The sequence below is a fragment of the Alligator mississippiensis genome, chromosome 3 (assembly GCF_030867095.1).
Source record: "Alligator mississippiensis isolate rAllMis1 chromosome 3, rAllMis1, whole genome shotgun sequence".
Lineage (NCBI taxonomy): Eukaryota > Metazoa > Chordata > Crocodylia > Alligatoridae > Alligator > Alligator mississippiensis.
The window spans coordinates 73603401-73675489 of record NC_081826.1 but is presented as its reverse complement, the minus strand read 5'-3'; the positions used below and the strand labels follow the sequence as shown (position 1 = coordinate 73675489).

Here is a 72089-nt window from a genome sequence, read left to right as displayed (position 1 = left end):
ACCTGTAAAGATTGGGCACTTTAGTCGGGGGTTTTAGGCACTTTTACCTAATAATTGATTAAATCAACTTTAGCTAAAAGTACCAAAAAGCCCCACTGAGGTACCTGATGTTTACAGGCACCGCAGAGCTGGGTTGAAGTCATGCACTGCTGCTTCTGGCAAAGTGAGGTTTGTTTGTTTTTTAAAAAATTTGTAAGCACCTCTGTGGGTGCTGAGCACCCACTAATTTTTTTCAGTGGGTGATTGAGCCCCAGGGCACCCACAGAATCAGTGCCTATGCCTGTGCTTCCTGCCTGATCTGCTGCTCTACTTTCTAGTCCCTGCCTTATCTATCACTGTGCTACCCGTTCCTGTCCCTGATCTGCTGTGTGTGCCACACAATGCACCCTCTCCTGGATCTGCCCCTGCCTCCCACAACTGGTTAACTCTAGAGCCATATTTTGCCATTCCTCTTCCTATGATGATGGGCCATTGTGGTTTGTCCTTCAAGTACCCATCCAGTCTTACTTTCTTTAGTCCATTTGAGCTCCAGTAACAGGATTAAACAAAAAGCATTGACCACATTCGTATGACCAACTTATTCCCCTTCTACTTTTATTTGAAGAGAGTGTTTTGTACTTCTCACTAAAGTACAGGACAGGTTTTTGTATTTACATCAATGAGCAAGCAAAAAAAAAACCCTCTCTATTCACTGCATGTGCTTTGTGCAGCACTCCAGGATTGCTCTAGCTAAAAGGTGCTATAAAAACATACTCTTTTTAATTTAATTTATTTCTGTTCTCTGCTTAGACTATTCAGAGTAAATTAATCCTTGTACTGTCCACCAGCCTCATTTTTAAAGAACATATTGCTGACAGATACTATTTATAGACAGCCTTTTTTCTACCTTCTCTTGAACTGGAAAGGGACTGAATATCGGCTGAATATATACATAATCCTGTCAAACAATCTAATGTCTCATACTGCATAGTATTACAATTATGACAATACTGGCTGGCGTTACCTATATAGTTAGTAACAAATTCCCTTTTTCAATTGCCATACATAGGTCTCTAAGTGTTAAGCACTTAAGTATATAGTTAGGTATCTATATAAAAGTAACATCGTTTTCATGGGAGCCAAGTTATAATTGATTTGCCCAAACTTACAATTAAAAGTTGCTTATGTTTTTTGAAAGCTAGTTTATTTCACTGAAGATGTGGTTTCAGTCACCTGAGAACTAGTCACAGATTATTTTTCAGCTAGATGATGATGACAGTGATTTACAAAACTATTGAGGCAGAGGTATTGTCGCCTTTTATCCAAACAGGAAGATATTTAGCCACCCAAATGCAAAATTGAGAGGATAAAAACCACTACTCAGTTCATGTGTAGTACTAGAGGCACTTCGATTCCTTAAGCACCTAGGCTTCCTACCTGAAAGGACCACGGGTATCTAAAGTTATGCTTCTACAACCTGAGGAAAGTCAATTTGTACTCAAAAGCTTGTCTAAAATAGAAAACACTTCTCCCATTTATACAGTTGCTCCAATAAAACATACCAAACAGTGCTGCTTGCATTCTCCCTGGACGACTTTGGCTACAGACTAACACAACTACATATGAATATGTCCAGACATGCATCTACAAAATCTCATAGGGCCTTGGTGTGTGGGACATTTAGCATGTCTTATTGTAGTAATTGTTACCACGCAACTACTATTCTAACTTTTTATATAACATGGTAATGCTTTCTACAAAATGAATGCTGGAGCTGCAGTTACTACCATCCCTGCAAAAAAATTATGACCAATCCTGGAACAGAGCTCTGCAAAGGGAAGATAACGTTCTCAGAGAGGCAAGTAATACTTCTTTAGAAGTATGTGGCCAGTTTAAGAGGAAATTGGGAAAAAGGAAAAATCTTGTCATAACACATCTACATTGTACAATGTGCTTATTAGGATTGCCAGCAATACAAGAACTACACCTAGTAGAGAAACTGGGCTCAGTAAATGACAAAATACAAACCATACAAAAAATGTTATCCTCACATCTTCACAGGGTTGGGAAAGCTTTCAGGAGAATATATAATTAAAATTGGTGCAATCACCAACTCCATTTGCTATAACAGCTCCTTTGCACATCCCCCTTCCTTTGCCATAGAAAATCAAGGAAGAATTAAGGAGGATGGCACCAATGAGGGTTATTTCCCAAATAGATTAACAGACTGGTGTGTAAGAATAGTTGTAGTACTAAAGCCCAATGGATAAACTCATTTGTTTCACCTTTACTCAACAAAATATATAGAGACATGCTTCCTGCAATAGAACAAACATTGGTTCAGTTGTTAGAGGTTAAAAGGTTCTCAGAATTAGTTGGTACATCAGGGTTTTGGCGAATCCCTCTTCCTAAAGAATCTAATCTAGATTAACCACATTGAAGACATTGTTTCAACTGGCTTCCTTTTGGCATATCATCAGTACCACAGCGTAGGAGTGTGTGATAGGGAACTCCTTCCTTGCCTGGGTCTACTGGTTTTCACTTCCATTTCCCTTTGTTCTCGTCTGCCACACCTTGCTATTAAAAACTTAAAGGGTGGTTAGTTGTTTAGAGAAGCACAGAGATCCACCCAATTGAACAATGTCCTCTTTGTAGGGCCCCTTCCATGCCTAACACTCTGCTCCTTACCACTCCTGGCTGAGTGGCCCAAATCCATGGCTTTCACTAAGGACTCTTGTGGCCCTTGCATAGTCACTATCAGTTCACCCCTTTTGATTTAGCTGTTGTCCATGTGCTCCAAGATACACACTGTCATACCTTCCCTTACAGGCTTCCAACCTAATTTATCCTTTGGGCCTTTCCTGGTGTGATGTAATCAATTCTCAGTCCAGTCAGGAATGTCAACCACTGGCTAATTTGTTTCCTAATTTAAAAAAAGATCAATAAATTATCAACAAATTTAATAATCCCTCCTGATTCATGGGAGAGGGCCCATTATCAGTGAATTCCACAGCCCCTCTGAACTCAGGAAAGAATAATCAAATTCTCATTGAAATTCAGCCTCTCTTAATTCATGAAAGAAATCAATTGTCACACAACTCCACCATCTCACTTGCTTAATGGAAGAGCAATTCATTATTAATACTTCTAGGAGTCTCTCTTGATTCATAGCATCATAATTAACTATGAATTCCCTTTTGACTCCCCAAAGATCATTTAATCCTTCCCAGACCTCTCAGTCTCTATCCTTTATACAAATTCAATTAATTGCCCACTTCTAATCAAGCTGAAAGGCTTATACAGTTGTACTAGCACTTTATCAGCAATCTGGAACCATGCTTAATTCACTACTTTCACAAGGAAACCCTGCTTCCTTTTCTGCCAGTGGAGTTCCTCTTCACTCACCTGGTATTGCTCCCTGTCAGCTTTCAGGTCTTCCCAGTTTACTGGGTAGCACTGCCATGTCCCCATACTGGTAAGATCTCAGTTGGTGGCTGGTGAGATCCTGACTCCCCATTTCTACACAGTTTTCACAGCATTTTATGCCCACTCTATGTTCCCCTTGCCTGGGGTTTGATTGTGCCAGCTGCTTCTTTCTAGTTGGCTGGAACTCCCATGAACCAGTGAGGGCTTGCCCTTCTGCACGTGACCTCATGCAGCTGAGGTTTGGCTTTTTTGCCCTGGACCGCACCCAGACCTCTCCTCCAGCTGCTACAGTGGATATTCAACCCCACTGGACTCTTTGAGGCAAGCTCATCCCCATTCCCTGTCCCAGCAGTGTTCTTTGGCCAGAACAGGAACCAGAGCCAGTTCCCTATTACACGCCCTTCCCCATAGATAGGCAGGTGGGGTTGACTTACAACTATCTTTGTCCACCATGTGCAGCCCAAATGTCTCTTCTAGCAAATTCATGTCTGGCAATTGTTGATCTTCATTCTCAGGGCTTCATGATAAGAAGTCCACCATCACATTTTGCTTTCCTGGACAATGTTCTATGGACAAATAACAGAGTTGGAGTGCCAAGGCTCACCACATTACCTGAGTGTTACCAGTCTTTGTAGCTTGTAACCATATCAATGGAGCATGATTTGTAATTAAGACAAACATCCTCCCTAATAAGTAATAGCAAAAAAGTTCAATGCTCCATTAAATGGCCAGACACACTCTCCCAATTGTGGAGTATTGCATTTCTGGGTCTGGCAACTTGTGACTAACATAAGCAATTGGTCAATTCTCTCCCTCCATTCACTGCTTCAGCTGCTTCTAATGCCCAGATACCAATTCAGATGGGGGAACAGCCTGTTGATGCCTGGGACACATCCAAGATTAAGATGCACAAGTTGGAGAGAGTCCATCAGAGGGCCATGAAAATGGTTCAGGGGCTGGGGCACATGACTTCTGAGGAGAGGCTGAGGGAACTGGGCTTAGTCTGGAGAAGAGAAGACTGAGGGGATTTGATACCCTTCAACTACCTGAAAGGGTGGGGGGGTTCCAAAGAGGATGGAACTAGACTGTTCTCAGTGGTGACAGATGACACAACAAGGACCAATGGTCTCAAGTTGTGGCAAAGGAAGTTTTTCCTAATATCCAACTTAATCTTTCTCATGAGGAGGGTGGTGAAGCACCAGAACAGATTACCTAGAGAGGTAATAGAATCTCCATCCTTGGAGGTTTTTAAGGACTGGCTCAGCAAAAGCCCTGGCTGGAATGATCTAGTTGGGGTTGGCCCTGCTTTGAGCAGGGGATTGGTCTAGATGATGTCCCTTCCAACCCTAATTTTCTATGATTCTATAAAAAGAAGGGGTGGTATGAACAGGTCCTATTTCTTGGGGTCTCCCTGTATGCATGCCTTCTACAGGGGCGCTCTCTAATGAGACCCATTAATCAATGCAAAGTCTTACACACTATCTTCATTTGCCAGGGGATAAAATTCCACACTACTGCTTACTGGCTAAAATTTTGACCAGAATAAATAGACAGTTTGTCATATTAAGAAATCCTATTGTCAATATGCAAATTGATTAAAGGAGTGGGGGGAAATATACACGCTTATTTTGAGAGGGAAGGAATGTATTTCTCATGGATGTTTCCCTCACTGTCCTCCTTTACATTGTAGTGGTCTATTATTTGAATAATTTTGCAGAAGAATCAATCCATTGTATAGCACTGCAGAATCTGAGCGACATTTTTCAGATTAAAAATAAAATTGGGGAAAGTAGAGATGTGATACGTTCATTGTCCTGATCCACAAAAGCAGTAATAACTAATCAGCTATCTCCATTCTTGCCCCTAGGATGGCTTTCTGACCCTGCTTTTCAAGCTTTCATGGGCAGGAAAGGACATTTGAGTAAGAACACCTTTCTTTTATAGAGGAAGGGAGAAAAAAGAGCTTTTAGCACCGAAAGGAGACAGACAGTCTGTAATAAGTATTATCAGTAATAAGTATACTCCTAGAAAAGGACTATTACAGACTTGGTGGCATATAATGAAAATATCCAACAATAGCACCCTTACCTCTCCCCTCAAACCAAATGTCATTCCCTAATTTTGGACTTTAGGGGAGATTTTCTATTTTAAGTACCTTTAATTCCTGGGGAGGAAGGGCGGGGGGGGGCATTATTTTTGTTAAATCTTGATCAAGGTGCATGGAGGTAGCATGTAATGCCATTCCTGTGTTAATAATTAGAGAGGTACTGGAATCTGAATTTCTATTTGTGGAAATTAAAGTTTCCAAATTTGCTTTTATTCTAAATTGGAATAAAAGCTTGAAGTTTTAGAACTTCCCACAAAAACAATCATCTTTAAAAATTATTTTGGGTCAATTGAAACAAACACTCTCTTTTTAACAGCTTAAAATATTATAATATAGTTAAAAACAAAAAGAACTAGAAAAGAACTAAAAAAATGCCTTTTTGGTTCAAATTTGATGCTGTTGAATTTATTTTCTAAAACAAGTGGAACAATGTCTCCATATTCCTGAAGAAGTTTCAGTTTTGATGAACAATCATTTTCCATTAAACCTATTCTATTATTAAAACCAAAGATGAACAGCATGTAACAAAATTTGATCTTCTAGCCATGTCCTCAGAACTTAAAGCTTTCTGTTGCTCTCTCTCTTGTGCTCTCCCTTCCTCCCTCTCTCTCCAGGAGTCTCTAAATTTTATATCTTTGTCTTTATTTTTCAGATTGCCCTGTTTGCTTGGTTCCAAACATGCCATCTAGCTCCAAAATGCCAATTCTGACTATTTGGACCAACCTCTATTCTAAAAACCACTAAACAAATTCTCTTCACAACGCCTTTCTCTTCCAGGTTCTTGCAAATTACATATCCAGTGGCCTTCTACAGTTCTGAAATAAAGAGGCTATATGCTTTTATGATTTTCACTGTACTTAATCCCCTGGCAGATCTAACTTTGGATGGACAAACAAATAGGTTTCAAAGCTATTATGTAGGAATTTAAATGAAAAAAAAATAAGCATTCATAAAGCTAATATTATAGATGGCTTATTCTAAGTTAGAGATAGCTTTCAAATTTGATGCTATATTATACTTTTGGAAATATGTATCCAGACCTAATCCTCCTTTCTATGCTGGGCCAAAATAGGCCTAGTTTCAAACTACTTTTTGAGCTAAGCAGCAAACAAGTATTGGGGGATAGATTGACAATAACATCAATTATTTCTCCACTTTGTCCTTTTCATTCATTTTTTTTAAGTACACCAGGCCTAATATCCAATGATCCCTATTGTGTCTAGGTAGGTAGGTATTATTCATAGATTTCAGAAGGTATTATTCATAGATGTAAGGTTAGACAACCATTGTTATCTCATTTAAAGAGATCCATAAACAAGTGCTAAGGAGCCAGCCTGATCTCTCATGTGATCAGCAGTCTCTCTCTAGTTGGTGCCTATCAGTGCCCCATCTTGTTCTTTATTCATTAAGTTTCAAGATCACTTGTTTTTGGATTATCAGCAACTGAGAGAGATATTTTTTATTCTGTTGTTTTGGGGGTGGGGTTTGTAGTGCATACTCCCCCTTCCCTTTTGCTCACTCAAATAGGGTATAACTGGTGATTTTAACATTCCAGTGTGATACACCCTGGCCCCAGAGGCAGCTAGGGGCAACTCTAAGACACACTTCCAGGGTATCTTCACATCAACAGGGTGCCTTCTGCCATCTCTCACTTGACCACTGAAAACAGACTGAAATGTGCCAAGGGCCAATTACATGTCCTGCGGAGTTGCACTCTTAACTATCTCACTCAGGACTTGCCAGCCTTTTGCCAGCTAGAAGAATAACACCCTTGTTTGGTCATGCATTCAGAAAAGATAGATCCCCACTTCCTTGGAAGATGCCTGCCTGTATGGTCAAATACTCTGAAATCACACTTACCCTGGCAAATAAGTTGAAAAGATAACAAAAAGATTTTGCATAAAAATAGAGCATGCATAAGAAACCAGTAACCGTATGTTGAATAAGATAAAGAGAGATATAAGAAAAAACAAACAAAAGAAAATATGAAGATGATAATCTGATTTTACCCTGCATTTTAAACCCAACCCTGCAGTTTCTACTCAGCCCACCAGCTGAGGCCCAAAGCACCTTTTGCCCAGGAAACTTAGGGTGTTGCTAGATGTTATCTTTCCCATTTGTTAGATGCTTTTAGGATACAAGCATCCATGAATTAAGACAGAAAAAGATGAGCTAAGTTCCTGCTGACTGTTTCAAAGCTACTCCTCTTCAAGCGTTAGGTAGGTCATATTATAGTTACATCAGTTTGCTCCACAGGGCCAATACCAGCAATTCACCATCCTCCAGTATCCCAGGATACTCTGCTCCCAGCTTCTCCCACCACATGGACAATGTATTATCCAGAACTCTACTGCCCCAGACTGACAGAAACATAGGGTAGCTGTGGGTGGGTGCAAAGATGCAAAGTGAGGGGGTGAGTGGGAGCTGCTAGGGAGCCATAGGTGAGGACACAGAAGCAGGGGACCACTGGAGAGCTGGGCAGCCATGGTGCAGAGTTGGCAGCTCCTAGCCACACCCTCACTCACCAGGCCTCTAGCCATAAGTCAGACTTCTGAACATTGAAAATGGTATTAACATTTAATGTGGAAATGCTCACAGCATGTGCTAACTTTATTAAAGTCTACCCATAGAGTTAACATGTGTGAAATGTAATATATAACAATACCATGAGAGAAAAACTTACTCTCACAGTAAATCTTAAGTTTCATTTCTTATCTGACCATTTACATACTTCATCCATTGAATTCTTGGGGAAGCCCATACTATGTATGTAACTTCCTACTCTCCAAAAAGTGCACATTTATCAGAGTAACAGTTTTTCTAGTCTAATTATGATCAGGGGAACATTTGCATCATTTCAGACACGTATCTCTGGGTTATTAAGAAATATCCAACTCAATCCCATGGCAACAAGTTTACTTAATTAGCTAGTGTAATCTGCAATCTAATGATTAAAATATATAATTTCCTTTATTAATAAATGGTTAATCTTCACCTGGTACTTTGAACCCTCTGTCCTTGGATTCATGGTTTGCAGGGCAGAGGGAGAGAAAAGAGGCCATAATGCATAGATTTCTTTGGACTTTGGAACTTTAGGGCAGGACTGTCTGATTAGGGAGGGATCCAACCCCTGCCCCCCCATGACCAGCCCAGCATGGAATTCATAACACAGTGTTTATCAACCCTAACTCAGTGTTTATCATCCCATTAAGAAAACAACAGAGACACATTACTAGCTACCTATTGATTCTGCCTTTATCCCATCTCACACAGGACAGACCATTGCAAGCATGTGGTTTTCTAGCTAATGCTGAGAGGTGTCTGTCTAAGGCAGAGGGGTTGGGGAGCAGAGAGGAAGAGAGGGGAGGCGGGGAGCAGGGGGAAGCCAGGAAAATGCCTGCAGTCTCTGAGGAGCTGCAGCCAGGGAGCAGAGGGGAGGGGCCAGCTCTGCCATGGAGCAGAGAGCCCCGCCCAACCCAGAGAGCATTCCAGGATGCTGGGGGAGTCTGGTTTAACTTAAACCAGCATGGGGTCTGGTAGACATTGCATAAATCAGTTTGTACCAAATTACTTAAGTCTGATACTACATTCAACCAGGTTTATCTCAAACCGGTTTCAGCCATTTTCAAACTGGTTTATATGCACTGAACATCTGTTCTGTTAGATTTAAACCAGTTTCTGATCACTCAAATCAGTTGATGTGTAATGTCTGTCCCTAGCCTAGGTCAGCTCCTCCCTTAGTTGTGTCCTGATAGAATGAGGGCTTTTATAAAAATAATAAAAATAAAAGCATACAAAAAGACAGAACATCTGCTTTAGTCACCTTAAATCCCTCAGGAACCTACATTTATGCTTTTGTAATGCTTATTAGTCCTTCAGTCTTCACAGGACTGAGAAGCATGGTGCTTAGCTCTTGCCTAAGCTCAATTAGGACCCAGAAATTAGATGTTTCTGTGCATATTCTGATTGTCATGCTCTGAAAAAGTCTATTACTCACCTACCAGATGGGGTTTCTCACAAAAATACTGTGGCAGCCACTGTCGTTTTCTGCTAAGAAACAATTGGAAGAGGAGCTGCTCACTTACCCTATTATGCAGTGGCCTGATGGCTTGAACATTCACCTAACATAAGGGAACTCCAGCTTAAATTCTGACCCCAGCCTGAGAGAGGGGGGAATTAACAATCTCTCACTCCTTTATAAAGCATCCCAATCACCAAGCTATTGGCTATTTCCTCCTTTTGAAGCTCTTTCATAGATGGCATCCTCTTTGCCATTATGCATATCAGTCCAACCTGACAAAATGCCCTGCTAAGCTTACTGGACCAAGACTTAGCCTTCTACTAACACCTGTATTATATGCCATAGCCTGTTATACACTCTTGATCAATTAGTCATTATGATGTGAAGCATGAAGTTTTTTAATTCACTTTATTATTCAATTTGATTAATCCTGCTAAGCCCTTGACCTCAATTACATCAGGTGGCATTGAGTTCCATAGGTTAATTATATAATGTGTGAAGTAATCCTTTCATTTATCAGTTTTAATTTTTTAGTCTTTCAATTACATGGATACCCATGATTAGCTGATATAATGAAAAGCACCATTTTTTCTCTTTCAGTTTCAATGACTATACTTGTCCTTATAATATAAAACATCTATTTTACCTTCTCTTTGCATTAATTTTACATCTCACTAGTTTCTGCTTTCTGGTCTCTTTTCTACACTAAACAGTCCTAATCTTTTATATTCTCTCACACATACACTTTTTGTTCCTCATAAGTGGACTGATTCTATTTCTATAATAGATGTTGAGGCTATTATAGAATATACTATTGAAAAGAAGAGCCTACTAATACTTTATATAATTTGCTTGTTTTCTATCCCATTTTTTGTATATATTCCAATATTGGATTCTTGTTTGACTGTTGGTTCACATGTATCAGAGGTTTACAGTAAGCTGCCCATAATGATGGCCTAGCCTACCAGTTCCCAAACTCTGGATTGCAACCCCAAATGGGGTTGCAACATTAGCATATGGTGTCATGAGGGTGGGGGGGTTGTAGGTTGGGAGTGAGGGGCCATGTGGAGGAAATGGAGTTACACTGAGGAAATGAGGCCTGATGATTGTAAAACCTAAACTAAGCTGGGCCTACTCACAAAAGTTAAAATACAAAATACTGATGACAATTGCATAGCACAAGAGGATACAAGTTTGTGGCTAGGCCATCTGGGAAGAAATAATAAGGTATCACTTCCAGCTTATCTTACTATATTCATGATGATTTTAAGCAGGCTACTGGTTGTCTGGTATATAGCTGTGTGAAATGTCTATCCTCAACTAATGAGTATGGTAAATATTCCTTTTGCAATTAATTTGCATTTATGTGCAGGAAGAGTCATTCTCCATGTGTGATAGATGTCTCCTCCTGATTTGCTGCTGTTTTGCTGCTTCCTTCTAACTTACTTCTGTTTTGCCTTAGCGGTTCCCTTGATCTTCCAAGAACGACTCAAAAATCTTGTTTTTCCTGGTTTTTAATTGGTTTCTTGATATCATCCAAATTTAGTAAAAATGGATAACCTCTCATCACTGAGAAAGATAATTCATTCAGACTGGGACTTTTTGATAACCAATAATGAGCAGTTTTATTAACAGGTTTTTCCTGTCAATTACTGCTTGGGACTCTCTCTTGATTTACACAACTACAAGAATGCTATGAAGATGCTGAGCTAACGGGTATACAAGATGAATGAAACAGATAACAGGGTGTGCTTCAAGAGTGAGAAATCTCTCTGAAACAAGCTACCAATGTGTCCAGCTGTTCTCGAAGGTGAGCAGATCCGCACCTGGAGAAGCTGATCAAAAACAGACAACCCTTCTTTTGCTTGTATTGGTGAGAAATTATCACTTTACAGCTAGATACTGAACTCTGCTATGTTTTGGGCTCATTTAACCTCAAATACTTGTATTAAATAAAACCTTTCTGTCATTTATCAAATGACGTGTCATGTCAATCTTTTAATGCTAGTTCAGAATCCCATTTTATTACCTAACAGGCCATAAATGGGGTTATGCTGAGGAAAAGTTTGGGAAGCACTGGCCTAGCCTTTTTCTCCCAGAACAGATTAAAAACTTGAACTCCTACATCCTGGAAAGTTCTGAGACAACATTTTATTTTGTACCAAGTCAGAAGACAGTCAATAATCTGTCACAATATCTCTGAAGAGCTTTACTATTTACAACAGATTCAGTATTGAGCAAAGAGTTCAATATTTTTTTTTTAAATTCTCTAGCATGCATTACAATCATCCAACACTGGATGAAAAATTCTAGCCCCACCAAGTTTTTCTTTTCACTCTAAAAAGGAAAAAAAGTTTCACTAATTGAGTAAAGTGATGAGGCTAAATGTGTATGCATATCAAAAAAAGAAACTGAACAGCTTCCACATATGTTGCTTATGGTGCATCCTTGACATCAAGTGGCAAGACAGAATCACCAACACAGAGGTCATCACCAAAGCCAGCCATTATTGCACTACTCAAATAGTGGTTCCTACGCTGGCTTGGCCTTTTCCTCAGGACAGAAGATGGGCACGTCCCAAAGGATATCCTGTTGCCCATCCTGTATGGGCAAACTGCAAGTGAGGAGAGAAGAGTAGGGCACCTAAAATTACACCTCAAAGACATCTTCAAGCAGGACACAAAGGCTTTTGAAATGGACCCAAACATTTGGGATCCTTTAGCAGGAGACAAGACAAAGTGGTGCCCCCTTCTCAATCATGGAGTCCAACATCACGATGAGAAATGGTTACTCGAATTACAACAGAAACATGACTGAAGAAAACAGCCTGTCAATACAGTAGCCCCTAATACTATGTACACCTGTGACAGCTCTGGCAGGACCTGCATGTCTAACATCAGTTTCTACGGCCACAAGAGAAAATGCACCACCAGTCAGTAGAATAGCTGCAATACCCACCATCACTCACTGATGAATGGATGCCATTTAGTTTGTTTAGGTCCCTCTGAAGTTCCAACCCAGTAGTGGGAAAGTAGCATGGAATGAATAGAAAGAGTCTTCTAACATCAGGCTCCCACTCAGTTTCAGCAATGATCAGTTCACTTCTACAACAACTTGAAAAGGCAATCAACTTTTAATGTTCTAGTGGAGAGCTGGCAACCAGTCACACAAAAAGCACTGTAGAAAAAAAATTGATAACTTTTTCAAAGTTATCAGAACTTTCGTGAATTTCATTAAAAAAGCATTCATTCTATTTCTGATCATTCCACGTTGGTCTGAATTTAAATGAATGACAGTTTAAATAGATTCTCATCTTACTCAAATCAATTTGAATATGCCTACATTTTTAAATCCAGGCCAATACAAGTTCAATAAGGACAAGTGCAAAGTCCTGCACTTAGAACAGCATAATTCCATGAACTGATACAGGCTGGGGATTGGCCAGCTAATCCACAGCTCTGCCGAAAAGGACCTAGGGGTTACAATGAACAAATAAGTTGAATATGATCCAACAGTGTGCCCTTGTTGTGGAGAAGGCTAATGGCATACTGGGCTGCATTAGTAGAAGCATTGCCAGCAAACCAAGGGGAAGTGATTATTCCCCTTTATTTGGCACTGGTGATGCCACTTCTAAAGTACTGTGTTCAATTTTGGGACCTCACTACAGAAGGGATGTGGACAGATTGGAGAGACTCTAGTGAAGAGCAGTGAAAATAATTAGGTGGCTGGGGTACATGACTTATGAGGAGAAACTGAGGGAACTGGGCTTATTTAGTCTGGAGAAGAGAAGACCAGGCAAGGATTTAATAACAGCCTTCAAATACCTCAAGTGGGGTTAACCAAGAGAATGAAGCTAAACTGTTCTCTGTGGTGGCAGATGACAGAACAAGGACTAATGGTCTCAAGTTACAGCAAGGGAAGTTTAGGTTGGATAGTAGGAAAAATTCTCTCATGAGGAGGATAGTAAAGCACTGGAACAGGTTGTGGCAAGCCAGTAGCGGGTGCTCCTGCATTGAATCATCCACCTTACTGTGTCTGACCACCTTCCAGGCTCCGAGTGCCTCCCTGGGGGAACCTCACATCCAGCCAACCCCCTTCCTGGAGCACACCTGCAAGCCTGGGGGTAACACTGCCACCACCCAGAGTCTGGACTGATCTTGGACCTGTGCCCTCTGGGAAACACAGGCCTAGTAGTCCTTGAGGGTGCTTCCCTCAATCTGAAGCACAAATAGTGGTCTCTCTTAGTCAGCTGAACCAAGGGGACCCCAAGGCATAATCTAGGCCCCTCTCCCAATAAGTTTCCCGTGCCAGGTACAAAGGAGAACTTTATTGGTTACAAGGAGTAGGTTTGGAATAGGGTACAGGGTAGAGCAATATCAAACATACCTTAGAGCAAACAGTGCCATGGTAGCCCTTGATCATGCATCTGAATTACTGCAAACTACACATCTAGTTAGATCTCAGGTAGTTTACTCACAAGTATCATCCAGATGCAGGTGGAGATTCCCTCTGGAGGAAGGCAGTTCATTGATCATGAGTTTCAAGAGAGCGAACAAGTTTCAGATGGTCCAGCTTCTCTGAGAGTTTTCATCATGGCTACTGCCCCTCCTCCTGGGCAGTCCTTCACTTATATAGCCCTTATGACCTCATTTACCTTATCCAATGAAGGCCAGCAACTGTTGACTGCCAACCAACCAATTTGAAATGCATCACTGGTTGCTGGGTAGACTGACAGAGTCTTTAGCCCCCCTCCCAGTCACGTTGGCATTGCTTAGAACAATAGGGAGCGTAAGCCCTTACCCAGGTATGTGATGCCAGTCACGTAGGCAGAGGGAGCAGGTTTCCTCCGCCCCTCAGGAATGTATCAGCTCATGTTACAATGCAGGGTTACCTGAAGCAGATGGGACCAGAGGAGTCTGCTCTCTGCAGTGGCCATGGTAACCAAATTGTCAGATAGCAGAGTCTGGGGACAAACAGAGATGGTCTTCTGCCACAGGTTACTGAGAGAGGTTGTGGGATCTCCATCCTTAGAGGTTCTTAAGAGCCAGGTAGACAAAGTGTTGGCTGGGATGGTACAGTTGGGCCTGGTCCTGCTTTAAGTAGGGGATTGGACTAGGTGATCTCTTGAGGTCCCTTCCAACCCTAATTTTCTATGAGTCTAAGTTCTAAAGCAATCACTACCTGAGAAACATAGGTGTAGCTCTTCATAGCTAACTAACACGTTAGAGTTTTGTTAGGAATAATATATAATCTTCAACACTTTTTTAATTTGATTGGACAGACAAACAGCACCTAAAACTGGTTTCCTTTTAATATGTATGGATGGTGAGTGTGTCAGAAGTGATGTAATTTGGTTTTTTTTGGGAGGGGGGGGAGGAAGGAGGTGGAAATGTGTCAGCTCACTCACAAATGCACACCCACAATTTATGTGACTTTAATAATCAAATCCTGTTTATATTCCTCTCTGTTTATATTTCATCTCTAAGTTAAGAGTGACTGGAAAATCAGCTTATCATTTGCCTCTTTCAGTTTTACTTGCCTTCTTTTGGCAAATAAGAAGGCATGACTGTGACTTAAAACAAGGCTTCTAGAATAATTTAATCACAGATAATAAATTTGGACTCATTTACTAGTTGCAACTGACAGTTATTGAACCAATGATAGCCCCCTTGTTTCTAGTGAAGAAAAGTTAAAGCAGCATAAAATGTAGGTGCTTATGAGTACCACATACAATTTGTGTTAAATATATGACAGGAAGTGAAGGAACATATTAATGACTGTTAAATACTATACAAGACATAAGGATTTCTTAGGGTGATAGCTTTTACTGAACTAACTGCATAGCTGGGATAGCTTTAGAGAAGCTTTCAAATGTAAGACCTTTCTTCATCAGGTCTGAGCAGTAAAAAACAGTGCTGCTGAGACCTGATGAAGAATGTTTTGCATTCAAAAGCTTGTTTAACTCTATCCCAGTTATACAGTTGGTCCAATAAAAGATATCACCCCAAGAAATCCTTGCCTTTCCCATAATCCCTGGATCATCATGGCTACAACATCACTCTAAGACTGTTGTTCCCATATAATTAAATTTAGTTATTATGACATTCAGAACATTCCAAGAAGAACTGGGTTTTATCTTATAAAAAAGGCAATCAAATAAGTGTGTGGAATCAAGACAAGCATGAGCAGTCTCTAAATATTTCTTCTGTCATCTCTCTCCATTATATTTTGTACAAGAACTGTGAGAACTCTGTACCATTATTAGTCTGTTCAAATGGTCAGAAATGCTCTAAGTTTAACTGTTCCAACTACTGCTAGTTACTTAAAGAAATGATTTTGTTAGAATTGTGGCAGGTGGGGGTGGAGAGGTGAATAGCTAGCCATTATATCATAGAGGATATGGAACTAAAAATAAATAACATAATGAGTTTAAGAAACTCAGTAATAACTACTCGGTAATAACTTTTGGTAATTTTTTCCTGGCAGTATTGCCAAATCTTTTTCAATATGCGATATGATTTTATGCCTAGCAGACTTTTTTCTAAGTTTCTTCTAAAATGTTTTGGTCTTGCAAACAATGTGAAGTACATACTACAGTATCATTGTGGATTAGCCTCACCTTAACACCTTCTCACCCACAGTCCCATAACAGTCTCACATACTATCATCATCAGCAATCCCTTGCAGTCAAGCATGATTGTCTTCCATGATTGCTTTATCTGAAGGGACAAAGATGGCAGACAAGGCTGACCAATGGGATCAGTGCAAGGCGGATGGCTCTGGATTCCTGATTTGGTCCACAACATGCTGTTTCTGGTGCTCTTGGTTTTCCATCTCCTGTCGTTGTCATTGTCATTGTAAGGTTTCAGTGTACAGTGATCCTGGCAGCAAACACTTCCTCCACTTGGGGTGGTCTTGGACGATAGCCTTCCATGAGTTGATGTCAATGTTGCATTTTTTTTAAGTTGGCCTTGAGGACGTCCTTGAAGCACTTTCTCTGTCCTGCATTTGAGCTTACACCTTGGCTGAGCTGGGAAAATAAAATTTGCTTCAGGAATTGGAGCTGGATGACATGGCCAGCCCAGCAAAGTTGATGTCAGATGATCATCACTTCAGTGCTCATGTTGTCTGCTTGTGAGAAGATGCTAATGTTGGTATGTTTGTCTACCCACTGGATATGAAGGATTCTTCTGCAGCAGCACTGATGGTACTTCTCCAGTATGTTCAGGTGTCTTCTGTACATTGCCCACATCTCAGATCTGCACAATAAGGTGGGGATCACAACTGCTTGATAAACCATGAGCTTGATTTTGCATCTAATGTTGCGATCTTTGAACATCAATTTTCTCATGCTCCCAAAGGTTGCACTTGCACTTTAAAGTGATGTTGGATTTCTTCATCAATGTCAGCCTTCTGTGAGAAAAGAGTTCCCCAGAGTCTCACCATAAATCTGAATTACCAGAACTGCTCATTAAGAGTTTAATGATAGAAGACCTTAGTCTTTTGAATGTTGTCAGTCCCATTTTCTTGTTTGCCTCGGTAAAGACATTGACAATTGCCTGAAGGTCTGCTTTTGAGTGAGCACACACTACAGCATCATCAGCATATTTGATCTCCAGGATTGAGGTCAGGGTGCTCTTAGTTTTGACCCAAAGTCAGCTAAGATTAATGACACAAACTCCAAGGAAAAGAAATTGAATTGCTAACAAGCCAAGGCAGAAGTCCAAAGGAAGACCTGAGATATGAAGAACAGATGGTTAGAAGACAAGGTGGTTTAACATCTCACTGATATCCACAATCTACATGTTTTTTTCAGTGCCAAAGCCATCTACAGTATGAGCACTCAGGGACTAACCCTCTTGAGACCTAAGGACGGAGGAGACCTGTTCAAGGAAAGGGGAGCCATCAACACACACTGGAAAGAGAAATGTGAAGACTTCTCAATTGAGACTCTTTTGTTGATGAGAGTGTTCTCAATTCCATCATGCAATATCCAGTCAGAGATGATCTCTGAATTCCTCCAACCCTTGACACAGTGAGGTAAGTCATCAAGTAGATGAAGAATGACAATGCATCTGGAGCTGATGCAATCCCAGCCGATATCTGCAAGCAGGGGGGAAGAAAGGAGCTCATATCACAGCTCCATGCCCTTATTTTAAGGATTTGAGATGAGGAAATTCCAGATGACATTATCTTCACTGGTTGCCAGCTGCAGGAAAAATGCTGGGAACATCATAAACCTCTCTACATGGCCTTTTCTGACCTCACAAAAACCTTTGACTCTGTCAACCAAGAAGTGCTGTGGAGATTCCTTCTGAAGTATAGATGCCCTTCAAAATCTGTCACCATTCTTTGCCTATTCCATGAGTGGACATGTCTACATGTGCATTTGATCTGGGATCAGTTGATTTGTGAGTAAACAACTTGCAAGTAAAACCTCTGACCAGGTATCTGTGGAAGCAGATTTGTTGCTAATGGCACCAAACTGCTCCCACTTACTGGGGCCCTGCAGTGGGCCCCTGCTTCCAACCTGCTGCCACCAAGGGGAGCTCTAGGCTCCTCATGGGTGCTAGCCCAGGGGCTGGTAGGGAGCAGCAGGCCAAGAGACAGTTTTCTTCTGGATGGGACTGAAATACTGAATCCTGCCAATGTGGGGTCTGCCTGCTTCTGGGGCAGGGGTAATGTCCGGGCAGTAGGGAGCTCCTGGCCCCAGCTCCTAAGTCAGGGGCAGGGGACTTGGAAAGAGATGCAGAGGAAGGGCAGATCCCAGATCCCTGCCCATCTGCTAGTGGCGTAGCCAGTAGCTAGCACAGTGCTAACTACCCCACCAGCAGATCAGGGCAGGGGGCAGGCACCTACCCCACCCCTGCAGCACTTTCTAAGCCCCTGCAGGATCTGACCCAATACCTATAGTATATTTCTTCTGAATCCTATCTTAATAGAATTCAACTTTGTAACTGTTGAAAGTAGATTACTATCTACTATTCATTGGTTCTAGATTTCTGCTATCACATGAGGAATGTTTGAGTCATAGCCCATCTCAATAGCATCCCTTAAAATGTCCCTGTGAAAAAGGGAAGAGAAAGAATCCCCATATTACAGAGAAGTAACCATGTTCAGAGAAGGCAGAGTACATAAGACCAAGATCTTTCAATGGGAGATAGATAAGCACAGAAACAAGTGCCTTCAGTAAGGCAGTAAAATCATACAAAAATTGCCAGGTGCTGATGTTTCCTCAAATCCAACAGGTAAGGTGATTTAATTAAATAACCAAGTTATCACAAAATTTTGATGATCAGTTATCCTTTTTTTAACAACTGAAGAACTACATAGACTTTTCATAACAATGTAGTACATAGTGCAGAGAACTACACCTGTATTTAAATACAAATACATATATGCAGTACACTAATAGAATCTGAATAAGAATACACCTTTTTTTAAAAAAAAATTAGAATATATCATTAAGGCCAAGTTTTTTCATTCCCCTTTTAGACTATTTCCTTACATGATTATATTAAGAAGTTTTTGTGTGACGATCAGTAAATTAAAAATAAAGGCATTACCTTAACACCCATTTGTTATTTCGTCTTTCAGAGAGGGCATCCAGATTACTTTCCAAATATTTTCACTGTATTCTATTTGTTTCCCTTGTCATGATATATTATTGAAATTTTAATAAATATAGTCAAGCAATTAATAACGACTATTCATGCCTTAAGAGCAAAACCTGTTTTAAGACTTACATTATAATTCTCTTAACCACAAGGTTAAAATGAATTGAATATTCTTTATTAGCACATCATACATAGCATTAATTTTAAAATTCTTCATAGGGGAGAAGTTCAGAATGGGTAGTAGAACACAGATTGACACTCTGGTTGAAAGAAGAGATTTTTGCCATTCGTATATTTGAAATATTTTATTGTGAATTTTACCTGAAATGATCTCTTTCTGTATTATTTGTACATTATAACATTATTTAGAAAGGAGGATACAAGCTTAGGCAAGGATTTTCTAAAGAAGAATTGAGAACCACATTTTCAAAATTAGGAATGTACAATAGTTGTATATATCTCATTTCTGGAAATCATTGATGTGCTCACACCAATATTTCATGTTAGGTTCCTCACTGAAACAAAATCAGGGAATAGAAAATTTAACAAGATACTTTGTCAGTATTGGATAACTAAACGTTAGGCTCCTTAACTTTGAAGTGGCGAAAATAGTGGCTACCCAGCTACACTCACTGAAGTCTGTGTGTGGTCACTGACTTCAGTACCTAACTACAAATATGTGTGCCTAAATTTACACAAAATGGAAACGTTACATATTTTCGCTGAAGTACAATTTCAGATCAACATAGAACAAAAAGTTTAATTTTGTTTTCAAGTTATTTCATCCTTCTCAAATCCTTTTCTAAAGAATTAACATTATGCAAAATCAGTTTTCAATTAAATTAGGAAATGTCATTGAAAATATATTTAAAAAAAAGCCTTTTTCACAATTTCAATGTGTATTTTTTCAGTTGAAGGATTCTCCAAATCCAAATAAAAGTCACAAATGATTTCAGTCTTCTCCCCACCTACATTTTTCTGTAGACAGACTATTTTCTGAAAATGATTTGCCCAGCTCTACTCTTGACTTGCCTGTGAGCAATGAAATCTCTGTAAAGTTGCAGTTCACCTGGTGGCTGGCCTAGCTTCCAATGGTTAGCCCTGTTAGCCTGAAGTCAAGTAGAGTTGCACCTTATAGACCAACAAAAGAGTTCCCATTAATTTCAGTGGGAGCAAAATTAGGAACAATGTGTTGATCCAATAGATGGCAGCATAAAGCAATGGTTCTCACTTTGTTAAACTCAAAGCACCTTTTGGTAGACTCAAGTCACTACTCAGAAAATGTCAACTTGTACTTTTCACTCCATTTTTTTTAAACTACAGACAAAGAGCAATTATTTTGTTGCAAAGAACTCAGAAAGACCACAACAGGTCAGAATATTTTTAACACTATAGATTCCTATGACAAATTTCTAGGTTTATCTTGTGAATAATGTTTGTGCACATAACAGTGATAACATTGTGTAGTGCCCTCCAGCACCCTTCAAAGGATGTCATGGCACCCTGGTTGTATATCACTGGCATAGAGACTGGGTATCTATAGTTTAGTTTCATTTCTGTGGTAAGTTTACCTTAGACAAGTCAGTTATCTCTCCGTTGGCTTCCCTATCTTTGTAGAAAAAAATAGATAATATTTAATCATTTCAGGAGTGTCTGGGGGCTAAAACTGTTTCTGTAAATAAAGATACAAGGAGCGCTTTCATGAGCACAATGTAGGACACTGCATCAAAAAGAATAACTCCCATTCTCGAGATTTTGAGTGGTACACAAGCCAAGTAATGTGGGTGGGAATTTACTACATTGTATGATAAAGAGTCCCCAAACATATGCTTATTTTAATGTGTTTAAATAGTTAATAGTTTAAATATTAAGAAGAGCTAATATATTACATATGCCCATTTTCTGATTCACTGCACATAAACATTTAAACCTGAATCCAATTATTTGGTTGTATTATAAATGTTATACTAGTTTTCAGTAATTTAATGCAAGAATTTGCATTTTCTAGTATTTTCTGTAAAACAAGTTGAAAGGAATAATATAATATCCACATTCAATAGATATACAACATTCTGGAGAATCACACAAATACATTAAGCATCATCTGAGACAATATATGCAAAAATATATTAATACTTTGTCCTTAAATCTGTTTGTTTTTTTTAACACTGAAAAGTCTTCACAATATAGACACGATAAAATCACTTTGGTTTGAAGACAGATCATGCTTAAATTGGATTTCTACATCACAGACAAACATACATTAGTTCACACAAAGTAGCTGATAAAGGTTTTGATTCTGTTATGCTCTGTAGGTTCAGAACTGAGAGTGTTCTTTGTTAAAAAGCAAAATAAATTAGGATGACTACTACTCATTTCTGACAATTTAAAGGAAAAATTGGAGTTTTTGCAATCATTCAAATTAATGTTATGACCAAATGTTTAATATATGGTAATGACAGATACACACCATAAGAAGAAAGCTGTAATAAGGAACATTTTCATTTTGAGCCATTTTTTGAGCTTATTATGGTATTAAGCTTTCCCTGTCTTGCAAGAAGTGAGTGTCTTACTACCTGCTCAGCAATATGGAAAGCATGATCCCTAAACTGCAGAGCCGATCTTTTTTTCCACTGAGCTTATTTTTTGGGAGTACCTCATTCATAAGTATCACCTGGATCTCATTTATTTTACTTCAGATTATGAGAGCTCTTAAATATTACCAAAAATGTCTCTGTGTGGCAAACTGCACTCAAACGGCAGTAGTTATCTGAGTTAGTCCTAAATCATTTGATTCTTCTCTTCCTTGAGGACAATAAGATGACATCTCCACGACTAGTCATACCGGTTTGTTTGTCCCATCTGCATCCCTTGTATAAGCAGGGTCTTGGATTGTGTTTCTGACTCTACTGGTGCTCTGCCTGTCCATCCTCATCTTAAAAGGAAAGCAGAAGTCCTTGAAACATCGCTTGAAATTTTCATCCAGAAAAGCATACAGGATTGGATTTAGGCTGCTATTGGTGTAACCCAAGGCAATACAGAAATAATAGCTGGAAATTGCTGCAGTGCTATGGGATACATCCCCTAGTGCCTCAATCAGCACAAAAATGTGAATGGGAGTCCAACAGATAATGAAAACTGCCACAACCACAAGAACCAATCTGGTAATACGACGTAGGTTTCGGTCTTTTTCTCGAGACCCTGAGAGGAGTCGGACACTTTTCAAGCGCAGGATCATCAGGGTATAGCAAACAATTATAATAAGAACTGGAATAACAAATGCAAAGACGAAGACGCATATTTTCATGAAGATGTCCCACCACACATAATCCGTGTCTGGAAACTGCAAAGAACATTCAGTACTACCCGTATCTAAAAGTAAAATAGGCAAAAAGAAAAAGAAATTTGTTTTATTATTACATATTCTAAACCATGCCTCTATCACAAAAGAAGCTAGGAAAAGTGATTACCATGTAACAATCCTAATAAATGGTGTTTCACCAAATCATTTCAGTAACTATTTCCATTTACTATTGCAACTGGTTTAATGTCATCAACTTATGAAATTAGTCAGTCTTTCATATATATGTAGAAAAAGCAGAGAGAGACAAAAATAAAACCTATAGAGTTGAACAGGTTTTTTGGATTTGGATTTAAGGTATTTAAGACCAGATCAGGTTTCATGTTCAATGGAGCTGAACTCTTGTAGCTGTAATTATGTTATACAAAAGTATAGATTTCTGCCATCCTAAAGGATGGAAATCCAATGAGGTTGCTTGGTCTGATCATGTACATATCATCATGAGACAGTCTTGAAGTGAAACACTGTGGGGGCATGTTTTCCTATAAAGTTTCTTAAGTGCAAATAGTTCAGGCACAGCACTGAGAAAAAAATGTTTTTTTAGTAATAGATTCCTATTTAGTAAAGAGTAAGTAAAACAAACAGATATACACAGTGTCTAATTGAACTGCTCTTTTTTTTTTAGTGGATCAGTTCATTGCATAGCAACTGCCAGGTTTGAGCCACAGACATCACTTTGCTTCTGTTCTTCCTGTAACATCATGACTGGAAGTCGCATAACATCATTTTATGTTCTAGTAATATATTGTCAAGCAAAAATGAATGTTTGTGGCCTTAGCTAATTCAACTGGATTTGAATACAAGATTTCATTACAGGTCCTGCAATGAAGTGGCGCAAGCAGTATTTTTTATAGAATTCCTGGGGTAGATCTGATGGGCAGGTGGTGCTGGTTAAGGAAATTGCTGTTGAAACTTGTTTTGCCTTGAGTAGGCAGCGTTTTTGCTACTGCTGTTCAACTGATTGACTGCAAAGTGTTCTGTCAGAATCCTAGCTTTACTGTATGATGCAAAGATTTTGTGGGTGGTATCTTTTATTGAACCAACTGCATGGCTGGGATAGACCTAGACAAGCTTTTGAATGCAATGTATCCTTCTTTAGGTCTGTGCAAGTACTTCCTGAAGCTTTATGACTTCCCTTTAAATCAAGTTACTTCCTAATATAGAACCTTATGAAGAAAGGACCCTGGACATCAGAAAAACAGACTTTGCCTCATTCAGGAAACTGGTAGGCAGGATCTCCCCTAGGAGGCCACTCTGAGGGGGGAAAGGAGCTCAGGAGAGCTGTTTGTATTTTAAAGAAACCTTACGGAGGGCACAGAGCAAACCATCCCAATGTGCAGAAAGACTAGCAAGTTGGTGGAAGACCAGTCTGGCATAGCAGGGAACTCTTCAGGGAGCTAAAACACAAAAAGAAAGCTTACAAGAAGAAGCAACTTGGACAAACAACTAGGGAATACAAAAGTATTGCTCGGACATCCAAGGATGAAATAAGGAAGGCCGAAGTGCTGCGGTATCTCCATTTTCAAAACACTGACCCTTGGCTTACGTGTGGCTGAACAAGCAGTTTCTAAAATGCCTCAAATGCAAAAGGAAAGCATACAGGCACTGGAAGGATGGGGAGGTCACCAAGGAAGCACACCAGGAAGTAGCAAGAACCTGCAGGAAAAAATTCAGGAATGCAAAGATAGAGAACAAACTGTACCCGGCAAAGGAAGTTAAGGACAACAAGAAGAGATTCTATGAATATGTTGGCCAGAAAAGAAGGACCAAGGAAGCTGTGGGTCCTCTAGTAACAAGCCGGGGGGGGGGGGGGGGGGGGGACTCCTAAAAGAAGATATAAAGAAGGCAGAGCTACTCAAGAAGGCAGAGATACTTTGCTTCAGCCTGCACAAAAAATTTAGCTGCACATAGACACCTAATAAGGAGTATCTGGATAAGGAATGGGGAAAGCTGAGGGATGAGATAACAAGAGATGGACAGAGAGTTTTTTGTGGGTGTGAATAAATTCAAGTCAGCAGGGCTGGATGACCTTCATCCCAGGGTACTGAAAGAACTGGAAAAGATCTTCGAGCCCTTTTCAATGGTCTTTATGAAATCATGGGAGGTGGGCCAGGTAGCAGAAGACTGGAAAAGAGCCAATGTAGTGCCCCTCTTTAAAAAAGGCAAAAAGGAGGACTGGGAGAATTACAGACCTCTTAGCCTCACCTCAATACCTGGGAAGTTACTGGAGCATATCCTAAATAAGGTCATTAGCAAGCATCTGAAAGAAGAAAGGTTGATCACAAGCACCAAGCACAAACTTTTGAAAAACAAATCATGTCAAACAAACTTGATCTTCTTTGACAAAGTAACTACTTGTGTGGATGAACCGAATGGTATAGATATAGTGAATCTGGACTTCAACAAGGCTTTTGACAAGGTCCCACAGGACTTTCTTATAAACAAATTAGAGAAATGTGGGCTGGATAAAACTATTCCAAGGTGGATAGATAACTAGCTCGATAACTGTAAGCAAAGGATAATTATTAACGTGTCTGTGTCAGAATAACAGGAGGTTTTGAGTGGAGACCCACAAGGGTCTGTCTTAGACCCAGTGCTGTTCAACATGTTTATTAGTTATTTGGATGCTGGCAGAGAAAGCTTCTTGAGCAAGTTTGCAGATGATACAAAACTGGGAAGGATTGTGAACATATTGGAGGATGCGAGCACAATTCAGAAGGGTCTCAACAGATTGGAAAGCTGAGTTAAAGCTAACAGGATGAAGTTCAGTGCAGACAAATGCAAAGTGCTCAGGAAGAATAATCCAAAACATAAATATAAATGGGGGACACCTGGCTGGATGGCAGCACCATGGAAAAGGATTTGGGAGTCTTGATAGATCACAGACTCAGTATGTGTGATGTAGCCACACAAAAGGCAAATACAGTTTTGGACTGCATGAATAGAAGCATTAGGTGCAAGACATGGGAGGTGATAATGCCTCTCTACTTGGCACTAGTTAGGCCTCATCTGTGTATTTCTGGGCTCCGCATTTTAAAAAGGACATGGAAAATTAGAGAGGGTCCAGAGGTGGACAACAAAGATAATAAGAGGCTTGGAAAGCAAGTCATACTAGGAAAGGCTGAAGTAGCTAGGCACGTTCAGCTTGTGGAAAAGGCACTTAAGAGGGACATGATAGCAGTCTTCAAATACTAGAAGGGTTGCCATAAAGAAGAGAGAAAACACCTTTTTCTCTCTTGCTGCAGAGAGGAGGGCAAAATCCAATGACCTGAAGTTGCAGCAAAGTAAATTTAGATTGGATAACCAGAAAAACTTCTTTACCATTAGAATAGTGAGGCAGTGGAATAGACTATATAGGGAAGTTGTGGACTCTCCATCACTAGAAGTGTTCAAGAAGAGGTTGGACAGCCACTGGTTGGGGATGATCTAGGCACAGCTATGTCTGTGTTTTACTATGGGTATTTGTTTCTGGGCTTTGCTAGCTGCCCTGATTGCTCCCCCCCACCCCTTGCTTCTGCTACATATGTCAGGATGTTTTTAAACCTGGCTCAGAGGTGTTGGGTGTTGGCTACAGCTAAGATGTGGGACTTCAATTAGGGTGTGCTGACTGTCCTGCTGGGAGCAAATCCAGAGATTCCTAGCTACAGGGTCTTGCCTCTCTGCTCAAGATCAGACCAATTGCCACATTTGGGGTCAGGAAAGACTGTGAGGTTTTAGGCCATCTTCTGTAGTGTCTTCAGAATTGTTAATTACTACTGTCTACTGTCTACTCATAGATTTTGGTGGCCTTTTCCTAGCAGAGATAATGACTCAGTGTATGCTTCAGTCATTTAATTGACAAAGACATCTTACTTTTCATTATTTATATTTCTTTCTAAAGTGTTTAATAATACATGGAAAATATTGTAAGCACTGAAGTCCTAGAAATATGAGATATAAGAGCATTTATTATTAAATACTTGCTAAAAAATGTAACCAATATTTTTATACGCAGAATTATAGGATACACAAATTAGAGAAGTGAGAGTTAGGGGGGTTCCACTGTTCTCAATGGTCCAAGCCACATTTTTATATTATGTTAGAAACAAAAGAATTTAAGTTTAAGTGATCAGGATCATACTCACCTTCCCTGACTTTGGTTCCTCCAAGAACAATTGCAGATATACCCACTGATGAGGACAACAGCCAGATACATATATTGATTATCTTTGCTTTGAGAGGAGTACGAAAATCCAGAGCCTTCACAGGGTGACACACAGCAATGTATCGATCAACACTCATCATGGTCAATGTGAATATGCTGGTAAACATGTTGTAATAGTCAATTGAAATAACAATTTTACACAGCACATCCCCAAAAGGCCATGAGTTCATCAAGTACTCTGTACTTTGAAAAGGCATAGTAGTGGTAACTAAAGCATCTGCGAGAGCCAGATTGAAAATATAGATGTTTGTTGCTGTCTTCATCTTTGTATACCTAAAGCACAAAAAAAAAGGTTTATTATATCAGTGAGTTCACAAATATGGTCAGAGTTTTCAGGGAATTTTTATGTAAACACATTTTGACAGTCTCTAGTTCACAGACAAAAGTGCAAGAATGGCCCAGACTCAAGGATTATATTAAATATAGCACCTCAATTGTATTGCTGATGCATTGCCAATGACTATTGGGATTATTGGCAGAACTGGACACATAACTAATTTTAATCGGATGTCAGTTTAAATGTCAGTTTTAATTTTGTCATCTAAAATCCAGCTACAAATAAATTAAAACTATTTATTTCATTTGCAAGGACAGAAAAGTCTAGTGTGGCCTTTCCTTATAGCCAGATTGTTGTTTGTCATTGGTGGGATGTAGTTGATATCCTTATCTCACCTTGCACTTCCATGAACTAATGTTAATCATCATTCTTCCTGGGCCAAACTCTCTACTTGTATAAATTATTCTCTCTCTACTGATTTGTACCAGCTAATGATCTGACCCATAGCCTATAGATACTTAATAAAAATAAACTTCTGCAATCCATCACAATTACCTGCAGCATAACATGTGTATACACATACACACTTTAATGCACTTTTAATATACTTTAAAGCAAAATTGATACCTTTATTTGCTTTCTGTTATACCTTTTAAGAACTGTAGCCTACAAGAGCAGCAACACGATAGGTTCACACAAGGAAAAGTAATTTTTAAGGTTCAGAGGTGTGACAGCAGCATTTTAAACATTTCTCATCATGCTCAATGTAAATACATTGATTAAATTATTATACAGCAATAATGTCCATGTTGATAGTAGAGGGGAACTGAGAGTCAGGATATCTAAGACTGCTTTTGACTCTATTATTGGCTCACTTTCAACCATCCTTATCACCTTTCTACATCTGTTTCCTTATTAATAATATACTGACTCTTGTAAAGCACCTTTCTTCTAGGAAGCAGTTCATGTATAAATCTTGAAATACTTTAAGATTCACTCACTTTCTTCTGCTCAGGTCTCTTGTACTCCTAGGGTACATGCACACCTTCATAGGACCTCAACTACAGTCATGCGGCTTACTTTAAACCATGTGATAGTAGATCAGGTCTTGCTTATGCGACATTTGCCTGTGCCAGAAGCCATGCTGGGGACCTGATCTAAGTAAGACAGGGTGGGAAAGGGTTGGCAGGGAGATGGAAGGTCTGAGAGGAGTGTTGGGCAGGGGGCTAAAAATAGCCTGATCAAGGTGGTCGGGTAGGAAGAGCACAGCCCCAGAACCAGGATGAGTATTTGGGCTGTCTTAGCCCTGGGGCTTCGCTCTGAACACGTACAGATGTTCATTAGATCGGGCTAACCTGTTCCCAATCTAACTTTGTTCACCTCCTCAGGTTAACTAAATTAGATCAGGCCAACCATTTTTGCTCCATCTAACCTCCCCACATATCTGTACAGATCTACACTTAGATTTATCTAAGTCAATCTAAATTAGGTCAATCTAAGTATAATGTCTGCATGTACCCAGACAAGGTTCCTTGGGTGAATTTAATATCTTTTATTAGACCAACCCAAATGGTTGGAGAATAGTTATTAAGCAAGCTTTCAGGTTCAAAAACCCTTCGTCAGGCTAAGGAAGCTGCAGACCAACACGGCTACAGCCTAAACCCCTGCATGTACCCATACATTTCAAACATGTATACAGTCATTTTCATGTGCAAACCTAACAGTGATGTGCCTAATTGCTTGTTTGGGCATATCATTAACTGATTTGTAGATAGAAATATAGAATCTGTGAGCACAGCTGATGCACAATATGTGGAAGCGGCTGCTCACTAAACTTAATTTGTAAGATGAAAAATAACTGTGCGGTCTAATAATGAGCAGTTTTGTGATGCCAACTGCATGCACATGCAGAATAAGAATAGTTTTATGTAATTAAAAATATATACAAAACACACATTTCTGATTAATAGACAATTTAAGGGCTGAAACAGTTCTTTTGAATTATTCATAACAAAATATGTTGAGAAAATGAAACCAATTACTTGCTCAAAATACACGCAAGGCCTGTGAGAAAAAGAAATTGTACATTTTTTCCTTAGATACCAATGAAATCAATCATATCATATCTAATGGTTAAGCAGAAGCTGACTTTAAAAATTCTTCATGTATAAGGAAGAAACATTGTAAACTCTGCACGTATATTGTAAGGAAATATTGTTAATATATTCATTTTCATTCATCAGTCCAGAACAAGCTCACGAATGCTCTCAGTTGTGACACATCACAGCTAAACCACTTCATTAAACGATGTCTGTTTCTAGCTAGTGTTATTAACAAGTCAGTACACAGACCAGAAAACTATCAGAACATATTACTAAATTATTACCTGTTTTTTTTCAAAATACTAATTTCAACCAGAAAAGAAAAGGGTATACAAGAAATTACAGCATGGCATTAATGATGCTAAAGTCAGGTAGTTCTTTTCAAATCATTTTTTTCATTGAAATATAACTTTAACAACAATAGTACTTTCTGGCTGAAATGTTCCCTGCAATATGAAATCAGTGTTTTAACAAGTTTGACAAACATAGTATGACAGAGTTCCACAATAGTGGTAATATATCTAAACTGCAAATGTAATGAAATAAGAGTAGGAATGAATTAAATGAAATATGAATAGCAAAACAATGTTATAGGAGGGACCTGACTCAGTGAAACCAAATCATATATAAAAACAAATGTCAAAAGCTCCTATCAATTATATGTACCTCATTCTGCTCTGCTTCCATGTGTGATTTTTTGCATGAATATCAAGCAGTAAAGATCAGGGGCTTAGAAGATAAAAACTCTATACCTCAAGCTTATATGCAGATCAAATTCAACATGAAAATAAATCAGAACATAGTAACAGGCTGAGGATATAGGGTAACTAGATATCAGTCCAATATGATGGATCTGCTGTCTTTGAGGTCTTAAACATCAATTATAAAGTTTGTTAATATGGAACTAACACACAGCCAGCATAAGTCAATATCCTGCAATTGTCTTGTTCATATAATGTTAGGCAAGTGGTTCTCAACCTTTTTAGACTCGTGGCAGCCCTTGTTAGACCCAAGGCACCCTTTGGAAAATGCTAGTGCTCAGCTTTCACTCCTGTTTTGACTTTAGAAAAATAGTAGAGCAATTATTCCGTTGCAAAGATCCCAGAAAGACCACAATGGACCAGAATGTTTTTGACACTCTGGATTCCAATTTGAAATTTCTGGGCCTATCTTGTGAACTGTGCATAGGTGTTTGCATGCTTCACAATGCTAGTAATTGCCAGATCCTTAAAAGGATTTCTTGGCACCCAAGACCTCATCGTCACTTCCTGAATGACAGTCTAGCTTTTATAGAAGCAAGGGCACATTTCCATGTTAATAACAATGAATATAAAAATGTTATTGTAGGCCAAGATTTTCAGTGGAAGCCTAAAGCTAGAGTCTAAAGTCATCTTTAGATTCCTAGATGTCTAAGGTATCTTCTGGCACCTAAATGTTCCTAAGTGGCCAGCTCCCAGAAGCTCCTACTAAAATGAATGGAGGTTGCTATGTGCACAGACTTTCTAAAAAAAAAAAAAAAAAATGCATAAAAGGACAGACTTAAGAACAAAAGCCAGTGGGTGGGTACACAAAAAGTTGCCATGCGGTAAGCAAAGCGATGAACTTGCTGTCTACATGCATGCTCTTAGCTCACAGTATATGTTACATAGCTTCCCCCCTCAGTGCAGCTGTCCAAAGCTCAGTGAAGTAAGTCATCTCACATCTACCTTAGGTAGAAACCCATACATGGGTAATCACCTCAGAGTAATGTATATTTCAACCTTACCTCATGGTAGTTTGCCCTTGAAGGTACCAAGGAACTAATTTCTTTATTATTGTATCGAGTTAAAATTCATACATAAAAAGTTATTATGAAGTTACTCGTGAACTGCAAGGAATCTATTTTTGTTTAAAAATGGAACAGTTCCCTTGGACTGAACCCAGGCCCCTTGGATCAAAAAGCATGACTCTCTACTGTTTCTCCTTAAGGACAAGCTCCCTTAGCTCAAATGCAACAAGAAACTTAAGCTTGTATATAGTTTTACCATTAGAGGATGATCAAGAGGGATACTGTTCCTTGGCTGGATAAATTTATCCCAACCCAAGATATAATTTAAGTCTCCTTTCAGGCCACTGCTTATAACTGCACTAAATAAGTCATCTGCAGGGACTAAACACGGGATTTCCAGATATAACCCTCTACAGCTTGAATAAGTTTGGGGGCAAGTTTAGACCCATAAACTTCTTCATAAGGTCTCACCATTAGAAGATAACAATGGTTAGCATAAATACACTTTCTCCTTTTTTTAATAAAGATTTGAAAAATCATTAGTATAACTGAGGGGTACAGGATGGAAGAGGACAGGGTGACAGGGGCATGAGTCCCACAGTGTTTGTAAGGCAGGGCACCGGAGGGGAGACAGAGGAGCCAAAGCCACTAGCAACACAGAACAGAATGGAGTGGGGTCAGGTCTCCCCTCTTCAGCCTCACCTTCCCTCCCTGTGGAAGATACTGTTGCTGCAAGGAGAAGTGTGGATATATGAGTATTGCCAAATTGGGAAGCTTTGCACAGTCACTCACTATATAAAATTGCAGCACTCGTGGGCCCAGGGGAGAATGGCTGCTGGCAGCAGTGTCCTGTCCCCACCCTGCTGTGCATGGCTAAAGCCTAGAGCTCCACGGTCTCCATTCCAGCGCCCCAGTGTGCAAACCCTCCAGTCTGAGTCTGCTGCCAAGTTACAAATTCTACTAGTTCAGCCTTTGTGAAAGCGCTTTTATTCTGAGGGTTTTATTTTTATTTTTTTGTTCTTCAGTTTGATTTGGGGATTTTTTTTCTATTAAACATAAAGCTTGTATTTTGTCTTGTATGTAGTAGCAACGATTATGGAGCCGCTGAAAGAACCCAGAAAAAACCCAAGCATATTGTGACTTCCCATATAGTAATTTGAGGGGACAAGAATGTCCATTTTTAATACTTAATCTACCCAAAAAGTCATTTAAGTGATTTTATGAAACAGACAAAAACACAAGTTTTTAAACAGTCCAACTGAAAGTACCCCCCCCCCCCCCCCCCGGCAACAGCTCTATTTTTTGATTTTTCAAATCTTGTGATGACACCTAGTTCTCCAGTCTTCAGAGAGTGCTAACCTAGACAGAAACAGACCTTGTAATGTAAAATACACAGGTGACTCATGGATCTGCTTCTGAGGATAGTGGGCTGTATTTTACAAAGCTGACAGGGGAAAATGCTGTTCTCCAGTGGGACAGACAACTGGAGAGCTTTAGCTTCACAAAAGCAAAAATAGCCTCATAAAAGTAGGAATTAGGTAAAGCAACCACAACTAAAAGGTTAGTGAGCAGGAGACCAATTATTTTGAGGAACTTGTAGACTCCATCTTGAAATCAACCATTCATATAAGAGCCCTTGGGTAACTAGCTATCTCATTCAGATCCAGCAGACATAGATTGATCCTGTTCACCATTTCTCTACTGTGTGCTGCTCCTCATCCCATGAAGCGTTCTCCTGTTGCAGTTCCTGTTTCAGCAGGGTGATTTGACTGCAGCATACTGTCACTGCCCTTATTATATGCCATATGCAGCAATGATGATAACAGCAGTTCTGGGAGAGAAAATATTCGCTCCTGCATTGCTATTTCAGCAGAACAAGTTGTTTCTCAAGCCTCAAGTCTTTCTAAAGCAGAAGTGACTTCTTCACTTTGATGGAGGCATCTGTGTTGGTGGATCCTGTGTTGTCATCTGGTGAAGGGAAGAGGTCTCACTGCCCTCAGGGAACAGAAATAGCAGGTCCAGCAAAAAAATTTCAGGATGTCATTTCTCTTGTTTTGCTTTGCAAGAACTGTAACTCTTACAGGGCAAAATGGTGATTACCTCCAACAGTCCTCTTGCCTGCAGTCAAATTATGATCTGATGACTGTTCCTATCTAGATATTTCTGTAAGAGAGAAATAGAGGAAAAAAATATATACACACAGAGGGCCCATTATCTGGATTCCTCTCATAAGGAATAATCTTCTACCTGTTCTCAAAGCAAAATATTTGTTCTCTGCCTTACAAGTACAGACAGAAAATATTAGCAGCCAATTCAGGGAACATTATCTCTCATAACTTTGTAATTTAAACTCTGGGCAAAATAGTAGTTGCATTTCAAAGAGGCACTCTACTTGTGCTTACTGGAATACGCTAGCAGTAGCAGGGGGAACGTACTACATATTACATAGTTAATGAGCACTACAATTGCACTATAAGGCATGTCCATGCTGTAAAGGAGCTGGTTTATAAGGGTGGTTTCCGATCCCCCTCACTAGACTGCTAGTGCTCAGGATGGACTAGATTCCACTCCATCTATTCGGTGTATGAATGGACATCTAAGTGTGCTTCTTTTCCATCCTGCTTGAGTCCTGCAAAAACAGTGCAAAAGATGGATTATTCTTCCTCCTTGCTGCTCTTTTGCACCTCAAAGTTAAATTGATAGTATATTATAAAAGCAGACATAATAATAGATTTTCAGAACTTGAACAAGGTAGAACAGAAACAAACTTAGGTGCCTACATTCACTTACACATCTAATAGGTAGAAAAGAATCTGGCCCCTGGTGTCTCTGTTTGAGAGCCTGCCTCTCTGCCCTAATATGTTGTTTATCTGTCCTCCTCGACTCACTGTTCCATACCACCACCTCCTTATAGCTTGCAAACTTTGCAAGCCTCTGTATTATTCACCAGATCCAAAACAATCCTTCCTTGTGAGGTTTGTTGGGCTACATGTGGTAAAAAGATAAGCCTAACACTCTTGGATCATTTGGGTCTCTCTATTCTGACAAACATTGGTTAAACCAGCCATCCCGGAATCACCTCCAGAAGCTAACATTCATATTCAGTGAGCAGCTAATATTCATATTCACTGAGCAGCAACCGAAGATTTAAAAAAAAACCAAACCCAGCCATTATGACTAAATCAGCTTAAGGAATCAACCAGGGTTTGGAAAGGCATGATTAGGTAAGAATATTTAAATTGGCTGGGAAAGACTCTAGCATCTAGCAAAACGATACTCTGCATAAGAATGAAGAGGACATTCTTATGCCAACTTCATTCAAAGTCACTTTTGGGGACCAATTGACCTCAACACACTAGGGAAGAATCAGTGCATTGAGACAGAACAGCACTGGTTCCTAGGAACCATTAGATGGGCAAAGTTTGTTAGAGCTCATATTCTAGCTATCTCCCTTTTCCTCCCTATCTCTCTTTCATGCCAGAGCAACACAAGCTAGCAAAGTGCTGGGCTGGGATCTGACCTTTGTTTTCAGAGTACAATGGTTCATTTCTCTCTCTAACCCCTGATTGTTACAGGTCTCACGTTATCCTCATTCTACTGTTTGGGACTAAAACAGATTCCCAAACCTGTTCCATCTCCACTACCTCAACAGCATACCCTAAGATACTTCACGATAAATCATTTTCATAGCTGCCCTCCCATTGTCCAGCCCTGCTACACACACACTGCCTCATGATTTTGGGTGAAATGAGTTTGTCAGCCAGAAAGTCTATCTGACTAGACATAACTCAGTACACAGGCAAGATGGAGATCTGACAGGATTAGAGCCAAAAGGTCTAAGTATATGAATGGCAAACATCTGGCCCTTACCTTTTTTATCTAGCATGCTGTTAGTTTGTGAAACTATCCACAATCCTGTTCATACTTGATGGATGTCTCCAGTATTCAGTGGTGTTTGTAGGAAAAATTTCCCTAGCAGAACTTGTGACTCTACCATACCCTACTAATATTCCCATTTTGTTCCAGTGCACATTGATAGGCCATTCCCTCAAGGAACAGCTCCTTCAAACACCTCATAAAGTCCAACCATTTTTTGTTCACAAGTATTTGCCTTTAGGCAAATCCTATGTCAAACAGTCAAATTCAGTTGTTTAAGTGAAACTTAGTTTTTTTCTATTAGTAGACAAGATACTGGAGCAAAGGAAGGAAGGAAACAGGATGAGGAAAGCAAATCAGCTAATGACTGGTAGTTCATTGATCCTTTTAAACTTCTGCTTCCAAAGAAGCTGTAAGCACTGTCATCACCAAATCTTCCCAGGAGCTGCTCATGTTTCTTGCTAGTTGGCTGACATTTTAAGTTTCCACCTTGTAACGTTTTCCTTCTCCAAGTCATTATTACGTCAGAACATATTCTTTTGAACTGCAGTGAAAATTATGATATTCTTCAGCTTTGCCTTATTAAAAATCATCTTTATTAAGATGAGGAGGCAACGATGGCTTCAGTGGGAATGGTTATTTTAAGGGTTTGGGTTGGGTTTTCTTTTGGTTTCTGATTGTTCCAAACCTGCAGGAGAACATAATGTTTGTCAGTGTGAGACCTAGAAAACAGCATCCAATGACACCATTCTGCCATTATCAATAAAATAATGTAGTAGAGGGCATGCACATAAAATGGATAAAGCTCTCACCAGTTGTCAACAGTGCTTGATTCTGGAGCAGAGGTTTGGAGTCTCTTCTGTAGTTCTTCCAAACAATTTGTAAGAAAATACTTCAGAGAAGACATCAAGCATTTCATATTAAGTTTATACTAAATAAGGAAGTTAAATTGTGGGCACAATCCTATACCTGCAACAAATCCTATGCCAATAAAGGAAGAGAGAGTTAATTCTTCGGTCCACCCTTAGCTGCTGAAAACTTGAATATAAAATTCAGCATGCCACCAAATTACCCCCACATCAGTTTGTCAGATTCCCTCGGCTCAGCTTCAGACTAAGCTACCTGGACATCTGTGCACTTAACTAGATAATTGACAACTGAAGTAATGTCTGCATTGCTTCCCTGCTGAGCCCAGGATATAACCAAAAAATTATTCCCACCCACTTGCTCACACTCCACACACACCCCACAGAATGGGTAGGCCTTCTTTCTCAGTAACAGTCCTTGGCTCAGCAGGACACAAGTATAGATATGACCTTAGACTACACTTCTGAGACTGTTTCCAGCATCCATTTTTTTGAGTGATTAAATGAGATATCTGGGACATATTTCTCAGAGGCAGGGCCACCAAAAGCTTTTACGGTCTGCAGACTTAATTATGTAAATCAGATATATATAGGACATTTCTTATAGGAATTTTTAACTTAGGTATTGAATGGCCAGATTCTGAAATCCATCAACTGACCATGCATACAGCACTGCTGAACTTCTGCATGCCTCTGGGATAGAAGACAGCAGGGTTAGGGATAGACATTACACATAAGGCAGTTTAAGTGATCAGAAACTGGTTTAAACCTGTAACAGAACAGATGTTCAGTGCACAAAAACTAGTTTGAAAATGGCTAAAAACCAGTTTGAGATAAACCTGGTGGAATGTAGTATCAGACTTAACTGATTTGGCTGAAACTGGTTTATGCAATGTCTGTCCCAGACCCCTTTCTGGTTTCAATTAAATCGGACTCCTCCAGCATCCCTCATGCTCTCTGGGCTGGGCAGGGCTTTCTGCTCCACAGCAGGGTTGGCTTTCCCCTCTGATCCCTGGCTGTAGCTTCAGCAGTGTCTGCAGGTGTATGTCTGGCTTCTGCTCTCCCCATCCCCTCCCCACTCTCTGCTAAGCAGGCATTCCCCCATCCCTCGCAAACAGCTCTCAGCACTAGCTAGCAAACCACATGCTGGCTACAGTCCTTGCTGTGGCAGACGGGACAAAGGCAGAATCAAAAGATAGCTGGTGATATCCCTCTGTTGTTTTCTTAATGGGCTGATAAACACTGAGTTGGGGTGATAAACATTTCCTGCTGGGCTGCTCGGGGGGAGGGGGGTTACCCCTTCCTAATCATAGTGTCCTGCTGGGGCACTGCCACACCCCACTCAGCACAGCTCTGTACAAGGGAAAGGAGGGCTGCTCTAGTGCCCCCTCCACCCCCCCCCAGCCTTCTAGCCTGAGCTACTGCAGGCATGTGCCTGCATTTCTGGGATGTCTTTCTAGTTACAAACTGATTTAACCTAGCCAGGTTAAATTAACCTGCAAAGATTGAATCAACTCAGGCTCAGGCTTTTTGAATGTCTCTCCCTAGCCCAGCTGTTTGGGACACAGCAGACTGCACAATAAATTGGGAGACGAGTATTCTTAAAATTCCATTGTAGGGTCTAATGTCCAGGCAGAGAAGACAGCCATTCGCTTTTACATGATGTGTCTCAACAATACAAACAATAAACTGCATGAAAACAACTTTATCTTCCTGGAGACAAAAGCTGAATGCAACTAGGACAAATGATTCTTAGGAGAGTAAATATCTCAGGCTTGAGTTAACTATTACAGAAACCTTCCCAGCAGGGCCACCAAAATCTATTGTATAGATTCAATGTTTTTCTTTTTCAACATCCATGTGCAGAAAAGGCTTTTGTCAAACACAGCCCTTCCCATCCTCACTTCACTGTATAGACACACCCTAAGATTTTCTTTTTCTTTGCATGACTTTCTTCTCCAAGCTAATTCAGTTAATGCACGCCTATCTGTCAGCTGACAATTGATCCACATGCTCACGTGTACATTTCTTTTTCCTTCATACTTCTCCGACACAATAAGTTGCAGAGCAAGTCTATATCACTTCCATGGTGCTTCTGAGAGTGCCACCAAGAAGCATGCCCCACCGACCCACTCCCATCACATGTCAAACCCAGAAATGAGATAGCAAAGCTACGCTGTGGGCATCATCTGCCCTCATTCTCAGGGTTTCTATGGTAGGGGATACCTTCAGTGCCTGGAGCAGGTGGTCAGGACATGTTCCTTGGCAGCTCTCTCAAACACTGCAGTATCACTATATATACATGCTTACCATGATCTGGGCATGCCTGTCTATAATAGTGCATTTGCTTTGCTTTAAGCAGTAAAGCCATGAGGTGAACAACCATCAAGTGACTAACTAAAAATAATCCCTATTCCCCATGACAGACAGGGAAACAGAGATGAAATATCTTTCCTAGGAGTACAGCTGGTCAAACATTTTCTGACAGAATGTTTTTCTTTAGGAAAATGTAGTTGAAATCAAAATTATCTGAAGAAACCAATCCATTTTAATTGCATTTCGTTTATTTAAAAAGTTATAAATCGGGTTTAAGCAAATGGACTACTAGAGAATTTAGCCTCATTTTCTGTGCATTAAAGGCATTACATTTCACCTAGAGGTGGCTGAATATTTCTTTTGGGCATGATTTCTCAGTGGAAGATGCCCCTTTTTTGCAAAACTGATATCTTCCATAGAGAAAATTGAAATATTGGCACCCTATCTGCTCCCCAGGAGAAATACCAAGATTGAGTTCTCTAATTCTCTGCCTCTCAATTTCCTTCTCTTCCCACCACCCCGGTGGTTGGAGTCAAGAGGCATGTCTACACATGCAAGCACATGCACTTGCAGCAGCTCAAACAGAAGCAGTGCAAATTTGAGCCAGGGTTTTTTACCTCAGTGCACGTACTTGGACGTGCACTTTGTTTTGGAGCAAAATCCTTAATGGACAGGCCGACGCCAACATCTTAAGGGATAGACAGCACGGGTTTGTTGTGGGTAGGTCTTGCTTGACCAATCTCATTTCCTTCTATGACCAGGTGACCTATCACCTGGACAAGGGAGAAAAGATTGATGTTATATATCTTGACTTCAAAAAAGCCTTTGACCTGGTTTCCCATAATCACCTCTTAGAGAAACTGGCCAATTGTCGCCTTGGGTCCTCCACTATCCACTGGCTGGAAAACTGGCTCCGGGGTCGGACCCAGAGGGTAGTAATTGATGGAAGTCACTCATCATGGTCCTGTGACCAGTGGGGTCCTCCAAGGCTCTGTCCTTGGACCCATACTGTTCAACATCTTCATTAATGATGTGGACACTGGAGTCAGAAGCGGACTGGCCAAGTTTGCCGATGACACCAAACTTTGGGGCAAAGCATCCACACCAGAACACAGGCGGGTGATCCAGGCTGACCTGGACAGGCTCAGCAAGTGGGTGAACGAGAATCTGATGGTGTTCACCCGATAAATGCCAATAAATGCAAGGTTCTCCACCTTGGGAAGAAAAACCCGCAGCATCCTTATAGGCTCGGCAGTGCTATGTTGGCTAACACTATGGAAGAAAGAGACTTGGGGGTCATCATTGACCACAAGATGAACATGAGCCTGCAGTGCGATGCTGCAGCTAGTAAAGCGACCAAAACGCTGGCTTGCATCCATAGATGCTTCTCAAGCAAATCCCAGGCCGTCATTCTCCCCTTGCACTCGGCCTTAGTGAGGCCGCAGCTGGAGTACTGCGTCCAGTTTTGGGCTCCACAATTCAAAAAGGATGTGGAGAAGCTTGAGAGAGTCCAGAGAAGAGCCACGTGCATGATCAGAGGTCAGGGAAGCAGACCCTACAATGACAGGCTGAGAGCCCTGGGGCTGTTTAGCCTGGAAAAGCGCAGGCTCAGGGATGATCTGATGGCCACCTATAAGTTTATCAGGGGTGACCACCAGTATCTGGGGGAACGTTTGTTCACCAGAGCGCCCCAAGGCATGACGACTAGGTCGAATGGTCATAAACTACTACAAAACCGTTTCAGGCTGGACATAAGGAAGAATTTCTTTACTGTCCGAGCCCCCAAGGTCTGGAGCAGCCTGCCACCGGAGGTGGTTCAAGCGCCCACATTGAACACCTTCAAGAGCAAACTGGATGCTCATCTTGCTGGGATCCTATGACCCCAGCTGACTTCCTGCCCTTTGGGCAGGGGGCTGGACTCGATGATCTTCCAAGGTCCCTTCCAGCCCTAATGTCTATGAAATCTATGAAATTGTGACATTTGGGGCAAAATAACCCTGCCTGGCTCCTCCCGGATCTGCAGCCAGGGGGAGGTAGAACCCAGGGCCAGCACCTGTGCTGTCCCCAGCAATATGAAAAGCTGCCCTGTCCTGGCCCCAACAGTATAAAAATCTGCCCTGGTCAGTAGCTCAGGCGTACTAGCTGTCAGGAGCTTCTGGGGCCCAGCCAATTGGTACCTGGGGACACTACCCCTTGTGCCAGCTGGACTGCTGAAGCAGCCCAGAGAGTTCCCTGCACCCTCTACCCACTGCAGCGAGTCTGGCAGTGGGGTCTGCTGCCTGGCTGCAACCTGCTGTGCACCTGGCAGACCCAGATGGGGACTGCACAGCCAGTAGAGGTATCAGCCCCTCTGGGCCAGCTGCCAATGGACTGTGGTTGCAGGGTTGGCCTCTGTGTGGCACTACTGGCACATGTGCCCCCTGCCCAGCCATCTGGGCAGCTACTGCCCAGAAGATGTTCCGAGTGTAGTGGCCTGCTTTGGACTGTCAAAGCATGTCCTCCTGGCCCCAATTGGCCAGGAGGTCAGCCACAGCCAGCTGGGTCCAAGGTGCCAGCTCTGAGCAGGCAGGGTCCTGCCACTCGCCTCCCTAGCAGGAATTCTGGTGTTCCCTATTGGAAAACTGAAAAATCCCTGATAAAAAAAAAAAATCCCAAAGCCACTCTGTAAAATACCCCAAAATCCATGTTTCACCACAAGTAAAACAAAAGACCACGAGAGAGAGAGAGAGACATCAATTGGACAATGTTTTATTGATATATCTACAGTGTTAAAGTATATCTCTTATTATAATAATAAAGTGAACTCTGAACACAGGTTTCATGAATTCATGAATACATTAATATATATTTTGCTGCCATATATAAATGGCCCCTGCAGGAGCCACCACCTCCCCTGCAAGGCCCATATACCTCACCCCCCCCCCCGATTGCTGCCTCACCTGACCCCATCCCCTGCCAGCTGCTGCAGCCCCCCTGATCACTACCCCCCCAGCCCCACCCCACCACTCCCTCAGACCCCCCAATGGCTGCCCTGCCCAGACCCACCCCCAACTTGTACCTCCAGGTCCCCATGGCTGCCCCCACAACCCCAGGCACCTTCACTGTAAAGAAGAAAAAAAGAAAAAAAAAGGGGGGGGGATGGGAGAAAAAGCCTCTACTTAATCTAGAAGCAGGGCTGGGGGGGCTCCATGGCCCCCCTCCTGGGCAGCACAGGGCAGCAGGGGGCAAGAGGGCCTGGGCTGCAGCCACTGGGGCTGTCCCTCTGCCCCACACTGTGGGGGGCAGGGCCCCAGTCAGCCAGACAGAAGCCAGACTGCCGGTAAGTGCTGGGGTTTATTTTTTTCAAACTATGGTGTCGGGGGGCAGGGATTGGGGGAAGGCTTGGGAGGATGAGGGGAATGGGGCCAGGCAGGGCAGGGTTTGGAGGGGTTGGTGGGGGGAGGGGCCAGGCAGAAAAGTGATCGGGGGCCTTGTGGGGGCTGGCAGGGGGAGGGGCCAGGCAGGGAAGTGATTGGGGAAGGGTCTAGGGTGTAGGCAAGGGATGGGGCCGGGCAGAGCAGGGCTGGGGAGCTGGGGGAGTGGACGGGACCAGCAGGGGTCCCCTCCATGGTCCCCTCCCCCCTCCTCCAGCCCCCCTGACCCCTTACTTACAAGCACTGGAGCCCTTGCTGGCCACGCGTTTCAGCACCAGGGTGAGGGGCCAACCACAGAGACACTCTGGCAGCCAGAGCATCTCCATGGAGGACCCAGCCTCTGGTTGTCTCAGGGCACAGTCTGGGATCATGCCCTGCTCCACTTTTTTAAACTTCAATTTTTTTAGACCCCTGGATATCCAGGGATCTAATTTTCTCCGTGCCGCAAACTTGCAGTGTGGGAAACATTTTTTTGTTCCCACACATGCCTTTTGCCACATATGAACACACATATGAACTCGTCTGGATGTTCCCAAGGAGGCCGAGTGTACAAGCTCTCTTCTCAAGCTGTCAAAACCAGGAATTGAGCTAACTGCCCCAAGCTGCTTGCTTTTCAAGCTTTCCAACCTAACTGCCATTGTCAATTTGACTCTCTGGCAATTGACAAGAGCCTTACAGAATTTGGACGGCTTCAGCTTCCAGCCACTGATTCCTATTATGCTTTTCTCATTCCCATTATGCTAGAATAAAAGAAACCCAGTACTTTTTTTTTCTTTGGAGGTACTCACATGGTATAATCAAGTCACCCCTCAATTTTCTTTTTGAAAAGCTAAATAGATTGTGCACTTTAGATCTCTCACAGTAAAGCATCTCTCCAGCCCTTGGCTGCATTTTATGGCTATTTTCTGCATGCTTTTGAATGCACTTTTTAAAATGTAGATAATAGAACTGTATGAAGTATTACAGGTATGACAACCTTATTCCTACCAATTTCTACCTTGTTTGTGCATCCATAGAGCCTTTGTTTATGCACTAGGAGCCTATGTTGACCTGGTTGTCCTCTATGACCCCTATGTTCATTTGAAACATTTTTTTCTAGGATGCAGTCCTATATTTTTTAAGTATAACTCACAATCCTTGTTCCTAAGATATATAACTTAGCAGTTGTATTAAAATAGTTTTAATTTTAATGGACTCCAGTTATGAAGCAACCCCTCCATTCCATGTCACTTACATAATCTTTTCATTCTTTATTACTTGCCCAATCTTTGTGTTATTCACAATTTTTATCTACATCAATGTTCCAGGTCATTAGTGAATAGTGTTGGGTTTAACACCAATCTCGGAGAATGCAGCTACTACAGCCTTGCAACCCCCCGGGGGGAGGGGGGAGCATGACGTGCCCTCACAACTGTAAGTTTGCAGAAACTGCCATCTCCTAGCTGTGGGAGTGCTCTATGCACCTCTGGGGCTGGGTGATTGCAGCCACACCCCACAGCTGCTGGGACTCTTCATGGAGCCCCTAGGGCTATGAAATTAAAATAGCTGTGATCCCCCAGCTGCAGGGGTGATCCATGTATGCTAAGGGCTGGAAGATCATAGCTGTACTGCACAGCTTTCAGAGCTCAGACTCCACAGCTGCCAGGCACTGCCAGGGCTGAGAGTCCCCTCAGCTGCAGGACTCCCAGCTCCGGTTGGATTTGGTGCACCCCTGCAACTAGGTGCCTGGTCAGTTGACTGGCATTCCCAGCCATTTTTTGAGATCTGACTTCATAGCTAGTTAAACCTTTCTATGGCATGCTAGGTACCTTATGGCTAGGGACATAAGTTACACATAAACTGGCTTAAGTGATCAGAAACTGATTTAAACCTGTAACAGAACAGAAGTTCAGTGCACATAAACCAGGTTCAAAATAGCTGAAACTAGTTTAAGACAAACCTGATTGAACGTAGTATCAGACTTAACTGACTTAGGTAAAATCGGTTTATGTCCCAGAACCCTTCCAGGTTCAAGTTAAATCATATCTCGCAGCATCCCAGGATTCTTTGCAGCTATAGGCTGGGCTGGGCTGTCTGCTCAAACAGAGCAGGGTTGGCCCCACCCCCATGCTGTCTAGCTGGAGCAGTGAAAGCTGGCTGACAAGGGGGTGGAGCTGAGAAACCCAGCTGGGGACACAGCCTGCTCTGCCTGGTGAGGGTGCAGCAGCCCCTGACAGACTTTTCCCACTGGAGTGGAGGGGATGGGGGTGGGGGACAGCAGGCTCAAGTGGAGGAGGATTAAACCCCCCTGTCTCTCCTCTTTCATCAGCATGGGACCCCAGCCATTCTGCCCAGCTTTTCCACCCTGATCATGGCTCAGCATGGCCCGGGACTCCCAGAGCCCCAGTCCCAGCCAGGGGGCAATCCTGCTGCACTTTCCCTGCCCTGGATGGGGTTTTGCTTGGAGCAGCCCAGGAGCAAAGGATAGATCATGGAGGGGCTGCAGGGGGGGGGGGGGAGGGGAAGAGAGGAGAGCAAAACCAGTCCAAGGCCCAGGTGGGGACACACAGAGAGCAGAGCACAGAGGGATTGTAGCAGTGGTGGCTCCTTCCTGGATGTGAGTCCTGCCAAGCAGAGGGACCTAGGCTGGGAGGGGTGGAGAAGGGGCTCAAGTGCATATCTGCTCTAGCCTGGGGCAGAGCTAAGCCAAGCTGAGCACACAGCAGGAGGAGCAGCTCCTTCACAGAGGCTCCTTCTACCCACTGGAGTGGCACCTGAGCCAGCCCCAGCCCTGGCAGCAGTGCACATGGTGTGGGCTTGCACCAGCAGTGCCTGAAGTTGGACAAGGGCACCAAGAAGCTGGACAGTACAATGCTGGATTCCAAGCTGAGCTAGACACTGGGATCCTTCATGAGCTCCAAAGTGGACAGACTCAATGGCTCCCTGGGTGGTGAGGAGGAGCTACCTGCACCTACTTCTGCCATATGGTACTCATTGGATGGCCTCAGTACCCAGCACTACTACCTGCAGTCACCCAGGCTCCCAGGCACTGAGCTGGGAGTGCCCTGCTCACTCTTCTCCTACCTGTAGGTGGTACAGCACAGCTCCATTTACCAGGCATGGGATACTACCCCTACAGCTTCCCCACTGCCACCACTGGGGGGCCTGCCCTGGCCATACTGGTAGGCACCGCCCATGCTGCCTGCACTGCTGAACTGCAGTTCGCTGCTGAGCAGGCAGGCAGTGGCAGCAGGGAAGCCATCTGGGGCAGCATGGAGTAATAAGGGTATTGCCCTGCACCTGACCCCTGGTACATGGGGCTGTGCTACACTGCTACTGGGTAGGGGAAAAGAGAGCAAGGAAGACCCAGCTCAGTGCCCAGTGGCCCAGGTGATTGTAGGTAGTGGGGCTAAGGCCCATCCAGTGAGTACCGCACAGTGGAGGCGGGTGCAACCAGCTCCTCCTCACCACCTGGGGAGCCCTTGCGCTCATCTGCCTTGGAGCCCATGAAGGAGCTGTGCACCTGACCCAGCTTGGCCTTCAGCATCATGCCACCCAGCTTCTTGGTGCCCTTGTCCAGGTCCAGAAACTGCTGGGGCAGGCCTGAACTGTGCACACCACTGTGGGGGCTAGGGCTGGCCCAGGTGACACTCTCCAGCAGGTAGAAGGGGCCACCAGGCAGAAGCTGCTCCCTCAGCTGCATGCTCAGCTTGGCTTTGCCCTGGGCCAGCATGGACATATACTTGAGCCTGTTCCAACTCAAGCCCCAGCCTGGGTCCCTCTGCTTGGCAGGTCTCATGTCCAGGATGGAGCCACCACCACTGTGATCTCTCTGTGCTCTGCTCTGTGTGTGTTCTCACCTGGGCTTGGGGCCAAGGTTCCCTCTAAGGTGCACGCACGTGCTGCTGCGCACAACTAAAAGTCTGGCTGCACACAGCCTTTTCAAGGCTGTGCACCAGGAGAGGAGCTGAAGGTAAGCTCTGAGACAAGGCGAGGTGAGGCGAGACAAGGTGGGGGTGTGGGCCTGGTGCAGGCTCCGCCAGCTCTGGAGAACTGCTCCACTCCCCTGCATCTCCCTGGGAGTGAGGAGGCACATGGCGTCAGGGCCGTGGAGTGGAGCAGTTGCCCGGAGTCAGCGGAGCCTCACTTGGGGCAGGCAAAGGCTCCTCTCCAAGGTGAGGCAAGGCAGGGATGGAGGGTGGGGCTGGTATCGGTTCCACTGGCTCTGGGGAACTGCTCTGCAGGCTCTACCAGCTCTGGGGAAGTGCTCCACTCCTCAGCCCTGACACCACATGCCTCCTTGCTCCACAAGGTGATGCAAGGGAACAGAGCAGTTCCCCGGAGCTGGCAGAGCCCATGCCAGCCCCCAGCTCCAGCCCCCAGCCCCAGCCCCCTGGCCCCCAACCCCCTTCAGTAAGTGTCCCATTCCAGACCGAGGTGGCGTGCTCACGGACCACTACTCCTTAGCAGGAACATTGCTTGGGGCCAGTTTTGCTCCCCTCCCTTGATCTGGGGCCTTTGCTCTCATGCTGTCCCAAGTGAAACTCCAGCCTCTGCAACAGGATTGCCCCCTGGCTAGGAGGGCAATTCTGGGGCTCCCGGGCCATGCTGAGTTGCAAGCAGGGGCTGGAATGCCAGGCAGACCTCAGCTAGGATCTCATGCTTGGAGAAGGGAGGCAGGGGGCGTTAATCTCCTCTGCCCCACTTCATCTGAGCCGCTGCCTGGGCTGCCGGCTGGCCACATTCCACACCACTCAGGGACAAGTCTGGCAAGGGCTTCTTCACACTCCAGGCACACCTCAGCTGGGGTCCCCATAGGCCAGGGTGAGGGCTTAACCCCCTCCCCAATCACACTGAGCAGCCTGAAGGGGCCTGGCCACACCCTCCACCCCTCTCAGATCAGCTTCCCTCCAAGCTTCCAGCCACTAAGGGAAGGGAGAGCTCTTTCTAGTGCCCTTTGGCTTCTACCCTGAGCCGATGCAAGCATGTGGCTGCATTTCCAGAGTCAGAAGTGAATGTCTATTCCCTTGCTTGTTGGTTCAATCTATGCAGGTTAGACCAACCTGCAAAAATTGAATCAATTCGGGCTCAGGCTTTTTGAATGTCTGTGCTTAGCCTACATGTATAGCTGGTCTCAGTTAACAGCAGAATTAACCAGTTAGAGTGGGCCTCAGAGACCATTAATCATAGAATCGTAGAAAGTGCTTTATAAATAGTGTGCAGTACTGTGGTAAGCTTTTAAAATCAGAATGTTATAGTGTACTACATCAAATACTTTACGAAGTATATATTCTATTTATGTAGTTACCTTTCTTAATTAAACATGTAATTTCATCAAAGAATGAAACTATGATGATTGTCAGTAACAAACAGATTAATTCCATGAGCTGGACTTTTTCAAACTTTTTTTGTATTTTGATATTTTGTGTTTCTAAATTGAATGTATTTTAAATTATCTCATAAATTAGAAAAAATTTTAAAGTAAAAATTGAAGAACTGTTTTGATTTTTTTATGTGCCTATTTTTTTTTAATTTTGTAGGAATATTTTGTTTTGTTTGTTTTCCAATATGGAATTGTTAAGCACATTGAAAAGTACAAGATGATGCTTAGATTCCAGTGTAATGGTGGCCACATATGTGCCTTAGATAGATGGAACCTTTGATGTAGCAAATAAAGTATGGACAGTAGTCAACAGACATGTGGTCTTATATAGACTTCCATGTAATCTTTGGCCACTATCTTTTGAATCATTGGCTAATGAAGTATAGTCAAGTAATTAACGAGCGAGACAAGAAACAAAGACAATGTGGTTTAGCAGACATTAAGCTAACTCAAAAAAGAGTGGGTTATAGTATGAAATGTCTATAGTGATTCCATACATAAGATGTCATTCAGTCCAGTGAAGCAAATTACTGGTTACATATTTTTAAGACATTAGACAAACCAGCAAAACAGAAGTCTCTCTTTTACCTTAGGAATGAATCCACATAACTGTGACATGGACTCTTGTTAAAACTGTCTTAAGACCTAAAGAATGATTTAGATCACTGGAGGCTTGCAAGATATTTTTTAAAGGAATAAAGGAATGGATGTCTCCAAGCTCAATAACAGAAGTTGCTCTCCCAAATAGATGATCACCTGCAACAATGCAGGCAAAATGCACTAAACAGCTAAAACCAGAATGAGTAAAAAGACAGCTAACGTGATGCCCAGGAAACAGGTACAAGTTGTTTGTGACTTGACTAGAGCAAAACTATAGTTACAGTTGTAACTCATTTCCTTTACTTTTCTTCCCATCTAGCTGTCTCAAGAAAGCCTGGAAGTTTTGCCTGAAAGTTTAAATCCAAAGCGCCTAGTTAGAAGCCAATTAGGAATAGTAAATTTAGGTTTAAGGGACAAGGCTATTTAGTTATATATGATATTTTAAACCGGTGTTTCATTCTTGAAATAGCGCCTAAGACCTTGGATGTGAACTCATATCTCAAAAATGGCCAGGTGTAGAAATCCCACAAAGACTTAAATACTTCCATTCAATAAGTTGGAACACTTCCATCTTGTTTTTGCAATTTTCACCCATCTTATTCTATTCTCTATATTATTCTCATTGCTGTAGTATATGAGCACTTTCCAGTAGCAACTTAAACAATAGGAGTACGTGTCTGGTCATTCCTTGTTTGTTCTCTCATCCCCTGCCCAGGGGAAAGATGCATATGTGGTAAAGCAGATATTGACAACCTATGGCCTGCAGCCTATATCTGGCCCACAAAGCCAGGGTTTCTGTAGTGTTTCAGTAGTGGGGGGATTTAGTGGCATTTTTTGAAGGGGGAGAGGGAAGATTGCCTTGCCTGCACAGTGACAGACAGAGGCAGCGGTAGTGGCCAGATCAAAAGACAATCAAACCAGTGGGAGAAACTTGATCTGGAGTTCACCCAAGAATTGACTGAGGCTGCGTGTGCACATGACATGGTCCCCATGGGTGATTTTAATTATACAGACATCTCCTGGGAGGAACACTCAGCCAAGTTGTAATGGTCGCGATCCTTCATGACCTGCGTCGAGGAGCTCTTCCTGACTCAGGAGGTGCATGGGCCAACCAGAGGTGATGCTCTGCTAGAGTTGGTCCTGGCCAAAGGAGATGACCTGGTGACCAACTTAAATATAGAGGGAAGTCTGGGCAACAGCAACCATGAAACCATCATGTTCACTGTGTGACATAAGGCAGACAAATCAGACAGTAGGATTGAAGTCTTGGACTTCAAAAATGCAAATTTCAACAAGCTGAGGTCACTAGTAGGGCAAGTGCTGCAGGACCAGGGACTGAAGGCAAAAGGTGTGCATGAAGAGTGGTTGTTCCTTAAGGACACAATCCTTGAAGCACAAAGGAAGTCCATTCCCATGCAGAGAAAAGGTAACAGAAGGACTGGGAAGCCCTCTTGGCTAACAGGGAAATCACGGTCCTCTTAAGAAAGAAGAAAGAGGCTTATAAACAATGGAAGCTTGGGGTGGGCCCCAAGAAGGACTATTCCACAATGGCCCGCATTTGCAGGGAACAGCCAAGACAGGCTAAAGCAGCGACCAAACTTAGATTAGTAATGAGAATCAAGGAGAACAAGAAGTCCTTCTTTAGGTACATAGGGAACAGGAGGAAAACAAATGGGAGTGTGGGGCCATTGCTCAACAACTCAGGAGAGCTGGTTACCAGCACCCAGAAGAAAGCTGAACTCCTGAATGACTACTTTGCCTTGGTCTTTCACCGGACCAAGGGGAAAACCACACCAGGTAGAGTAGAGGATGAGCACGGTAGGAATAACTGCCTTCCTACTATTTCTGTAGAATTGGTGTATGACCAATTAATAAAATTAGAAGTATACAAGTCAGCAGGACTGGATGATCTTCATCTGAGAGTGCTGAAGGAACTGGCTGAAATCATTGCAGAACCCCTGGCAAAACTCTTCCACAACTCATGGTGCTCTGGAGAAGTCCCTGAGGAATGGAAGAGGGCAGTGTTGTGCCCAGCCACAAGAAGAACAAGAGGGAGGACTCAGGTAACTATAAGCCAATCATCCTAACTTCCATCCTAGGGAAAATCGTAGAAAAGTGCTTATCGCTACACTAGGGGAATACATCAAGGGCTCGGTGAGCAACTGTTCACCAGGGCACCCGAGGGGAAAACCAGAAGTAATGGCCACAAACTCCTGGAAGATTGATTCAGGCTCAACATTAGGAAAAACTTCTTCATAGTCAGGGTGTCCAAACTGTGGAATAAGCTCCCTTCAGAGGAGGTACAATCACCTACCCTGGAAATCTTCTAGAGGAGACTAGACAGTCACTTTGCTGTGGTCACCTGATATCCCTAGTTATCTTTCCTGGTTACTGCAGAGGGCTGGACCCGATGATCTTCCAAGGTCCTTTCCAGCCTTACAACCAATGAATCTATGGAAAGTGCCAGCCTTCCTTGTACAGAGCTAGGTAATTTCAGCCCATTGTCCCTGAAGCATTGTAAGCCTCTGGGGTAAAAAATCTGGCTTTGGAGGAATTTGGGGTTTTGGTGGTAAAGGGGGCAGGATTTGAAAGTGCTGCATTCACAAAGACAATCAAAATCATTATTCCATTTTATACAAGGGGAAACTGAGGCATGAAGAGGTAGTGATTTAATCAAGGTCATATACGAAGTTCAGTCACAGAACCAGGAAGAGTGCTAGGTCTCTTGAGTCTCAGTCCACCAGGCCACACAACCTCCTTAGTAAAATAGTATCAGCAATTTCTTGTTATGCCTTCTACCTTCAGAGAACAACTCCCTCCACCAAAGAAAAAGCATGTGGTTTGGTTTCCTCCTACAACTCTAAAGAATAAGATTCTTCAATGGTGTCTGCAGCTCTCTCCCCTTTCTCCAGATATTCATATATTCCCCATCACAGCAGCATGTTGAACACTCTCTTAAACTGTGACATGTACATGCACACACACATTGAGGAGAATTTCTCTTATCCCCTGAAAAGTGGTGGAATTGAAAAGAGCTTGACCTTCTTGGTATCCCCCCCACTACTGGCTCTCAAACCCAACTAAGTATGAGTTTCTCTCTTTATCACTTACAAATGCTTTGCTTCTTCCATTTTCTTTCTTTTTTTCTTTCTTCTTCTGTTTTCCCTTACCTGCTCACTGCTTCCCTCTCCTTCCCTCCCCACTGATCTTCCTCTTTTTCCACACCCTACCCATAGATGTTTCACTTTCACTCTTTACCTTCTTTCTCTATACATCATCATATGCCTTTTTTCCCCATCTCTCTCTACTGCAGAATAGGCACTGTTTTATATACTTCTTGGGAATTGCATTTCAAGCATTCTTCTTCCTTCCTTCTCCCCATAATTTTTATCTTATTTTGGCTTCCATTCCACAGAATTATGCACTACAGGTTGAGCTCTTAGTTACATCTGTCTTCTATATCTACGTACTCTCTTTTCTAATCCCATCCCACAGAGGATGTAGTCATCAGGAGTTTCATATTATCATCTCTCCCTTTTCTTCTAGGATAACATCATTCTCAAGTGAGGACTCTCTTTCCCAGTCCCCACCAGTCCCCTTTCTCTCCCACCTCCTCCCCCATAATTCTTGTTCTATTGAAGCAAGCTCCAACTCCTTGTAATGTCACATAGGCATCACACATTTAGGTTATGAAGAGAGATTGCATATTACAGCTGACTGGAAAACGTTCAATGAAATGTTTTTCCCAAAGAAAAAATGCTGTCAAAACCAAAATATTTCATAAATTTAATCAAAGTTCTCTTGGGTTCAAGAAGAATGAGAGAGATGGATACCTTCAAACTGAAAACTTGTTCTTTTCAATCTGAAAAGGGAAATTTCAAGAGATTCTATTTCATGAAAGCATCATGGAAGGCAGGCAATTTTTGAAACCTCATACAACAGTGTGTAAAATATTATTGTTATTTCCTACTCAGTATTTTTTCCTACTCACTTGTCCAGAAAGGTAAAGGATGAAGGCACCTGTGTGCAGTCTCAGTTCCATGGCATTCAACTCACAGACCAATTAAGTAATCATTTCTGAGTCAGGGTCACCTCATTTGACCTTTTATCTAAATCTGTGTGGTCCAACTTTCTCCTGTCTGTTCTTCCCCAGGCTGCTGTAAGTCTCCCACATATGAAGCAATGCTGCTAACTTTTCCTGTTTTATCAGAAGTCTCATGACATTTGTGGTTTTGCTTACAGACTCATGCAATGTACATCTCAGCTTTATTTAATGAAAAGGTAATAAGAAGGAAGCTAAGCCTTCCCCATGCTGTCTGCAATGCCTAGCAACAGTGCAGGTGGTAAGAGGGGAATAGCTAGCACTAGCTGGAGATTTTAGGCAGGAAAGAAATGACAATGAATAGAATCATATGCATCCCCTACATATTTGAGTGGTAAAAAGAAAAGGAGCAAGCAATGTATCATCATCCCACATAAGACTTCTGGTAAGAGGAGGGGAGGAAAAATGGAAAGGTGGAGGGAAATATCCTGCCCAAATCACTTTTCCATAAGCTTCCCACAGAGCTTGAGTGTGAGGAGAAAGGGACTTTGCCACAATATATAGTTTCACTGGATTATGAAAAAAAAAATAGTAGGTATATATCAGGCAAGTGTGATGCAAAGAAGGTAGATTGCGAACAGGATGAATAATTAGGTACCAGCATTTGGCTTTTTTTAAACCTATTTTAATATATATCTTAGCAATGCCAGAGCCATTGATATAAGCTAGAGACAGAGAAAGGGGGAAGAGTAACAGAAGTCTAGCGTGAGGATGTTGACAAGTATAAGAAAGGCATAAGAAGCAGGACTCCAAAAAAATATTAGAAGGGAAAGAGAGAGAAAAAGAAAAACAGAGAGAGAAAGGGGGTGGGGGGTGTAAAGTTAAAGGCCTCTTTCTCCCCACACGCATACAAAAAGAAATTAAATTCCCATTGTATGTAAAGGTATGTGTAAAGGACCAAGCTATATGTAGGAGTATGAAAATTACAGCAAGACAATACTGGAACAAACCTATTATTTATTGATCCATAGGCATCTTTTTTATTGTACTGATTTCTAAAAGGGATTTTATTTTCATTTTCAGGGGTTGCTACCTGATTGTAAGTGCTCTTCCAAAAATACATTGTAAATAACCATATTGCTTTGCATTTAACTTCTACCTGAATCAATTGTCACATTTTTCATAATTCAGCAATTGGATTCATATCATGCCAGAGTTGTTCATCAGATCTTTTTTTAATACCTTCCAGCTGACATTCCAAACATGAACTTGTTTTACTTAAACAATAACGAAGTCTTGAACACAACTTTCTGGAGGCTTATTGCAGATTTCAAGTACATTGTAAAGGAGAAGATTAAAAGGTTGAGTGATCTCAATCAACAGAAAGTGTACTATAAACTTGCCAAACTGTACCACATAGAGTATTTTTTATAACCTGCAAATAGAAATTATAAGTAGAGAACATGAATATTCCATCTTACACTGGAAACTAACAAAAATGTACACAATTATGCAACTGTAAATATAGGTTAATTTAACTGTGCTGCTTAATGTGAAATACTAATAATCGCAAATACATATAATTGCTCCTGTTTTTTGAAATATGAAAAAACCCTATTGATGCTTACTTTGATTTCATCAGGCCTAAAAGAAAGAATGGAGTTTAACTAATCAATGGCCTGATTTAAAGGAAAAACATTTCCAGATTTCTATTCCGACTGTCCAAATTAATATCCAGCAAAATATAAGATGATCTCTAATAATTAAGACTGGACTCAAGAATAAGTGTTCTTATTGTAGTACATCTTTTTGTGTGGCATTGACTGTTTCTTATCCATGGGGGGCACTCTAGCTCCACATTACATTAAACAGACATGTAATACTTCTCCCCCGACTACTCAGACTGATGACTTTATAACTTCAGTTTCTCCTCTTAGTTTCTAATCTTACTCCTACCAAAGAGCTAAGTAGCTGCATAGTTGAAAACATCTGGACTCAGCTCAGTCACTTCCCTATGGATCCTGGATAATGTACTTTATATCTCTCAAAGAGCTTTTAACAGCCCTCTTCTCTTCCACCCCTTCCATGAAGACTCACTTGAAGCCTATTGGTTTGGTTTTAAAAAGCCAAACAGTCCTCCTCAGCATCCCTTACCTTATGATGACAAACATGACCAACGAGTTGCCCACTAAGCCAACCACAAAGACCATGGAGTAGACAGCGGTGATGATAATTGGGATAGCTGGGGAAATGTTGGTGTGGTTCTGCTGCAAGTCCTCGTAAGCATCACTGGCATTGTTGTCATAGTCGGCCCAGCCCAGAAGCCTGCTGCTGCTGGTGGTGGGAAGGAAGCAGGTACCTGGGGAGCAGGTAGAGCCTGGATCTTCACGAAAAATTTGTACTGGGGACCCCATGAGGGCCACTACAGGCAGAGAAGAGACGTGGACGAGAGTGGAGGCTGAATAAGTCAAATACACTAGAAAGAGACAGGAGAGGGAATGAAACAGAACATGAAAATACTGACAGGGCATTAAAAGATGCTAGATTTCAAATTTGTGGAGTGGGGAGTGGGGAGTGAGGATGGGAGGTTTATTTTAGTTAGCACCAACTTAAGCAAATCATATTGAACAGAACATCTGCATTTTTAAAATCCTTTGGCCGTTTAATGCAACAGATGAATACTAATAAATGCTTCACAAGATGTTTGGCTAAAGTTTTGCTCCACTCACAAGATCACACTTTAGGAACAAACAGCAGAGATACCTTATGCTCTAGAAATAGTTTAGGTCCAGTCCTCTACCTTGACCCTCCATTCCCCTGTCCCCATTCCATAAATCAAACATAATCCTAATCACTGGACTTTCTTGCTTCAGCTACCCTGAAGAACAGTGAAGGGAAAAACCCTACAACCTCCCCTGCCCCCATTCCCAATTTGCTTGCCATTTTCCATAAGTCTTTTCCCTTCAGATGCAAGTTGGGCTTTATTTTTAATTAGGAAAGATATAGTAATAAAAATTACCTCTTTCTGTCCTGGAAAAGGAGCCGTCCCCAGAGAAATGGTCTTAGAAGTATAGACACATCCTTTTACTTGTTGGAGGCATCACTGATCTTTTAGGACTTCTGAAACCAGAGCATCTGCATCTCTGGAGAGGTAGGAACGCACTGGAAGTTGAGCAGAATCCCAGGCATGAGCTCCCAAGTAGCGGCAGCAGCAGCTGCTGCTACAACTCCAACCACTTCCCCTTTCTATTCTCCCTCTCTCTGTCTCTCTCTCACTCTGCCAGGTCTCCGGCAGCACTCTGCACTAATGCACACATTCTCCTCTCTCTCAGTCCCAGCAGCTCAAAAGCTCACATGACTTCTATCTAAACACCGACAGGCAGACAAATTAAGGAGGAAAAAAGACACAGTAAATTCCACAGTAAATGGATGCATCACTTTATATATTTTTCCAAGTTGTTTCCCCCACTTCCTTTGCCCCCCCACCCCCACACACGATTTCTCCCTTCTCAGGTAGTGTTAAGTACTAAAAAAAATGCTAGTTATTCCATAGCTAAATATTCTAAATCTTGATGACTAGTAGCAGAGATTACAAAAATCAGAAATTTCAAATGAAGCCATGCTTGACTTGCCTGGTCTTTTATTTTGGTAGAGGGAGCACTGAAGTGTGACAGCTGATCTCAACTGTTCCTTATTGTATAGCTTTAGAAGGCCAGTAAAGAGGACATTGGGAAAGTTTTCTAGGCTGAAACTCTGCAGAAAACAGAGTTAAGGAAGCTTTAGATAGAATATGATTTCCCTGAGTTAAATAACCTTCCTGGTACAGTATTAGGAGAAAGGAGATTTTTATTTAATTTTTTTTACTCTTGACTATTATCACATGACACCTTAGAATTATGCTCTGCCAGAAATCAATTCCTCCACTGGGAAGGTGGGTATGCTTGAAGAGATGACACCATAAACTATATACCAAAGCAGACATAGCAGACATAGCAGTGGGGACATGCACTTCATCTCCCTAAAGGCTGAATATCAGATGAAAATATTCAATCATGCCAGTATTTGAATCCTATAATATTCAGTGTATTATTTAATTAACCAAACCCCTAGTGGGGGTGAAGATCCCCTCCCCCCAGCATGACTTGTAAATGTTAAATTAGACAGCTTATATGATATTTCTAATGGCCCATTTTCAAGGGAAGAAGGGAGAGAAGCTGTCCATAAGAATTCACAGCAGGATAGCAGGTCTCCCTCCAAGGAAAAACAGCAGGCAGTAGTCTACCATGTTTTAGGAAAATTTTTGTGCTGTGGAAGGAATAAGGTGTTGTGTGTTCCTAGTCTGTAAAATAGAGACTGAACTCTATGCTTTTACCTATATACTTTATATTAAAGTTGAGCTCTTTTTTTCCAAAATTTGTGGACCATCCTGGCTACAATATCACTCATCATCCTTCATTTTTTATAATATTGTTGCTTTGCAGTCTTCTAATCAGGTTAATAAAAGAGAAAAAGAGGTCATCACTTCATTTGAAGAGTTATTTGTGATTAAATGAATCTTAGAAAATAGAGGATTACTCTTCTTCTAAAGGGTTGAAATAGGTTACAAACCAAAGACAGTTATGGTTTCAAAGCCAAAACTACAATAACTGAAGTTTTGCCACAGGTAGAACCACCTGTCACCCCAGTAGATGGCTGAGGTTTTCATGTTTTCAAATTTACTTGAAATACCAAATATATAATAGACTCAAATATAGGACAACAAGTCCTTCATTCATAAAAAATTTAAGGATGCATCATTGATCAATGGGTTGCAGATGATAATATTTATTTTATAAAAAACATTTTTAATCTAGTTCAGTCCATAAACCAAGCTTAAAATCCCAGTCAGGTTTACCTGAGTTACAAACTGTTAAAAAACACATTTTTCCCCTTCTCTTGCATGCAATCCTTAATGAAATTTTAGTACTAGGGAGTCAGCTCATATCATCACCACCCCCACAGGAGCAGTGAACATTGCACTAAAAGTTCATAGAAGCTGCCAGAGAAACAAGGACAATGAGAGCACCCAGCTAGGCTTTCCCTCCAGTGACTCAGGGCACAGGTACCCAGGGCACATCCAGCCCACTGCTGCTTTGGGCACCAGTTGTTTCAAATTGCAACCGTGTTAGCAGAGAGAGAAAAAAAAAAAGTGAAAGAACATTGAGGTAGCATTTCTCAGTAAGAAGAAGTAACACTTTGCCCAACCATCTCTGATACGCCACGTGGAACAGAAGAGTCCATGCACTGAAACTGCGGGGGAGACATGGTGCTGAGTGGGAGGGAAGAAAGACGACCCTGCCCCTCAGCTACACCCTTGCTCCTGCACATGTTGTGGTATAGCCTGTTAGCTCAGGTGACAGTAGTTTCCACTGCACTGCTGACAATTCCAGATTTAGTTCCAAGAACAAGGCACTGTAAATGAGAACAGGAGATCAGTACTAATATAAATAATGGAATTTGGTTTTTTTCCCATTAAAGTAGGAAATTCTGTATAGAATATTATATAAAAAAATTATTTCAGTTACAAATTCAAATCCACAAAAGTTAAAAAATGTTGTCTTCATTGTAAACATGAATTATTATGATACAGTCTATAATTGCATGGTTACATTCTAATTGTCCGTGTCCCCCCTTGCCTTATTCACTGCACAGGGCAAGTGAACAATTAGCTAAATTTAGGTTGCAATGGCAACCATATATGTACCTGTATCCTAACAGCCTATTATTTAAACTTCACAACTCTAATAATAGTCTTTTACTATATGGGGATGGGTTGTGCCATAGGTGACTGGCACATGCGCCCCTGACAGAGCCATCACCACTGCCGGTGGCATCCGCGGGTGCTTGCCAGCTCCATCCCCACTGCCGACATCTGCAGGTGATCACCAGCTCCATCCATGCTGCCGGTGGTGTCTGCAGGTGCTTGCCAGACCCATCCCCGCTGCCAATACCAGCTTCTGTGGGTGCCCCCCAGACTCAGGAGGTACCAGTCACCCATGGGTTGTGTGCAACAAAAACAGGTGGCCAGAACTGTACTTATTTACCAAAACAAAGCAAACAAAAATGCACATCCAGCAGCTGGATTGTGCTGAGGAACTCTAGCAGTAGGCTGGGACCTTCATTCAGTGGTAACTCAGGTGTAAAATTGAAATAGCAAGACCAACAACCCTGAAGGACTTGGTGAGACACTTGCATACCATGCTGCCTCTGGGCATTAGGGTTGCCAGCCCTCCAGGATTGCCCTGGGGTCTCCAGGAGTTGGACATAAATCTCCAGGAGACTGCTGAGAGTCATCTAGGAGATCAATGATAGGGAATTCATTAAAATAAATATTAAATGTAGAATCCAATTTAAACAGTAGTCCAGTGTTTTTTTTAAATATAATAGTAACGTGCATTTTCCTTCCTGATGTAAAGTCTATGAATTGTAATTCATTATATGATGATACCTCCTGAAATAGACTCAAACAGAGTTGGCAGCCCTACTGGGCATGGATGCCACTAGCATATGAAAATAGGCATTCTTTCAAGAAGCCCCCTTAAGCACACTCTAGACTAGATGATCTTGTAAGAACCCTTCTGGCTCCCCTCCCTCTGTCACTCCCCCACTGAGACTGGAGCATGGAAACTATCAAGTATTCTGGATTCAAGAAATATGGTCACTAATCATGGCTCAAGTTATCAATGTCTGCCAGTTACTTCCCTGTTCTGTCATTCAATGTACCCATGCTAAATGTTTATGCTATGAAGTTCTGTCAAATAATGCTGTTCCCCAAAGACAAAGTAGTCTTTTGAAATTTTTAACTTAACCTTTCAAGAAAGTTCAAAACTTGAAGGTCAGCCAGCATGTGATATGTATTGCTTGATATGGGACAATTTTGCAAAGCCACATTCAATTCTCCTGGGAAAAGCTAAGTAGACAAGAAAAAAAAAGTAGCCCTGTAAGTTTGCTCAATTTTGTTTAATTTGATAATTATTTTTGTCTTTACTACCTGACTGACCAAAGGCTACAATACTAAAGAACTTGAATAATGGGAGTAGATGGTTTAAGAGCTTTCATGTGGCTCTAGCTGCTAAGGAAACCAACTTCTCCTGTCAATATATATTCAGAAATGGTAGCTGTCAATGTGGAATGTAGCTGTCAGCTGTTATATTTTATCCTGTCTGGCGGGGAGGAGGCATGGGAAGCATGTAAAATACATATTCCTAAGTGGTTCATATACATACAGTATAGTCATAGGATTGTGAGAATATTGCATCTAGATTTCCCACTTCAGGAGCCTCAGTTTTCCCTTGCTAATTGGGAGAAATTAATATTCTATTTTAAACTAAGCAAATGGTATAGCTTTTTGTTGTCTTGTTCAGAAAACAACCAACCAACCTGGGGGCTATTTTTCTTTTCCTTCTTTGAACTCAGCAGTCTTCCACTAAAAAAAAAATACATGGAAAATAGAGCCCTACAGTGAAACCTAGCCAACACTGCAGTGCCAAGTACAATGACACAGTTGCTTTTCTTGGTTAGTGAATGCCAAAAAGTTTCTGATTGCAGTGTAAGAAGGATGCTGACCTTATAAATATTTGGACTTTGAAACCAATTGTCCACAATCAAACAGGTGTATTTAATCCTTAATTGTGGCACTCCTGGAAAGAGAGGTCCTTCTCCTCTGTGACAGTCTCTGAAGTCACAACTAGTTAAACAGTGCCAGATAAAGCTTCATAAAAATCAATCCAAATTGCCTCCAGTGAATTTCCCAGTTGGCATTTTCTCATTGTGAGAAACTTTAATCTACTTTGCTTATAAAGTTAATCATATTTTAGGTTCTGTCTCAAATATTATGGCATCCAGTCTTTCTACTAGATGTTCTGCATGCTCAAAAATGCCTATCACCCACCTGTTGTTTAAACACATGGCCCCATGGTTGCTGTAATTGCTTGAGAAAAACGGACAGAAATTTTCAGTCTCCCTAAAACAAAGCAACTTGCTTTAACCCTAAAATATCCTGAAATCCAGCCACTAGAGGGGTAAAAGAAATGCATTTTGTGTTCCTAATGTTCTTACTAATTATTGTAGGTCAGGGTATAGATACCAAATCTTTCAGAGAGGAATCTGATCTCCAAGGTGCCACCCTGCCCTGCCTTCTGCTTAACATAGCTAACCACTTCTTGCTAATTATTGCCTAGTCCATAACCAGTTCCTTTAAGGAAAGTTTTGGGAAGTCAATGTTTGATCAACTCCTGACATTCTTCAGTTCCTTAGATTCTAGACAAGTAGGAAGTAGGTATGGACAGGACATGGCAATAGCGGTGGCATCCGTAACTGATAATCACCTTGGAAAAATGAATAGTGATCAGATTTCCTTGATGATACATTGTGATCTTACTGAAGTTTGCTGAGCTAGAAAATATAAGATGCCACTGACTTTATTGCTAAATCTCAGAAAAACAACAAAAAATCACTTTAAAGTACTTCTATTTCTTTTCCTTACAGAGATCACAGCAGATTTTGTGGGTTGACTAATAATCCTCACAATGGGTTCTTAGCTGTAGGACTCCAGGAGACCCCCGTCTTGTTTCTTTTCTTCTTTAATCAGATCCAGGACTGTGCCTCAGGATTTTAAAGAAAGGCCATCAAGAGACTTGTGGGTGGTATGAACTACTCTGTCATCAATATGCTAATGACACCCAGCTCTTAACTCCCGTTTCATAATTGTTTATTTGCTTTTCTAGCATCTGGCAGAAATACAGATGAGAATGAAAACCAACTGATGTGGCTCACAATCAAATAAAATGAAGTATACCCTGTTCATGCAGCTCCCAACCTCTAGAATCTCAGTCCCCTTGTTTCTCTGTGCCATTTAAAAACCCTTTAGCATCATAATTCTTAATTACTTGTATAAAGACAATAAAGCTGCCAGTATATATAAGCTTCCCTTAACAAACAAGGTAATTCATTCTTAGAGGCGGTGGAATTAACAATGATCAAGAATAAGGACAAGAATAAAGTGATATGGTAGAATAAAGGGTTAGTCAGGGAATAGTTACTATAAAAATCAGTGACATGGAAACAATAAACATTACAAGTAATTCCATCAAATATAGAGTGACTTAGCAATCACTAATATGTCTGATAAAAAATTCAAACAGAAATTGAATGTCCTGTAAAATTACTTTGTAGACATAATCAGCAAAAATGGAGAAGGCAGCACAATATGGAAAATAACTAATAGATTTTCCACTACTTGTCTCCAAATGACACATGTACTTTGTTTTTGGGAAGGCAGAATGAAGAAAAAGAAAGATTATTCCAGTGTTATGGCATCATGGAGCATGGACAGAGTCCAATCTTCAGATCACTCATCCTCCCTTTCCTGTTGAGGGAAAAGCTACAGTTTTAACCCTTTCAAGTTTAACTGTCAGCAGCTCTTGTCTGATCAGCAAAAACCTGAAACTGTAGCTGCTTCTAAAGAGAGTTGGCTCCATAGGCACATCCAGATGAACACACACATGCATTTCCCCAGAGACAAATAGCCGCAGTGCATCATTGTGCCACTGCTAATTGTTCCCGGGGAATGCCCATGCCCACACCCACACACACTGGCATGCAGCAAGCTGCCACAGATGGGGTAGGGGAGGCTGGGGCCGGCACCTGGGCTGGTCCCAGCAGCCTTACCAGGAGACCTGGTGGCCTCTTGGGGCTCCAATGGCGGCAATTTGGGTGTGTGGAGCCTAGCTGGCCAGGTTCCAGTTTTGGACAGCGCATGCTGCTTCTACCTGCACCACCCCACTTTTTTCTGCCATGGTTTTTTTTTTTACACTGGGATCTCCGAGTGTCAAAAAAACCACCACACTACAAATTAGCAGCACAGCAAATGCCTGCATGTGCAGTGCATGCAGTTTGCAGCACCAGACAGCTCTGCAGTTCCACAAACTGCACGTGTGCACTCATCTAGCCCAGAGCCCACTAGCCAACCCAGACCCTTGAACAGTCTTAATGGCAAAAAGGGGCCTTAATAAAATGGCAGCCCACTCCAAGTACAGGTGGTGAGATTCACAAGCAGACCTGGGGCAGAAATAAAGGGTCCAGTGACTTAAAAGAGACTTATAACTCCAGGGCTTGGCCTAGAAGGGCAATCTGGCTATAGGAGCTGCAAGAAGCAGAACTCCAGGGAGGAGCCAGTCTGGACTGCCTGGGGAAAAAGGACTCTCCACCACAGAAGGGCAGAAAAAACCCTGCACCTCAAGTAACAAGAGAAGTCCTTCAAATCCTTGCATTGATGCTCCCATGGGCTGAGATTTATCCTGACAGGAACAATTCTGTTTTGCAAGCTTTATGTTTTGGAGGTGGATGCTTATGCTTTTCTTTTATGTTTAAAGTGGAGGACTGAGTATAGCTGCAATGGGAGGACTAGAGGCCATCAGGTGCTGTGGAGGCACCTGGTATAAAGTACCCCATGTTATAAATTGTAACATCAAGGCATGGAAGGTGAGATAGTAGCGTGAGCAAACCCTGGGAGGCCAGAAGGGGAGTAAAAAGGTAGGACTGGGTGGTGAGCCAGGCAAGAGAACTGGGCATGTTACACTAGGACTTTAAAAAGAGCTGAAAACAAACTGTGAAATAGGACCAACAAACAGCACAATTGGTAAAGAAAGGATAGATTGATTAGTGGAACATCAACACCATTAAAAAGAAGAGAAGGTCATTAACATCTGTGAAGTCAAGAGCCATTAGGAGGAATCGGATAGATTGTAATGAGCCATTCAGTCAACTAATTCCATCAGCCCTGCCTTAAAAGCAATGTCATGACTTGCCAAGCAGTTGGTTTTAAAGCATGAGGGAAGCAAGAGTCAAAGAGGGATGCAACGGCACTACTGCAAACCTCTGTATCTGCACCTACTGGATCCATTCCTCCCTCCATGCAGATCCTAGAGGGAAGAGAAGGAAAAAAAGCAACAAACATCTTACAATATCTCTGTGCCTCTATTCTGGGGAGAAAATCAGCTTCCCTGCTCAACACATTCACCCCAATTTTGGAAGGCTATTTTGGGGGGCAATGGTGCATGTAATATATAAGTAAATATAGCATCACTAATGAGAACAATACATAACCTGATGCTTGAATGCACAAGGGAACACCTGCAGGATTTGAGGAAATACCACCAGAGAAACAGAGTTTAGGATAATATAACCTTACAACTGAGTCTTAAAATCCTCATATTAACTGACTTTATTAATTGACAAATGCTGTGACAAAATGGACATCTTTTAGTTGGATATACTAAAACTGTTTTATTCAAAAGAATGTTAAATGAAGTATAAATCATGTAATGTAGATATAATCATTATGATACCTATATTCAGAATAAACAGCAGAGGGTGTAGGTGCTACAATATGGCATTGATCCGTGAAAAATAAGGCTATAAATTGCATATAAATAATGCTCAATGGTGGTGTCAATTTTATTCCTGATTATATTTCGAGTATTCCAACACTAAGTAACAGAAAGGTTGATGCTTAAACCTGAAAGCCACAACTCTGATGCAGTCCATGTCTAGCATGTAACAATGCAGCTATTTGATTACACATATGAAATGGCAATCTTTATTAGAAGATAAAAAATGAAAAGAAGTATTGCAAATCTGTATAGGAATCAATGACGTCTCAGGGCAGGAGCATTCAGTTGTAAAATGTTGCAGTTCATCTGTTATAGATATATTTGATGCTGTCCCTAATATTGAAACCTGCTACAACTGTAGAAATGAGTATGAAAAATCATATTAATATTTTGTAGCTTATGTAAATGTGCCATGGTGAGAGACATCTGTTTTGGCAAATGATGTAAAAAGAATACAAGACTACGGTCATTTTGTCAACCACTTAATGCACATGTGAAAATTAAATTGGTTTAGCCTAGTGTAGCAGAGCACTGGGAGATGCCTGCTCCTGTAAGAGAGCAAGCAGCCTGAGGGACTGCTTGCAGGTGGCAGAGATGAGCTAATGAGAGACCCACCTGACCAGAAGAAGTTGCAGGCTGGGGCTATATAAGTCCAGAGTCTGCACCAGTCAGACAGTCTCTCCCCAGCCACCATGCAGGAAGGAGCGCCTGACTGCAGGGCAGCAGTGTTACATGGAAGGAACCTGTTTTATACTGGATGACTCCGTGGACCTGGGAGTTGAGGCAGGTTTCCTGGGTTAAGGAAAAGTGGGATTTTACATGCAAGTGGCCTTGGTTTTGTCAACTTCAGAGGGTTGAGGTGCCCACTAGAGTTTCCGAGAGCCCAAGAGGACCCAGTATATAGGCTAGGGAATAGCCCTGAATGGGAAGATATGCCCATGAGGAGCTGAAGAAAGTTTGCCCTCTTACAAAGGGCAGAGAGAGCTAATTCCAGCTGTTGTTGTGTTTCTGTAAGCCCAGGGGCTTATAGTCTTGTTACTGTTTACTGTGGTGGTTTGGGCTGGGACTACAAGAGGTGGTTTTGGAGGTCCCATTACTGCCTGAGGAACATGATTGCCTTGAGCCCTTACAAGGGTCAGGCTCAAGGCCTGATCTGTCAGGAAGCCCAGAGATGGGACAGTGCAGAGCTACAGAGCAGACAGGGAGCAGGGGCCCAGCACTCGAGAGGGGCACTGCAAGACAGGGGCCAGGGGCCCGGCACCCAAGGAGCGCAGCCATAGTAGGTCGGGGCCTGGCAGACAGAGGCCAGAGGCCCAGAGACTAAAGGCATTAATTGAAACTAGTGCCTCCAAGCCAGGGACAACACAGTGGGCCTAGGCAAACAGGTCTAGCAAGATAAAAAAGGGCAGAGGCTATGGAGGCTGAGGCCCCAGAGGTAACATTATTATAAACACCCTCAAGGTTTGGGGCATGGTGTAGGGGAGGAAAAGGAGCCACACAAGTTGTCCCTCAGGCCACAAGTGCCCTACAGGGGCCCAGTCAAGCCATGAGGGAAACTATTAGGATTGAGGCTCACTCTGAGGTCTGTTGGTAGCCTCCCTTAATCACTCTTTAATAGTAAGATCAAGGCATAGCAGGTGAACGAACTAGAGGGAGAGCCACAGTTCCACTAGGAGGTGTCATGGCCGCCCCAGTGGATTTGTGACCTGTTACAACTAGTCACAACCACTGAGACTTCAGATTGGGTAAATCGCTAAAGCCCAATTCTGGCACCATTACCCACTACAAGTAGTCCCATTAAACTTAGAGGTGCCGCTCATGAAGTAAAGTACTACACAGCATAAAGATGGCAGAATCAGGCCACAAAATTGAATTAGACTTCTGAAAGAAGAAAGTGCAGGAGATGAAGGAAGAGAGACATTTCATATGAATAAAACTAGGAAAATGAAGGGAGAGAACAGAACAAGCTTAAGAAATCAAAAGTCAAAAGGGTTGATGAGATAAACTATATATTAGAATAAAACAGGTTATGTAATTTATGAACTAAAATGTTTTTCCTTCATGTAAAACATTTGCAACATACCCAAGAGGGTGAAGGCCACATAATTTAGAGGCTAACTCTACTGCCACTCCTACTCCTACAATTTGTTCTATATTCTGCTTGTCAGTGGTGAATACAGTGACCAGACAGCCTCCTTGTATCAAAGTAATGTCTAATTTTAACAACAGGGATAGAGACCAATAGGATTCTTTAAAAAAATAAAATGTCTATGTGTATCTAGTTGGAGTACAGGTAGAGACTCTAAGTAGGCTTCCTCGCCCCCCCCCCCAAAAAAAAAAAACCCTCGGAAAAAAGCAGGGTGCAAAGCATGCAAGAATAGTGTGCACCAGGACAAAGGCAAAGACAAGAGAGCAGGCAGCCCACAGCTTCCTGCTCCCTTGTGTCGGCACACTGCGGAGCCCCCACACTGAGACACGCTCATCCCAGCCAGCTGCTTGGTGGCTGTCTGGGGCCCAGTGAGTCTCAGGATGGGGGAGCAAGCAACCTTGGGCTGGTGCTTCCCAATCCTCACATACCTCAGCATGGGGGCTCTGCTGTGGAGCCCCTGTGCTGAACCATGCAGAGATAGGGGAGCAGCACACCGCTCCCCAGCTGGCTGGGGCACAGGGTGCCTCATTGCAGGGGCTGCCTGCCAGCTAACTCTGCCCTGAAGCAGCCTGTGCTCCAGCCAGCACTCCTCCCCTGCTTGTGCAGCACAGGGAGCCCAGCCGGGAGCCAGGAGGAGCTAGACATGCCCTGCAAAAAAAGGGCACATGCAAGGGTATGTGCTGTGGCACAAAGTAGCAGCTCAAATTTGTGCTATTATTATTTGTGCCACTGCAAGTGCATACCCCTGCTTATTTGGAGCCACAAACTTGAATCCTCGCACTCAAAAACAATGTTCACAGGGGATATAGAAAGAAAATGTAAACAAAGGCCCTGGCATTGTCCCTTGAGTGCTAGCATATGATGTTTGTCTCCAACCATTGTTCCCACCCTGCTCTTCTTTCAGCAGCCTGCTATTAACCTACTAATCCAATATATTTCCACAATAACCATGTCTAAACTATCTCTATCAATTACAGATCTGTCCCACTTCTGCCACAGGCTATACATTTGGAATATACTAGATAAGTGTAAAATTAATGATATCCCATGATGATATTTAATTATGGGGAAAACAAGTAAAGAATGGCATTAAAATATGCAATATTCATAAGTTACATCAAGTTTTGTTAGTGCGTAATGCCTTTTTTTCTTGAATAGGAATCTTACAAATATTCTATAGCTAATAATATTCTGTGAAGAGGAACAAAAACATGGACCACCCTTTAAATGTCTTAAAGAAGTTTTTTTCTGACTAGCAGCATATAATTTCCTCTAAGGCCTGCCTGCCTGCCTATCTTTTCAGCTAAACAGACTTGATATCTCTTTTATGTAAAGTGCCATACAATAATTTGAAATAAAATTGCACAACACATACATGTGCCTATTTTGATTGTGTATTGGTAGTCTGGGAAAAAGGGAGCCTTGTATGAAAATGTGACAAGTGTTCTACCAGCTACAATAGTTTAAACTGGGGAAGGCTTCTTGGGAATTTCTCAGTGAAACATTTTTCCTCATTAACAATTTCATCTAAACTTCCGTGAGGTCATGGATACATGTGGGAAAGGTGGAAGGTTGGTGGGGGTGTCAATGAGGGCTCAGGGGAAAGAGAAAAGCTTTACTCCAAAAAACTGAATAGCCTGGTAGTTAGAACTCTAAAGACGGTGTCTTTTTCTCCCCGTCTTCTTCCCTCTCTCCCATCTCAGAACTATCCTACTTTGTATAATCATTAAACATTGGGAAAGAGAGAGATAAACTGTATCCAACATAGGGCACTTGTATGGGATATGGAAGACAAATGCTGAAAACCCTGCTCCAACTCGCATCTAGTTAAGATTTAAACCTGGATAGTCCCACTTGCAGGTGAGTTAAAAAATCATGGAGCTTTCGCCTATTCTAGTGTAAGTCTTCCCTCTTGTGGTTTTAATCATAGGCGGAATAATGCACAAGCCAGCTGGGTCCAGGGCCCCGGATGCCTGTAGGACAGGCAAGGGGGTGGGGGTGGGGAGGGGTCAGATCAGTGCAGACAAAACTAGTGGCCAGGCTGGGCTGGGCATGCAGAACATGGCAGGCTATAGCTGCTGGGTATCGGGTGGGGTGCAGAGCACAACCTCACCGGAGCCTTGGGAGTGGCCAGACCTAATGGTGGAAAGAAGCAGAGCTGGGTACCGTGCATGGCCAGGACCTGCCAGCAACAAGGCAGCCCCAGAGCAATCAGGTCCCGGCCTGGCCCAGCCACGATCCTGCATTTTGGCCAGGCACCACTGCAACTGGACTGAGCTGCGGTAGGGTAAGGGGCCGCCCTCAGAGCTTGGTCCACACCTCACAGTGCTGCCCATCCATGGGGCGATGTGTGGGGTCCTGCATGACTGACCCCATGCTCGTACTCCAATGTGGACCTGTGGGCAGGGGCAGCTCCAGCTCTGGCCCTGGGGGGCAACATGTCCTGCTCCAGCTGCACTGGCTAGGGACACAGCCTATAGTATCAGGGCAGGGAATGGATAAGTGTGGGGGGCCCAGGCCATGAAGAGTGGACCCCAGTTGTGGGGGAGGGACCCTGAGCCCATTGCCCCAATGAATCTTAATACACCTCTAGTTTTAGTGACATTTTGAAAGGCCTCATTTTCAGAACAAAAATCAAATGTTTAAACTTTGAGTTTTTTTTCATGAAATAGCCAAGAAGTATGTTCTTAAGTAAACACAGCACTGAAAGAAAACTTTTCTGTAGCCAATAAAATATTTAAAGTTACCATATGTATAATGTGCTGATAGAAATAGCAGTCCTAAATATACAAATAATACCATTAAACTTTAGACACAGCTAACAATGAAGTAGAAAATGAATACAAGGGAAAAAACAAAGATCCACACACTAAATGAGCTCAGCTATTACAGTATCAATTTTGTCCAAGCAAACCTATATGCAATGTAATATATCCAGTAGGCAATTATTTGTGAAGGAAACAACAATTTGACAGTAATTTACTCCCTGAAAAAGTTAATGTTGTTATTTATTAAGAATAGGTAACATAATTATACATGGTGCTTTACAGACAAATATGAAACCAGTATGCACTCTCTCTAAAAGTTTTATTGTCTGAAGTTCAATTGTTGATAACTTCAATAAACTGGAAATTCTTCTGAGGAAACTTAACAATTTCAGTTTAAGTGTTGAAGCTACCTATCATCAAATTGCTTATTTAGCTGCCTAACTATGTATTTGGCTGCCTTATACAAGGCGTTCAGATTTGAAACTTTTGACTGCAGCTTTTAAATTACATTTGTTGTGAATTTTGCTAGGTGTTAAAGCCTTACTTTGGTTTAAAACCACACATTGGCTTTAGGTTTTAAACAACACAATGCACTCAGCCTTCAAACTTATTTCTATTAACTTTGGTCTGCTGAGCTACTTGTCAGCAATACATCCAGACACAATTATGATTAATTTGTTAACTTATATTTATTATTTAGGATGTGAAGAAAAAGGAGCAGGGCAGAGTCAAATAGGATGAAGAATGATACCAAGACAACAGGAGCCATATTGGTGAAGCTGGGCATGCTGATAAGTCTAGGACCTTTAGCTGGGTTTAACAGAACAGTTACATATTTTTCAAGCAAGTTAAAAAGTTTCTTTGTCCATCTACCTCTCAGCACTTTTGGTACTACTGTGTCTAACTTTTAAAGTAGGGCTGTCCTATTTTAAGGCCAGGGACAGACATTCAAAAAGCCTGAGCTTGAATTGATTCACTCTTAGCAGGTTACTTTAAACTGTGCAGCTTAAACTGATTAATAACTGAACAGACATTCTCCGTTAAATCAGGAAATGCAGCAATTTGCAAAGCATACAACAGGGAACTACCAAAAAAATTCACCTAAACTAAGATACAGCCCAGTAAAACACAGCATGCACAACTTCATCTAACTTAAAATGCAAAGCAGGAAGACAAATGAAAGCCTTGCATAAGTCTTACTAATCCTGAGGGCAGAGTGTCTCCTTATAGTCAGGCATTGAAAAAGGCTTTGTTGAGGTTTTACAGGTTCTGATTTATAATGTAAATATAGCACACTGCGTTCTTTGGTCTGCAACTTTCAGCCAGAAGCTGTCTGCAACTTCCCTTAACTCCATCTCCAGCACATACGTGATGATTGTCAGGTCTTTGCCAACAATTCCCACTTCTCAGTCTGGTCCTGCAGGTCTTAGCTCTGAGCTCACAGGTGCAGGTCTTGGATCTGCACACAGGGGACTAGCTTGCCTCTCTCCCCCACTCTGGGATCACTGTGGAATTAATTCCCTCCCTGGCTGCAGGCAAGCTGGACAGTGGGAGGAATTAACTCAGTCTCTGCCTGGCTGCAGGAAAGCCGTGGAGGTACGGCTGGGGTTGGCAAACCCCAACTGCAGGTCCACAGGGTTTGCCAACGGGGGGAGGGGCAGAGGGAGGAATTTGCCTCAGGGGCCATGGCAGGCCAGCATCTGGCCACGCCCCACCCTTACTGTGGCTAGAGAGCAGAGGTGAGGGACCAGCCCAGCTCTCTGGAGCACAGCCCAGCCCAGAGAGCTGTTACCTATCAGCTCCATGTTCTTGGGGAACTGTGGCACAGGACACAGCCTGTCTGACTCACAAAGAATTCCCCCTCCCCTCCTCTACCTGAACAAGAACTGATTATGAAAGACAATGAAGATGCAGTGGGAGATGCATCTAAAGCCCTCCAGATAAGGGTGACAAGAGTGAAACAACTGCCCTAGGTCTCATTTGCATGCAAGATGGAACCAGATGACAATTCATTTACATGGAAGATGGAGAACAGAATGCCTGAAGCAAAGACCACAGCGAATTCTGGGATCAGAAAAGCAGGGGAGTGCTGCATGATGGGGAATCTGTCCTCCAAATGCTAATCAACCCAAATTTACACACACCCAGCTCAGCATTTATCAGACCAATTCTAATCTGGATTTACAAAGGACTCTCTACCCCACACACATACCTCTAAGCAGAAGTAAAAGTTTAATAGGCATCTCGGGCCGTACATTCCCCGGTCCCACTATGGGAGGCCTATTTAAACTTGATTGACTAAAACTCGGTTGCCGGGTTAGGGGATGCTGAGGCAAGAGACTGAGTCAGAGGGGGTATGGGCAACATTTGAACAATGGTTAAGGGTTCATCACAGCATCCAGCTCATTGGAGCCATGACCACAAATGCTGTCATACTTTTCCTGGGATGGCTGGTAGAAGTCCTCCTCACAAAAGTGTATGAACACTCCAATAATTGCCTTAAAAGACTACAGTAAGATCTGGAAAAGTCATGTTAATCTGAGGCTTGTTCACAACAGGTAAAAATCCAAAACCCTGATGCTGCAAGCTATCTTTTGTTTCTGAAGAAACAATAAGGTATCCCATCCAGTACATCTGCTATCCATAGGAATTTCAAGCTGGCTCCTAAGTGTCTGGTTACTCTTTAACCTTATGTTTTTCCTGGTTATTAATCAGTTTCTTGAGAAGTTCCAAACCAGATAACCCCTTGTCAATAGAAAAGACAATTATTTACACTATTAAGAATGCTCTGAAGAAGCTGAACTGAGGGTCTGTAAAATCTGTAGAAAAAGCAGTGAAGTGTGTGCTTCAAGAGGAGAAGTCTCTCTGACACCATCCGCTGTTGTTCCTGAGAAGCTGGAAGAAACAGATGGTCTCCCTTCAAGGACTGTGCTAAGAACTTAACCTGTCAGCACTGGAACCCGAGTGCCTTGGATTGCTGAGATCCCAGCTCTCTCTCTCTTTTCTCTCTAGGCATAGATTTCTGAACCTTAATTGTATTAGTTAAGCTTGAGCTAAGTTTCCCCAAATACTTAGTGAAACCAGAGTAGTATTGTAGTTGGTTGTGTTTGTTTCCCTTTGCATGTCTATTACTACTAGTACCATTATATATTTCATATACTTAGCAATAAATAACTTTTATAGTCAAACTGGTAGTAACTGGGCATATTTTTCCTTTTCTATTTCTCCTTCTCCACTTGCTCTGCAGCAACGCTTCTTTTACCTAAGCTAAAGATCCCTGTGAAGCCCAAAAATACTGTGGGGTCTGCTAATCAAGAGGTTAAAAATTGGGACATGTTGAGTTTGAAACACATAAGGGGATCAGCTTGTACAAGCTGATTGACCCAGTTTGGCTCAGATGTGCCCTAATGAACTGAATGCTGGCCCATGACGGTGTCAGCTGGATACCCAGCCGGATTCAGAGGTATTCTGTTCACCTGTGTGCTTGTGTCTGACTGCAGTTTATTGTTGCTCTGATGAACTGATTCTTGGCATATGAGGGTGTCAGCCTGTCCATGCTGATCAACCCGGCCGGTTCAGGCGTGTCACGTTAATCTGTGTGTGTTTGTGTGTGTATGCCTGATTTAGTGACTGGAGGAACCCAGCCCCATTGAAACTAAGTCCTGCAAGATAGCTCCATTGGGGGTGAGGACTTGCAGAAGAGAGATATACAGCTCCATATAGAAACCCAAGTATACAAGCAGCATGTTGACAGAATTACCAAGACCCTAAAAACGTATCCCTAATAAATGAGCACACCCCAAAGTGATGGACAAATCTGGTAACAGAGCATGCCAGGATGCTGGAAGGCTCTGATTTAACTTTAACCAGGAAGGGGTCTGGGACAAACATTACATAAACTGGTTTGAGCCAAATCAGTTAAATCTAATACTACATTCAGCCAGGTTTATCTCAAACCAGTTTCGGCCATTTTCAAACTGCTTTATGTGTACTGAATGTCTGTTCTGTTACAGGTTTAAACCAGTTTCTAATCACTTAAACTGGTTTATCTGTAATGTCTGTCCCTAGTCTAAGTGGTCAGAGGTGAGATACCATGTGGCTTGCAAGCAATGCAGGCCCCCCATGCCTCACTGTGCAGGGCCCCCCACCCCTCAGGTTATGCCTCCATGTTCCCAAGGGCAGAGGCTGGTACCAGCAGTTCAAGGAAGGAGTAGGAGACAGGAGATTTGAAGCATCCCCAGTTTCTAAATACTGCAAGACATGTAACAATTATTGAGGAAAGGAAATTCAGACAATTTGGCCCTGAAAAACTGCAAGCCAACTGTAAAATGACCCCCTTTTATACAACAGAATAAAAAGATGTAGAAGTAAAGAGCCTGGTCTTTTTCCAAAGCAACAATAAT

The 72089-nt window shown here is 42.2% G+C and overlaps 1 protein-coding gene across 1 annotated transcript; it reads right to left on the bottom strand.

Annotated features, from left to right (window-relative positions):
* Nucleotides 1–19440: 19440 nt before the first annotated feature.
* OPRK1 (opioid receptor kappa 1) lies at nt 19441–54749 on the bottom strand. The gene is made up of 4 exons (XM_006261726.2): nt 54357–54749; nt 53492–53813; nt 26636–26988; nt 19441–22522 (listed from the first exon to the last, which is right to left on the bottom strand). Exons 2-4 carry the CDS (start codon nt 53749–53751, stop codon nt 21990–21992), a joined length of 1146 nt encoding a protein of 381 aa, XP_006261788.1. The 5' UTR covers nt 53752–53813; nt 54357–54749; the 3' UTR covers nt 19441–21989.
* Between the last annotated feature and the right edge of the window lie 17340 nt (nt 54750–72089).

Excerpts from the sequence above, each read along its gene's own strand:
- OPRK1 (XM_006261726.2), bottom strand. The coding sequence starts at position 53,751 with ATGGGGTCCCCAGTACAAATTTTTCGTGAAGATCCAGGCTCTACCTGC. Across the intron at positions 26,989-53,491 it reads GTCATGTTTGTCATCATAAG|GTATACAAAGATGAAGACAG; the intron begins GTAAGGGATGCT and ends TTTGTGCTTTAG. Across the intron at positions 22,523-26,635 it reads AGGAACCAAAGTCAGGGAAG|ATACGGGTAGTACTGAATGT; the intron begins GTGAGTATGATC and ends TTTTACTTTTAG.